This window comes from Mauremys mutica, chromosome 2, assembly GCF_020497125.1.
Source record: "Mauremys mutica isolate MM-2020 ecotype Southern chromosome 2, ASM2049712v1, whole genome shotgun sequence".
Lineage (NCBI taxonomy): Eukaryota > Metazoa > Chordata > Testudines > Geoemydidae > Mauremys > Mauremys mutica.
Genome location: NC_059073.1, coordinates 58,662,318 through 58,729,900, shown reverse-complemented (window position 1 = coordinate 58,729,900; position 67,583 = coordinate 58,662,318). Strand labels below are relative to the sequence as shown.

At 43.9% G+C, this 67,583-nt stretch overlaps 1 protein-coding gene across 2 annotated transcripts; it reads left to right on the top strand.

Annotated features, from left to right (window-relative positions):
- The first annotated feature begins 21,205 nt into the window (after positions 1–21,205).
- Positions 21,206–43,031, top strand: LY96 (lymphocyte antigen 96). Of its 2 annotated transcripts, none has more exons than XM_045003080.1 (5): positions 21,206–21,325; positions 23,873–23,959; positions 25,302–25,430; positions 27,475–27,527; positions 42,845–43,031. In XM_045003080.1, exons 1-5 carry the CDS (start codon positions 21,217–21,219, stop codon positions 42,902–42,904), a joined length of 438 nt encoding a protein of 145 aa, XP_044859015.1. In that variant the 5' UTR covers positions 21,206–21,216; the 3' UTR covers positions 42,905–43,031. The 2 variants fall into 2 exon arrangements, with proteins under 2 accessions (XP_044859015.1, XP_044859014.1); XM_045003079.1 differs by lacking the exon at positions 42,845–43,031 and adding an exon at positions 29,430–31,207.
- Positions 43,032–67,583: the final 24,552 nt, after the last annotated feature.

Below are 67,583 nucleotides of genomic sequence, written 5' to 3'. Positions count from 1 at the left end.
CTTCCCCCGCCACAAAGTCCTGTCCCCCCCTCACCAAAAATCACAAGAAGGAGGGGCGCTAGGGGCCGTGAAAACTGTCACTCCACCCCAGCAGAGCGCTCATGTACCAAACAGCTCTCATTCCCTAAAATATGAGAAGTGCTTCCCTTCCTGGATCACGCAGTCCCAAATCCAAGTTTCATCCCCCCACTGTGTAGTTGAGTATTAAGAGTAGTTTGTTGTTATTGTTGTTCACTGTTTCCGTCACGTTTTCCTTGTCAGAAGACTTTGTGTGAAGGGGGGGGAGGGGTTTTTTAATTGCATAGGACAGCCTCCATTACCAGGGTACAGACTTGGGGGCAGGATCAACAGCAGGACACACACAGACTGCAGTCACTAGGCACCAGGGTCATTCTGGGAGGTGAATGCTGCCCCGGGTCAGTCTGTGAGGTGTATGCTGCCCCAGGGTCCTAGCGCCTGCCGTCCACAAATGGCAAGGCAGGCTGCCCTTACTATGCCCTTCCACCCTAGCCACGAGCCTCTCCGATGCCCTGAGCCCCAGCAAGAGCCATCATCCACGGACACATACTCACCCTTCCCACACACCCCTCACCTCTTCCTACGCCCCAGCCCAGAGCCTGCATCCAAACTCCGTCCCAAAGACGGCACCCCTCACCCCTTCCTGCAAACCCACCCCTTCCTGCACACCCACCTGCAACCGTCCTCCCCCCAGAGACCGCTGTAGGAGCAGGAGCCTGTCATTCCTCTAGTGTAGAAGCGGTCTGTACATCAGTGCACACCGTACCCACCACAGTCTGCGTCCATGTTTCAACCCTTGAACAGGAATTCATAATTAAAGAAAACTTTGTTAATAACCAGTGTTCCATTACATTTATTTTAAAACGTGTGTTGGAAGGAGGGAAACCTGGAGAACGGGGTATGTAACCGCAGATCGAAGTCAACAATCACTGAAACAGGCTCAGATTCAGCTTCTCTGTAAATCAACTGGAGAGTCATAGGTTACCCTGCTCTCCGAGGAACCTAGCTTTCAAAGCCTCCCGGATGCACAGCGCTTCCCGCTGGGATCTTCTATCGGCACGGCTGTCTGGCTGAGCGTAATCAGCAGCCAGGCGATTTGCCTCAACCTCCCATCCCGCCATAAAGGTCTCCCCCCTTGCTCTCACAGAGATTGTGGAGCACACAGCAAGCGGCAATAACAACGGGGATATTTTTTTCGCTGAGGTCCGAGCGAGTCAGTAAGCTCCGCCATCTCCCCTTGAGACGTCCGAAAGCACACTCCACCACCATTCTGCACTTGCTCAGCCGGTAGTTGAAGAGTTCCTTCTCACTGTCCAAGGCGCCTGTATAGGGCTTCATGAGCCAGGGCATTAGCGGGTAGGCTGGGTCCACCAGTGCTTGCAGCACCATAGAAAAGTAGCCCTTTCGGTTAATGTACTCGCTGGCCTGGTGGGCCGTTCCCAGGATAGGGATGTGAGTCCCATCTATAGCCCCACCGCAGTTTGGGAATCCCATCGCGGCGAAGCCATCTCTGACGACCTGGACGTTTCCTAGGGTCACTACCTTTGAGAGCACTTGCTCAACGATTGCGTGGGCTACTTGAATCACAGCAAGCCCTACGGTAGATTTGCCCACGCCAAAGTGGTTCGCTACTGACCGGTAGCTGTCTGGCGTTGCAAGTTTCCAGAGGGCTATGGCCACTCGCTTCTGCACAGTCAGGGCTGCTCGCATCCGGGTGTCCTGGAAATTCAGGGCAGGGGACAGCAAGTCACAGAGTTCAAGGAAAGTGCCCTTACGCATCCTGAAGTTTCGCAGCCACTGTGATTCATCCCAGACCTGCAGCACTATGCGGTCCCACCAGTCCGTGCTTGTTTCCCGGGCCCAGAATCACCATTCCACACCATGAACTTGACCCATTGCCACCATGATCTCCACTGCGCGGCGTACCCTGCTTTGTGAGAGGTCTGCGCCACTCTGTGACTTCCTGTCCTCACCGCGCTGCCGGAGCCTCCTCGCCCGATTTCTCAGCAGCTGACTGTGGAAGAGGTGGACGATAAGGTGCGAGGAGTTGACAACGGCCATAAGCGCAGCGATGATCGCAGCGGGCTCCATGCTCGCAGTGCTGTGGCGTCCGCGCTGTAACCGACCAGAGAAGGGCGCGAACAGATTTCTCGCCGGCGCTTTCAGGGAGGGAGGGCGTGATTGACGGTTCAATGATGACAGTTACCCAAAACCACCCTCGACACATTTTTTCCCCCAGCAGGCATTGGGGGCTCTACCCAGCATTCCAATGGGCAGCGGGGAGTGCGGGAACTGTGGGATAGCTTCCCACAGTGCACCGCTTCCAAAGTCGACGCTGGCCCCGTTACTGTGGACTCAGACAGTCGAATTAGTGTATTTAGTGTGGATACACAAATTCGACTTCATAAGGTCGATTCCACAAATTCGAATTAAGTAGATTCGAAATAGTCTTGTAGTGTAGACGTACCCTTAGGCTGGATTCCCAGGTTACAGCACCTTGTGTACCAACTGTGATTATTCAGCAGAACTGACTGGTTTCAGCACCTGCATGTCTTTCCCTTCGGAACTGTGACCAGTGGGGAATAGTGACCCAAAACAGCCTTTTTAAAACAAAGTATTGTTTAATCTTAACAGTAGAAACAAACCCCCCATAAAAGGTATTTTAACACAATAAAAGTTCTACATGCATCTCTATCTAACCTATAATCATAGGTAGGACTGTCTTAACCTAGACTCCCCAACCTCTGGAATCTAATTTAATGTTAGCTCAAAACTGTCTGCTCACCCCCCTTCCCAGAGTATGTATCTTCATAACCCCAGCCAAAATCCTTTGTTCTCTCTGGTGTTTCCTGACCCTGGTCAAATTGGTTCTGTCAGCTCCACAGGTTATGAGAAGAATGTTTCCATTTGGAAGGCTCTGTGTTGTCTCTTGTCCTTGAAATGTTTTCCAGGAACCAACCCCTAATTCCTGGGTGTATTTCCTGACAAAACTTGCTTGTGAACTAGCTTGATATATAAAAACAGTATGTAGTCAATAACCCAATATAACTATCCCAATAACCAAGTTACAGAGGATTAATAAATTATTACAGATCAGCCCATGTTCTTTAAAATTTTATTAAGTACTGTACTGTAAATTGTCATCTCATTTAAGAACTTTTTATAGGTATGAGATAAAATACAGCCCTAACAACATCCATAAATTATGAATTATATTTTCCCCACTAGCTGCTAACATGATTTCTGTGATATTTGTTACATATATAGAGCCTGTGTACATCATGCAAAGACCAAAAAGTCTGTAAGTTATACCTAGAGCAAGGGTCGGCAACCTTTCCGAAGTGGTGTGCCAAGTCTTCATTTATTCACTCTGATTTAAGGTTTCGTGTGCCAGTAATTCATTTTAATGTTTTTAGAAGGTGTCTTTCTATAAGTCTATAGTATATAACTAAACGATTGTTGTATGTAAAGTAAATAAGGTTTTTAAAATGTTTAAGAAGCTTCATTTAAAATTAAATTACAATGCAGAGCCCCCCAGACCGCTGGCCAGGACCCGGGCAGTGTGAGTGCCACTGAAAATCAGCTTGCGTGCCGCCTTTGGCACGCATGCCATAGGTTGTCTACCCCTTACCTAGAGAATGTTCTTGGGGAATTTTGCAGCAAATAGTAGTTTGCAAGCACAATCCATTGAAATGTGTGCCTGAAGTGGCCTCAAATTGTGGCTAATTATTCCATAAATGTTAAACTCTGTATTTTCCCCTCATCATAATCAGTCTTTCATAATCTGTAAAGAAAATATTCTTTTAAAGCATATTTATATTTTTATTAACAAAATTTCATTCACACAGTTTGGAGAATGTATAGGAAATTGAGCTAAATAAGGTAAGATGAGGCATGTCATTATTATTTTCAACTTGTTTCCTTTACCCTACTTTTTTCAACTGCAGTTTTTGCTGTTTGTCCACTTGCCAAAGAAGGCAAAGAAATAAAATCCCAACGCTTTAAATTAATTTAAACAAAAGCAATGAAGCCACTAACTGCTCTTGGCTATAGAGTACTGCTGTTTGCCAAGCCCCTACGAGCACTGATTCTCTGATTTTAGTACTTTTACTAATTGCAAGTCCAGTTGCAAATATCTAGAATAGTAAAATATTTGGCAGAATTCCATTGTTAATTTTTTATTTGCTGGCAGGGACTTCCTCGTCTTGGAATGTGTACTGTGTATTCCCCTCTTATTGGAGCTGATATCTTTCTCTCTTCTTGGTCCTCTCTACCTCAGATAGTCTTTACAGTGGGGCTTCCCTGTCTCCTTGGTACCTGGAGGCAGACCAGATCTTTTCTTTCAGCCTGGATTTAGGACCAGTCATCAGGAAGAACTGCCCAGAATTCTCCTCCAACCAGCACACATGGCAGACTCCAGGATTCCTCTTGGAGCAGAGCTTTCAGATGATTTTAAAGAGACTTTTAACTAAATATTTGTTTCTTCATTGGTTTTGAGGTTTTTCTTCTCAAAACTGCTAAACTCAACAATATTTTTTTTCTTCTGGCTTTCGGAGGAGGGTTTGAAAGGCAGCACCTCTCCTCCCTTCCAACTTCCAGAATGGCAGGAATGGCAAAGAGCATTGGTCATCCCTTCTCACACTCACAGGCAGGCTTCAGGGATAAAGGCAAACTTGCCAGCCAGTGTCTGGGTAAGGTCCATCTGGGACAGTTGAGCAGGCGGCAGGGAAGCCTGGCTTTCAAGATGTCATGTGGGTGAGGGCCATGCTGAGATCATTGAGTGGGCCTTATAGAAGCTTCCTTCACTGGTACCAGGCAAGCAGTCGCATGGAACCAGTGATAAGTTTTTCAGTGCCTCCCTGCCTGTCTCCCAACCCTGGGACCCCTATTCCCACAGCTTGCAGAGCCCATAGGAAAATTTCAGTGGAGCGTCAAGGAAGACAAGTTACTCTCCTGACCCCATGCGACCTAGAGGAAGAAATTCCTGCTTTCTGCCAGGATGTAGGAAAGGTCTGTGCTGAGACAGCTGCAAAGCATCCCCTCTCCCCATTTCCACAAGTTGCCAAGCCTCAACTGCCATGAAAGGTGCCAACTCCTGTCATCTTTCTGAGACCAGTGGGCCATTTGTCTCTGGTGGCTCTGGCTCACTCCTTATTCTGTGAGGTCAGCCCCTACTCAGCTGGACCTAGCAGCAGGGAGCATGGGGTAAAGCAATTCAGATCCCCTTCACTGGGAGATGGACCTACCCCCTGTCCACTTCTAGTGTCCAGGGGGTCCCCAGGTTATCATAAAGTGACTCCTGTCATTACCACACTTTGTGAAAAGAGCAATGATTTTGTGGGAAGAGACTGCTTCTTATGAGGAGGTCCATAAGGCTATTTAATACAGCCTTCCACCCACACTTTCCCAGATTCTGTAGAGTTGACAACCTCATCCATGCTGATGCTGCATTTGGTAAAAGGTTGTTACTCAGAGTGCCCAAGTAATGCTTAAGTTCCTTTTCAATTCTACACGGGGAAGTTGAATCCTACCTCCTTCCCTAGGGATGGCTTTCTGCTTTCTAAAGGTAAAGATTGTCTGACGTGGAAGTGACTGAGAAGGGAAAGTTCTGTCTGTCTTGTGGCTTTTAAAAACATAAGAATTCCTGACCCAGTACAGCCAATGGTCCATCTAGCTCAGTATCCTTTCTTCCACCAGTGGCCAATGCCAGATGCTTCAGAGGGAATGACTAAAACAGGGCAATTATTGAATGATCCACCCCCTGTTGTACAGTCCTAGCTTTTGGCAGTCAGAGATTTAGGGACACCCAAAGCATGAGGTTGAGTCCCTGAACATCTTGGCTAATAGCATGGTTGGACCTAACCTCCACGAACTTACCAAATTCTTTTTTGAACCAGGTTACACTTTTGGCCTGCACAACGTTCCCTGGCAACAAGTTCCACAGTGCATTGTGCGAAGAAGTACTTCCTTGTGTTTGTTTTAAACCTGCTGCCTATTAATTTCTTTGGGTGACCCCCTAATTCTTTTGTTATGTGAAAGGGTATATAACACTTTCTGAATCACTTTTTGTACACCATTCATGAATTTATAGACCGCTGTCACATCTCCCACTTAGTTGTCTCTTTTTCTAAGCTGAACAGTCCCAGTCTTTTTAATCTCTCCTCATATGGAAGTTGTTCCATACCCCTAATCATTTATGTTGTCCTTCTCTGTACTTTTTCCAATTCTAATACATCTTTTTCTTTCTAGGACCCTCCACATCAGACAGTCTGATCCTTCCTCAGAGGATTGCCTTATGTCCAAAGTTTTTTTTTCTGGCTATTGCTCTCTTGTTAAGTAATTTAAAAGGGAAGTGTGTGTTTCTCCAGAGTATTCCTAAAATTAATGTCAAGGCTCTTTGCAAAGGGTTTAAAACTTTTATATAGTGATCTTCCAAAGATGAAAAATACTCTCTTTCCGGAGAGTTTGTCCAGAGGGGATGGCCCTAAGTCCAGGCTCATAGCAAAGATCTGGGCTGCCTCCAGTTGCCATGGAGACTTGGAATGCCCTGCTGTCTGACCACCCAAGGTTCTAGAAAAAACCCACAGGGAAGTTAGAATGTTCCCTTTTCTCACTGGACGAATAGATAATGACCTCCTGCAAAGAGGTTTCCATTGTTAAGAAAAGGTGGGAGCTCTATTGTTCAAGGACTTGCCATAAAATAATGTAATGTACCACACTGGTGAGTGGCAGAGGGAATGACAACTTGCATGGACACTTCTTTTCACCTATTTACGCTTTAGGTGTAGAGCTCATTTTCTCTCCCATCTTGGAATACTGCTAGTGTTCTTCCTGTGTTGAATATTATAAAATAAAACAAAAACTTGTGGGAGACTTCAGTAACTTTCTTGCAATCAGGTTATCGGTTATCCAGCAGCAGCCAAGCATTCAAACATAAATGATTATTTTGAAACACAATCAAATGTAAGTTAAGCACTTTTATTACTCTTAGATTTTATACAACTGTGGGAAAAAAACTGTTAAAATAAAGTTTGGTTTTTTTACCTAAATCAATGAGGAAATTCCGAGTTCAGACTTATTTGGTTCAAACGTATTGAGACTTCCACTTATTCATGCTAAAAGCAGCAAAGAATCCTGTGGCACCTTATAGACTGTCATAAATAAACAGATCAGGGTTAAGGTCTCTTTTCCCTGGAAAGGGTTAACAAGCTCAGTAACCTGAGAAACACCTGACCAGAGGACCAATCAAGGAACAGGATAATTTCAAATCTCTGTGGAGGGAAGCCTTTGTCTGTGTTCCTTGTTTGCTCAGAGCTCTCTTTGGATCTAAGAGAGGACAGTCATGTCTCCAAGTTCTCCTGGAGTAGTTTCTACTATTTAATAGTGAGTATTAATTAGAAAGGCGGATTAGTCTTATAATTTGATTTCTATATTTGCAATTGTGTGGTTGCTAAAGGAAATTCTTTATTCCTGTTTGCTGTTACTTTGCTTTTACTGAGAAAGAAAGGAGGGGGGATTCTCTCCAGAGATTGATAAGTTTAGACCCTGTATTGTTCCAATTTGGTTACAGAGACAGTGACATTTCTTTTTATTCTTTAATAAATTCTTTTCTATTAAGGACTTGGTTGATCTTTCTTTGGGTGGATTCTCAGGGAAGAGGAGGGGGAGGTATCCCTCTGTAGTTAAATCCCGGTATCTCTCCTAGGAAAAGGGATGGGGGAGGAAGCAGGGGGGAATGGTTTATTTCTCCTGGGTGTAAGAACTCCATGGATTTGGGGCTCTTGGAATCCCCTAGGATTTTGGGGAAGGACTGTGTCTCAATCCACATATCTGATTGAGTGGTGGCAGCTTTTACTAGATCTAAACTAGGATTTTAGTTTAGAGGGAAACCAAGGCAGGTCCCCACATTGGAACCCAACAGCTCCAAGTGGGGGTGAGACTAACAGACGTTTTGGAGCATGAGCTTTCCTGGGTGAATACCCACTTCGGCGGATGCAAGCGGGTATTCACCCACGAAAGCTCATGCTCCAAAATATCTGTTAGTCTATAAGGTGCCACAGGATTCTTTCCTGCTTTTACAGATCCAGACTAACACGGCTACCCCTCTGATACTTATTCATGCTATTGTCCCTAAATACAGTATTTCATATATAGGACCAATAGAAAGTCATGAGTATGAACTTCACAGGTTCTTGGACTTTTTTTCTTAATGAGCTGATAACTTGGTTTGACTGCTTCCATTTTAAGGGCCAAATTCTGATCTTGAGTAACTGTGTGTGCTATCAGCCAGGGGAGCCACATCCATATATCTGAGAACAGAATTTGAGTTTTGTCTTTTAGCTCAAAATGATTGCCCAGCTCTAGACAATGAAGTTTAATACTCCATTATCCTAAGAACTCGTAAACACTCTAAAATATATCTTAATTACAAACTCGTCCTATAGCTCTCCTCTCTCCTTTGTTCACTTGCATGTTGGAGCTAGACTTTCTGTATGTATACAATTCTTTTTCTTGTTAATTGAACACTCCAGATACAATTGGCATAGTCAATGTAATTTCAGCTCATTCCTTATCAGGTAGTTTTTTGCTGCAGGACTACCTCAGAGACCAGCTTATTAAATAGCAATAGTTTTTGAGTTGTATATGATTGGATTGCTTAAACTCCAACACAGCAATACTCAGCATTGAAGAGCTGGAGATCCACTCCTCTATTGAATGCAGCCATAAAGAGCGGCAAAATAACTCCAGCAGAATACCACAAAGCATTGGTAAAGGAAAATTATTTTCTGACTTTCTGCACCTTTCTGTCTCACTCATCCACACTCCTGCCAGGTAGGAGGACAAGTTCAGAAACTTTTCTTTCCCTTTTCTCACCAATCCCCTTCATGGTAGCTTGAAGAAAGGGACAAAGAGGGACATTATAGCTCTAGTCTGCTGTCTTAGGCCCGGTCTACACTACGAGGTTATGGCGAATTTAGCCGCATTAGGTTGATTTAAAAATGAATGCGTCCACACGACCAACCCCATTCCGGCAACCTAAAGGGCTCTAAAAATCGACTTCTATACTCCTCCCCGGCAAGGGGATTAGTGCTAAAATCAACTTTGCTGGGTCGAATTTGGGGTAGTGTGGACGCAAATCAATGGTATTGGCCTCCAGAAGCAATCCCAGAGCGGTCCATTGTGACTGCTCTGGACAGCATTTTGAACTCTGATGCACTAGGCAGGTACACAGGAAAAGCCCTGGGAACTTTTGACTTTCATTTCCTGTTTGGTCAGCATGGTGAACTCAACAGCACAGGTGACCATGCAGTCCCCCCAGAATCATAGAGTGTAGAATGTTTCTACGCTACCCTATCATCTTCGTCTCTGAGGCTATCACAGATTAGAAGGCGAAAAAAATGCACTTGCGATGACATGTTTTCCAAGCTCATGCAGTCCTCCTGCACTGATAGGGCACAGCTTAATGCATAGAGGCATTCATTGGCAGAGGCCAGGAAAGAATTGAGTGAGTATGAAGAGCGGAGGCAGGACGTAATCCTGAGGCTGTTGGGGGAGCAAACAGACATGATGAAGCATCTGTTGGAGCTGCAGGAAAGCCAGCACAGACCCCCACTGCATCCACTGTATAACTGCCTACCCTCCTCCCCATGTTCCATAGCCTCCTCACCCAGATGCCCAAGAACGCAGGGGGGAGAAGGCTCCGGGCATCCAGCCACACTACTGCAGAGGATGGCCCAAGCAACAGAAGGCTGTCATTGAAATGGTTGGATTTTTAGTGTGGCGACAATAAGCAATGTGTCCTTGTCCTTCCCTCCTCCCCCACCCCACACGGGCTACCTTGTCCGTTATCTCTTTTTTTTTTTAATTAATAAAGAAAGAATGCATGGTTTCAAAACAATAGTTACTTTATTTCAAATGTGGGAGGGCAGTTGGCTTACAGGAAATTAAAAGCAACAAAGGGGGCGAGTTTGCATCAAAGAGAAACACACACAACTGTCACACCGTAGCCTGGCCAGTCATTAAACTGGTTTTCAAAGCCTCTCTGATGTGCAGCATGCCTTGCTGTGCTCTTCTAATTGCCCTGGTGTCTGGCGCGAAATGATTGTCTGCCATTGCTTTCATGGACGGAGGGGCGACTGATGACATGTACCCAAAACCACCTGCAACAATGTTTTTGCCCCATCAGGCATTGGGAGCTTAATCCAGAATTCCAATGGGCAGCAGAGACTGCAGGAACTGTGGGATAGCTACCCACAGTGCACCGCTCTGTAAGTCGATACTAGCCACAGTAGTGAGGCGCACTCTGCCGACTTAATGCGCTTAGTGTGGACATACGCAATTGACTGTATAAAATCGATTTATAAAAATCGACTTCTATAAAATCGACCTTATTTTGTAGTGTAGACATACCCTTAGTGCTTCTCTTCAACTTTTTGTGAGACCTGCTGGTGTTATGTGAAAGCCACTGGTGAGTGCCTAAAAACCATATGCAACTAAAACTACTCTCGCGGGGATGGTTTAAAACTTGATTTAAGGAAATTTTGGCTAGCCACTGTGGATAGGGCTAAGTATAAAAATTAAGTTTATAAACCATTTTTGAGCCTATGAATAACATGAATTGTCCCTGTCTCCACTAGCCAGCCAGATTACTTTTAAACTAAGTTAGCCTATACAGTTTTAAACTGGTTTAAAATTGAATAAAGTAAAATGATCTAAGGAAAGAGTAGTAAGTGTCTCCTGTATGTCTGTATAAACCATTAGAGGGACTTATTCCTCAACCTTGTCCTGCCCTGTAATCAGTACCGGGTTTACAGTGGCACCATCACGCCTAGCCCACAGTCGGAAGGAGCCCATTATGGTCACCAAGCAGGAGTGAGGGAAGCGCCTCAGAAGTGAGTGGGGGGGCCCATTGGTGGCTGGACTGTGCCCCCGCCGCCCGCTCCATCCCTCCCTAGCGGCCCTGCCCGTGTTCCACTCCCGCTGTGCCCCGAGGCCCTGCCCACCGCTTGCTCCTCTCCACCCTCTCCCACTGCTCCCTTCTGGCACCCCTGTTGCCAGGTGTCCTGTTTTCAACTTGAAAGTCCAGTTGGAAAGAGCCTGGCAGTGTCTGGATATTAAAAGTCTGATTACAGGAGTAACCGCGATCAGCCTCCCCAGCAGGAGGGCAGGAAGAGCAGCTGCTGCTGCCTGGAGAAGCTGCAGCTCAGCTGGAGAGAGAGAGAACTGGCTCCCAAGGACCTGGCTCTGGCAGAGAGAGGTAGGTACTGGCTCTGTGCCACCCCGGGGTGGAGCTTGTCTGCTCTGCCCTGTCCCGCTGTGCTTGCCCCTGGCCTCTGCCTCGCTCTGGGGACCAACTCTCCTCCCCTGGGGGGCCCACAAATATGTTTGGCACTGAGCCGACAAAACATGAATCCAGTCCTGCCTGTAATAGATATCTGAAAAACCCCAGATGGCAGCAGAGGTTTAGCCGGGGACGCTTCCATCTAAGTTAAATGCAAAATCTGAGACATTTGCAGTGTCTTTTCCAAAATCCTGTTTCACTAGTAATTGAGACTAAGAATTGTACTAAGAATTGTACTGTAAGAATTACAGAGACTAAGACTAAGGCTAAGAATTGTACTGTAAAAATTGTACTGTTGGTTGCTGGAGAGCAGCTAGTGTCACACACTAAGATGTAGGCAGTGCAACTTAGTGGTCAGAGCAGGAGTCTGAGCTAGTGGTCCGAGCAGAATCAAAGGGCAGAACTGGAGTCATAGCCAGGAGACAAACCTATGGCCTGAGCCAGGAGTTAGGAATCAGAGCTTTGGAGTTAGACAGGGACTGGGGCTGGAGTGGAGCAGGCAAGGGATGGAGCAAAGGATAGATGGGAAGCAGGTCTGGTACAGCTGCATTGAGCAGCCACTGTGCTGCCGTTGCCACCAGGCTTAAAAAAAGAATCTGTTGAGCCTTCTGTCTAATCCTCGAGCACAGTTACTTAGTGAGGATTTATTGGGCTCAGCCCAGCTCATTGGGTTGCTAGGTGTCTGAGCCCAGAGCTAGTCGAGTTCATGAAACTATCACCCCTTTGAGGGCTCCTCGGCCCTGGCTTGTCTCATAGACTTTAAGGCCAGAAGGATCATCGTGATCATCTAGTCTGACCTCCTGCACATTGCTGGCCACAGAACCTCACCCACTCCTGTAATAGACCCCTGACCTCTGTCTGAGCTACTGAAGTACTCAAATAAATCATGATTTAAAGACTTCAAGTTACAGAGAATCTACCATTTACATTAGTTTAAACCTGCAAGTGACCCATATCCTATACTGTAGAGGAAAGCCAACCTCTCCCACCCCCCAGGGTCTCTGCCAATCTGACCCCAAGGGAAAATTCCTTCCTGACCGCAAATACGGCTGATCGCGGTTACTCCTGTAATCAGACTTTTAATATGCTTAGACCCTGAGCATGTGGGCAACACCCACCAGCCAGACACCTGGGAAAGAATTCTCTGTAATAACCCAAAGCCCTCCCCAACTTGTGTCCCATCATCAGCCTTTAGAGTTATTTTCTGGTAGCAGTTGCAGATCGGCTACATGCCATTGTGGGTAGTGTCATCATACCATCCCCTCCATGCATTTATCAAGCTTAGTCTTGAAGCCAGTTAGGTTTTTTGCCCCTCCCCTCCCGCTGCTTCCCTTGGAAGGCTGTTCCAGAACTTCACTCCTCTGATGATTAGAAACCTTCACGTAATTTCAAGCTTATATACTGCTGGGGAAGTCAAAGGGTGGATGAACCCCTTCTGCAAATTTTCCCCAAGTTATTACTGGAGGATCTGCAGCTCAGGTTCAGATAGGGTTTAAATGTGTCCAAAAGGAACCTCCATTCCTAGTTAAAGGTTGATTGGGCAATTGTAACTCCAGTGAGGAGATACAGTATCCACCTTCTGTTTGTCAAATACCTTGGCATATCCTAAGTACTTGGTAGGAATTCCAGGCACTGCTGATGAATCTTTGGTTCATGACTCTGGATCCGTTGGGGGCTGGAGTGCACCTCAGAATGTGACCAACCATTAGTTGGAGCTGAGGAAGCATGCTCATCAGCACTGGAGGGCACAAATAGTTATAGATTGCTATATTATACCCCTTAATGAACTCCTGGTTGATGAAATTTCTGAAGATGCGTGAGTCAATGAATGCTTCTAAGTGGATGTCAGACAGGGCAGAATGCTGGAATTGAAGAGCGAGATGGAGCAGTCTAATGGGCTGGGTAGGGGTTTCCAAGATTCCAGCAGTTGGGCAGCAGCATGGTTCACTGTTGGGAGGAGTGGAGTGCCAACCCCACTCTAGCTCCCCTACTAGGATTGAGCTCTGGTGTTTCCTGACCCAGAGGTATGGGCTGCTCTTTGGCTGGGCTCCCAGCTGCAATGTACTCAGGCATCCCACAATACTAGCACAATCTCATGCCCAGCAACAATTCTTTTAGTCAGTGGAGAGGTGGGGCTAGGCCTTGTCAACTTGCATTGGTTTGGGGTCTGGAAGGGCCACTGGTGCTCCAGGAGATGGAAGAATTCTGGCCTGTAGGGGTCAGATGGCGTATGGTTTTCTTGGGCTTGGAACATTAGCCAATCATCAATCCTAATAAAAGATCAGTTAAGGCTCCCAGGCTAGGCAAAGGTTCTACCTTTACTAATTCATCTTTGGTAGGGTTGTTGAGTCCTTGCCTGAAGTGGTATCACTTCACAGCCTCATTCCAGTAGGTGTCTGCAGCCAGACATCACAATTCTACTGCATATTTGGTGACGGACCTGGGACCTTGTTGGAAGGCATGGAGAGCAGCTTCTGCAGAATGTTCTCAATTAGGATCATCAAAGATGCCCACCATTGCCTGTACAAAGTTCTCAAGGAGAGGACTGAACCCCTCCAGGAATGGGAATGCCCACTTCAGGACTTCTCCAGTGGGTAAACTAAGTACTAATCTCACTCAGGACTGATCTGTGGCCTTACACTGTGGCTGCAACATAAACTGGAGATGATATTGGTGAAGGACCCACCAAAACTTGGCATGATCCATCTCCATCAAACTTATTGGGTAGGGGAAGCTTAGGCTCATGGAAAGTGGAAGTGAAAGCTGCAGGGACAGAAGACACTGCCTGGGCTTGTACCTGGGCCTGGAGGGCGGCGTTTTGGTCAGGTAGTGCGGCAACCTGAGCCTGCAGTTTCTGCAGGACTCCAGTGATGTCTGAGAAGGTGTGTGGAGCTCATGCTGGGGCCTTCCGGAGGGGGTCTTCATGCCGTTAGGTGAAGTCCTCTTTTATCTTGTAGTGGGCTGCTCAAACTGTCACCCACTGAGGTGTAGGTGGTGTGACCTAGGGGTCAGAGCAGGAGTCTGTCCAAGTGGTCCACACAGAATCAGAGGGCAGAACCTGAGGTGTGATCGGGAGACAAGCCAATGATCTGAGCCAGGAGTTAGCAATCAGGAGTTCACACCTGAGCTCACTAGGTTGCTAGTGTGACTGGTGCCTAGAATGGACCACGCTGAATATGCCACACTCAGGGCAGACTGCAAGAAACAGGGCAGACATACCCCAAAACCTGGTGGTTTATTCTCTAATTTTAGAATCACCAAACTGGTAACAACAGAGCTTCCATAGCACCACACTGGATAACAAGAAGCCAAAACGCAGTCCCCTGTAGGCATTTGAGCCCTTGGTTCCCATCCAGACAAACTGATCTTATAATGATGAGAGGTTCTGAAAATCTAATTCACCACACATGAGGTTCATCCAATCCCAAAGGATCAGAAACTTACCCCCAGGTCAATATGTACCTCAGACCTTACCCAAATATCACGCTGTCAGACAATCCTCAGTAAACTAACTGAAGATTTTATTAATAATAAAAAAGAAGAAAAAAGAGAGTTATTGAATGGTTAAAAGAGAATATACATTACAAATGATTGCAAAGTCCTTAGATCAGATTTGTAGCAGTGATGGATTAGTCTCCTGGCTTGCGCAAAAGTCTCTCTGGAAACTTCCAAAAGATTGGAAGGTCCTGAGTTCAAAATAATCCTTTTGTTAGAAATCCACAGTCATGAGGATTGGAGCAGGAATGAGGCAAAATGGAGATGTTCAGTTGTAATTCATACCCTCTCCCGTATGCATGGAAAGTTACCCTCCCAAACAATGCCCATAGCCCATGTGCAAGGAAAGTTACTGGCAAAGATGGAGTCTTAGGTCACATGTCCACATCACATGTCTGTACATGTTTTGTGGAATAATAGGGGTAGCCATTGGCTCCTCACTGTCTGAGGCATCTTCAGGACAGGGGCAGCTCTATGCCTTTTGCTGCCCCAAGCACGGAAGTCAGGGCGGCGTTTTTGCAGTAGGTCCGCTGGTAATGCGGATTCGGCGGTGGTTCTGCAGGAGGTCTGCCGGTCCCATGCCTTCGGCGTACCTACCGCCAAATTGCCACCGAAGCCTTGGGACCAGCGAACCTCCCGCAGAAACACCGCCGAAGGGTACTTCACTGCCGCTCTCACAGTGACCGGCACGCCGCCCCTCCCCCCCCTGCTTGCTGCCTCAGACACGCGCTTGCTGCGCTTGTGCCTGGAGCCGCCCCTGCTTCAGGAAGAGCTCATTGAAGAGCTGATTCCCCTGACTGGCCCATCAACACAGGGCTGGCTAGACTGGATGTAAATCTACCTCGTGGGTGTCACCCAAAAACAAAACACACGTTTGAGATACAAATACATAGCAAATATTCATAACTTCAGATGCAAAGATGAAACATGCATATAAATAGAATGATCATACTTAGCAGATTATAACTTTTCCATTGATACCTTACATGACATACTTCGTATCAGATCTACTGCAATTGTGCCACAGTGGGAGCAACAATGATATAAATGGTAATCTTCCTTTTCATACAGCATCACATATCACAGCTAGGCTACTGCATCTGGAATCAGCTGAGTCCCTGACAGCTCGTGGATGTTGTTTTTTGTACTAATGATGATCTGTACCTGCTTGAGTTTGATTTGTATCCTTTGCTAAATCTAGAGATGTCACATTCTGGGATGCAGTTCGGTCCAGTGAGGGGTTGTGTCAACACCTGCCCTGTAACTTTGGGTGCCTCACAATGCTTTGGTGCTGTATTTCTTAATGTGGGCTGCTCACAACCAGCCTATAAGCATGCAGGTCACACCTTGAGCGTCCGTATTCTAGACAGCCCAGGTTCAGCAGCTCTGACCCCAGCAGCCTGTCTACAGCCCCACAGCCTCACCAGCCTTGGTTACTAGTTGCAGGGGCACCCCACTACACTGCCAGTCCTGGATTTTTCCAAAACTGTGTGTTCTGTCATGTCCAGCCTTTCCTGGACAGTTCAGAGAAATAATAAGGTTTGTTTGTTCCTCTGAAGAAACAAAAGCACATCACAGCTTATTAACTTACCTGGGTGAATACACTGCACTGAGCTGGTTTACAGTAAAATAAAACAAATTTACTACCAATACGACATGGGTTAAGTGATGCTAAGTGAAAAGAACAAAGTTAGAAAGGGTTGCAAGCAAATAAATGTGAAACCCCACATCTAAAAGTCTAAAACTTTATATAGCAAGATACAGGCTTTGTTCAAGATGTTTTTTCTCACCAGTCATTCTTCCCAGCCATGGCTGACTTTTTCTCAGTCAGGACCTTCCACAAAAGCACAAGATACTGGCTTCCCTTGCCTTCTTCAGTGAAAGATCTTTACCTAAACAGCTTTCTCACCTATATTCAATTCCAGAGATTTTAACCCCTTCCATTGGTTGGAGGATCCATCTTTCTGAGCTTGCAAGGGCTCTGTTCCATTGTGTCTGTCCAGTAATGGATGCCAATGATGGCTTCTCTCCCTGCTTTTATATCTCCCAAAGTTCAGTGACCTTACTTCAGGAGGCAGGAAGCCCTCCTGTGTGCTTAACTTGCTGTGTCCACCAGGAGGCTGACCACCTGCTGTTCTCCCCTTCCTGTGGGCTTCCCATCTCCCTGTATAAAAATAGGGCTTCTGTTGTTTCTGATTCTGCCATGCTTAACTTACATAGCAGACAGGTAGATAGCTGTGACATTCCCTCCTGTCTGGGCAGACTGTACAGTCTAATATCAATGAGTATCCATAATTCCTTATATAGTGTTAATACATACATTTTACAATGACATTAATCACCAGCATGTTACAGACATTCATAAAATACCTTATTTGATGCGCTAATATTCTATTCAATCAGTTGATGCAATTGCTTATCACTTGAGGTTCAGCCCCCTATCTGTATAGATCAGTAAACCTTTGAAATCAATTCTTCTGAGTGTTACCCATCAAAGTAAAGTTTACTTAAGCTGTAGGGAAGATGACATAGAGTCTGATGGTGAAAGAAGCTTCATGTTCTTTCTTCCCCACTTGTTAGCTTAATAGCTTTGTTTACCTAACATGTAAAAATGGACCTTTGTTGTCTTTGCCGAAGATTGGGCTGGTCAGATAATCAAATACACGTTCTTTTGTCTAAGTAGTTCTGTTTACCAACTCCCCCTGATGTGCGTGGCTTGAACACATTTTAGTTATGATTCCAGCATAGGCCCATAACTCTTAATACCCACCACATACATATATCACACAAGATTATTAGTAGTGAGTTATTAGTTTTCAAACGAAACCTCACAAGGCATATTTTGTACAAAGATTATTACAATTGGATGTAGGGTGTGACTACAGGGGTGCTTAGTGTTACAATAGGACTGACAATAATTAATAAAGAGCCTGCCTTCTATCTTACCCCTCTTATTTTAATATGCCCCAAATTGTATTATTATGACACATTCTGTTCCCTAAATCCTTTCCCTATCTTCTGTTTCTTTTTGCCATTACAAATGTGAAAACATTTTTAATCTGCTATCTGTTCATTCTGCCTTTCTGCCACTTCTTCTTTAATTACATATTTTGCTGTCTTTTAAGTGATTTTTTTTTCACTGCAAAAGTAATTTTGGAAAATAAATATATGGTGGATATGGATTACAAGGGATGCATACATATCACAATATATACATAATTACATGATAGCTAAAATATGTGCATGTACTTTGTAATATGGATATTAGTTAAGAAAACTACAGAAATTCAGAAATCAAGAAACAGTTCCATTCTATTGTATTATATTGTTTGTTTTCCTTTAGAGGATTTTTAAACTTGAAAGCCATGTGTACAAACATAATTTCAATCTTGAACAGGGGTGTGCACAGGAATAAACATTTGATGGCTTTTGGAGGGACATGTTCTGTGCTCCTGCTGCGGCCCCGGGGCCAGAGGATCTGTCAGCTCCCCCTGGGGTCAGAGAAGCTCACTCTCCCCATGGGGCCAGCGGAGCAAGCTCTCCCTGCTGCAGCCCTGGAGCTGGAGGAGTTCTGTGCCCCCACCGATTATTGAGGGAGCTCGTGTCTCTTCTTGCCACCCTCTTGTGCATGCCCCGATCTTAAACATCATCAATCCAGAGTAACTCTAGTGCTCTTCATATACTTTTGAAAATATTTTAGAGCAAGCTGTTGTTTCTTACTTGAAATTTGTAATCTCCTTTAGAAATTCATATACTTCACTAACAATCAATTAGTTGGTAGTATCTCATATTTTTATTGAAGTCCCCACTGTGCCTACCAAGTGTTGTGGGCATCTAATGGATTCTATCACTCACTTACCACTTTGGGGTCACCATGAAAGTTGTTTTCCAACCCCCTTGGATTCCAGGTATCATGCCTTGTGAAACACAACCTCTGAAAATCAAGCCTTTAATCTCGCTGTGCTTGTTCTTCATATATAATATGGGTAAAATACGCCTCTATATTACACATACATTGTGAGAGATTCATACTTGTATTAATACATTAATACTTGCGAGGCACTCAGATACTATGGTGGTAGGGGTCAGATTAAATTACCAAAAGTTGCTTTTTTGTATGTAATCTTTTAATTGATTTCCTTATGTGCAGAACAATGCAAATAATAATTAAATATATGCATTTACACTGTAGAAATCACTGTTGCTTAGTGATAAGTACAATTTATGATCTATGAAGCGCATGCAGAAATATTTAAGAATCAGGAAGGTTAATTGTGATGAAATAGTAATATCATTAATATAAGGTTCCAGGATAAATATATTTGGAAGAAATTTGTAAATATAGTTTCAGTCGGACAATAGTTGTCCGCTCATAAAGGTGATGATAAGCTTTGATACCCATGTAAATAGCTGAGAACTGAATTAGTCCTGATTTTGTTGAGTGAGTGTTGATCCAGTCTAGTCTTCAGAATTGAGGTAATTGGCATAAGTGAAATATGTTGCATAAAATTTTTGTCTTGTCCTTGTAGATAGAAAGTAAGGTTAAGAGAAATATAATACTCAAGGTACTTGAAAATTTTGGACTACTGGTTTGAAACTAGTCTTAAATCTGGAATGTAGGCTATGATTTTCAAAATTCTAGCATAAAGTTAGGCTCCTAAATTATTCTTAAGCTCCCAAATAAGTGATCTGATTTTCAAAAATACTAAGCTTCTTCTGAACTTGATGAGAGCTGTTGGATGCTCAGACCACTGGAAAATCAAGCCACTTATTTAGAAGCCTAGAATAGATTTAGAAGCCTAACGTTAGGATTCTATTTTTAAAAATCTTGACCTTAAGCTCTTTACTAAATCTGGCAGAAATAAAAAGTGCAAAAATTAATGAGATTATAGAAATATTGTAGACATCTGTTTAGCAAATAGTCATTAGAATGCAGTCGATAAGACAGTAAAAGAATCACCTAGCTTCTCAGGTCTCAGAGCCATCCCTCTTTTGAAGACAATAGACATTGGCCTCACACGATTGAGTGTGCTCCATCCTTGGTGACTTGGGTGTTGTCTAGTGGGCTTATTAATGCTCATCTGCATCATATTCCAAATCTCATTTGTAAGCACCAACAATGTGCTTATCATTAAGGAAGACATGAAATAAGGAAAATCTCTGCCCCAAAGAACTTCTAGTATATTGTAAGAGAGAGAAGGCCCAACACAGTGAGAAACACAGAAGAGGGAATAATGTAGAGGTGAGGAGTTTTATTTTCATTTATTTTTTAAATGTTGGTTAACTACTTGTGGGCACTGCAGCAGGGCCCCATGTTTGATGGTCGAGGGGGTCTTTCTTATAAAAATAGCTAGGTCAGTCTCATGCCTCTTATTGATTGTACCATGCATGACATCCTTCTCCTACCCACTCTAATTCCCAGTTATTCAGTACTTGTGCCTGGTGCTCTTTTGCAAAGTGCATTCATTCTTCAGGCAAGAGTACAGGAACAGTAATGATAAATACAAAGAGAGAGACATCAAAAGAGAACGGGGGGGGGGGGGGGAAGGCTAAGAAAATAGCCATGTGTAGAGAACATGCTGCTAAATGATATCAAGTTCATGTGCCTGTAGGCTTTGTCTTCACTAAATTTAATTGTGTTAAACATGATTGTGATGAGTTAGCTGACATGGTCATCTTCTGCATCATGTCAGCTAGTCATGGTCAAGCCTTGTCCCAGCTAGGTTTGACATTGTCATCTAATTAAATTCCTTGGAATTTTATTACAAATACTAAGATTTCCTATTGATGGTAAGCTGTGTGTGAAATATGCTCTTGGAAAATCTTTGGCTAATGTAGCTCAGTAAAAAAGTGAACTTTTTAAAATCAGTTGAATAAAGATTTTTCTAAATTTCTAAATTACACAGCAAAGCTCTCCTCCATGGTAATTATGCTTTGAAATGCTACTTCTGATAAATCAACTACACTTCCTTTTACGTAATTGCGGTAATAATTTATTTAGATTTTTTCAACTTCCCTATTTGGTGTAAAATATTTTCTCTTTCATTATTCATTTGTGGCTTAAAACCACATTGCTAATACAATCTAAAATGTGATCACCTTGGAAAAAAATAATTTCCCCTTCTTCCCATAACTTTATTACAAAAATAGCTGGCATAAATTCAGTAAAATATCAAGTTAAGCGTACAGAGAATTTGAGGAAATGTAACAAAAAAAAACCCCACCCCCCCCACCCAGCAATCATGTGGCTCATGATGACTAAGTCTAACTTTGTTCCTCTTTCCTGAAAACAAAGTGTTCAAGTAAAATATTCACCCAGATAGTACCCCCTTTATTTTCAAAAGGCTTGAAGATATGCAAGCATGTTTCAGCTTGTTTTTTTCATTCTGTTTACTTCTGGATTCACTGAATCACAAGGAAAAAAAGTGCTTTGCAGCTCCTCAGATGTAGAAATATCGTATTCCTTTTGTGGTAAGTAAGTATTTTATTTTCAGTTGTGTCTGCACAAGAATGGATATCCTCTCAGCAAACACTTGTCTTCCTTTCTCTTGTATTTGCTTCTTTGAGGAGTCCAGAAAGATAAAGAAATGACTCACTAGAGATTTAAGAATAATTTTGCTCTTTTTTGGTAGCTTGGATGGTATATTTTTTATAGTATTCTGCAATTTCTGTATGATAGCAATTACACTGTGCATTCATAGATATTACCAGTGCATGTTGGGAAAGGTGTGGGATGGAAGAGTAGTTAGCTTCTGATCAGGACAGTCATGTGTGTTGGTGACTTTGGGAAAACTTAAAAGATAAATTTAAATGTGCTTCTCTAGTGCTGTGGTTAATCAAGTTGGACAAGAAAAGCAACAAATTTACTGTGACAGATTTTCTTAGAACTTGAAGTTTAGCTGAATGGAAAGTAGGAACACTTCATGTGAGTTTCTATTGGCCCTGGAAACTGGTGAAACTGTGGGACAGCTAACTCAGTACAAGTTGAAAAAGAAGTGTGTGTGTGTGGGGGGCAGTTTTCCACTTTGCTCTCAATTGTTCCTCCTCTGTTGCCCCTACTCCTTTGCTGTGGTACATAGGCTCTAATTTAGGCCATGATCTGGCACCGAGTCACCCAAAAGGAACCCCACTGATGTCAACAGAACTCTGTGGGCAGAAGAGTCTGCCCACATGGTGCTTGGTGTAGGATCAGGGCCTTAGACTGTGCATTCCACAGGGCAGGTGTCATGTCTTGTACAGTTCCATACACATCACTCATGTTGTGTTATTAGTAAGAATGAGCTATAACCTAAGACAGAGAGAGAATATTTGCTGTTACAGCTGCTTTGCATTTATGTTCTTTTTGTTAAAATGTTAAAATGTTAAATACCTATGCATAAGCTTTAGGCTCCCTGACAATACAATTTACAATCTCTTAGGAATATCACCCAGCGCGGAGTACAGTAAGAACAGTTAGCATAGCAACCAGTAAATACAACAGTACATTATATCCCAACCTATTCCATATCCTCAGCACTCCCCAGATACTCCATCAGATTACAGTAACGCCTCGCTTAACGCTGTAATTATGTTCCTGAAAAATGCGACTTTAAGTGAAATGATGTTAAGCGAATCCAATTTCCCCATAAGAATTAATGTAAATGGGGGGCATTTAGGTTCCAGGGAAAAATTTTTCACCAGACAAAAAACTATATATTATATAGATATACACACAGTATCAGAGGGGTAGCCGTGTTAGTCTGGATCTGTAAAAGCAGCACAGAATCCTGTGGCACCTTATAGACTAACAGACGTTTTGCAGCATGAGCTTTCGTGGGTGAATACCCACTTCTTCGGATGCAAGACAGTATACGTTTTAAACAATCAATTTAATACGATTCACAGCTATGATGATTATGAAGCTTGGTTGAGGTGGTGAAGTTAGAGGCTGGAAGAGGGAGAGATATTTCCCAGGAAATGCCTTACTGCTAAATGTTGAACTAGCACTCGGCTGAGCCCCCAAGGGTTAACACATTGTTGTTAATGTAGCCTCTCACACAAGGCAGCATGAACACGATGGGGGTGGGGAGACAGCATAGCAGACAGAGACAGACGCACACCTTGTGTGTGGGAAAGAGAGAGAAATGCACACTGCCCCTTTAAGTAAGCTGACCCACTCTTTAGTGAACTTAGGGGAGTGGGGAGCTGATGGGGGGCTGCCAGTCCACCCTGGTTCCAAGCCTCCACCAGCTAGCTGCAACGAGCTGCTCTTCCTGCAAGCAGTGGACAAAGCAGGCGGCTGCCAAATGACGTTAGAAGGGAACACTGCACAACTTTAAATGAGTATGTTCCCTATTTGATCAGCAACGTAACAACAAAAAAACGTTATTCGGGATGACTTTAAGTGAGGAGTTACTGTATGTTTTCATCATGGATAAAATAGTACATCATGTCCTGCAAAGACAATACAAGTAAACTAACCTGACATGATTTCTGTCATTAAAACAAAAGTATTGAACTGGATTCTCTCTAGAGGTGGGGTGGAGATGGAGGTCGGTTGATGACGTCTTATAAAAATGTGAAATAATAGGCTTTCCAACACTGAACAGGCAGTGCATTTTGTACTGTATCCTGTATTTTACACCAACTGCATCTTGTAGAATGTATAAACCATGATACAGTATAATCTACTAAGGTTCCAGTACATTGGAAGCCATGCTAGTGACAACCAAGTTTAAGCACTGTTCTTGCTAGCAGGCTTCCAGTGTGGATGGGGATATTGTTGTCTGACAATCATGTTAATAGCCTCCCTTCAATGATAGTGTGGAAAATGCATGTCTTCAAAACATACATAAATATAGCAGCGTGTGTTTGTAACAAATATCCTCAACCCAATCAATCTACTTTTCTTAATACTTAATTTCAAAGTGGAATGATGTTATTTCTGCCTGTAAGAAGGCATCTAGAAGGATCATTTACAAACATTTTTTGATGGAGAGTGCTATTCATGCTGATTTTATTACATACTTTTTTATTTAGATTCTATGGACGATGCTTTCTTCCTTAGTATCGTACCTTGTTCCTTTAGTGAAAGTCGTTGGAAAGTTACTCTTTTATCGATTCCAAGTAAGTCACTTTTTGTTATTTCCATCAAATTTGGGGGATTAAATTCTGTATTTGCAGGAGGATACGTCACTTCTATCTCTAAACCTCTATCCTAAATGAGAAGGCTATTTAGGGGAAATTTTTCATTATTAAACATGAAAAGATAAATCATGATGATATACAAAGAACCTGATTTTCTAACACATTTATGTAAAGATGTATGCACTAAAATGTGACTCACTTGTGCATGCAATTACCATAATTTTACACACTAATAAAGTAGTTGTGTGTGCAAACAACTGTCCATTTGCTCATGCAGTTACTCAACCATTCATGACTATTGCGCATAAATTAGGCACATAATTGCTCACATACAATTTAGAAAACAATTTAGAAAACTGGGCTCAAAGTATATTTCTGCATTAAATGCCAAACTCAAATCAATCTTCACTATGGTGCCTTAATAATATGAAAAATATTACAAATGCACAACAAAGTTTGGTCCTTAGAACTTACACTTCATAACCGAATAAGTTGGAGTGGCTGTTTATAGGGAAAGAAGAGACTTTTGGCAGATGCTATATGTGCTAGGAGGAGAGTGGAAGTGCCAGGAGAGTGCCTGTTCCTATGTGTCTGAGATTTTCGTCATTCTACCCAAGTCCCTGTCTAAACTAGAAAAATAGATTGCATTTAAAAATGTGTTAGCTAACACATTTAACTCACAATTTTGAATGCTAGTGTGGATAGGATTTAACACCTTTAAAAATGTGTTAGCTCATTGTCATCTACTCAAGGTTCTTCATAGCATGATTCAGTGTCACCCAGCAGTCCCCTCATAGGGGATATATGATCTTGGTGGATCTCTTTGAAGGCAGAGCCCCAATGTAGCAATGTAATTAAGCAAGTGGCTAATTTTAATCAGCTGTAAAGATTGTTAACTTCAATGGAACAACTTGGGTGCATATGTCTAAGTGCTGGAAATGGTTAAAAACTTTCCATATTTCTTTTGGATGGAAAATGGCTTTTCAGTTATAACAGATTTCTTTCAGTGGAAACTCCAATTTTCATTTAATATTTTTTTGTCCAAAAACTTGAAAATTTGCCATTTTAAACTAATTTTTTTCCATTTTTTTTGTTTTCCGACAACACTCTCCAAAAAATCTGAATAATTTTTTTTGTGGGGAGTAAAGAATAATTTTCCAACCAGTAGCCACGTACATAAACATCTTGCTAAGTTGCAGCCTATATGAGTACTAAGCTTAATATTATAGTCACCATTAGTGAGCATGATTCTCACCTCATGTAGGGAGTGAATGTGTTTTGTGGATATTTCATCAGTTTATATTTTTCTTATTTTTAATAGGGAATGATATAATCTTTTTGGAGGGCAGCGTGAATGTATGGTATGATGCTGAAAATATATCAGCATGGAAAAAAGTTATTTGCAGTGGATTTGATGATGACTATTCATTTTGTGGAACTCTGAAGGGAGGTAAGCATAAACTTGAGAGTTCTTCTTTGAAAAACAGGGAACAGAACCCTGCTAGCTACAATCCTGTTTAAACACTGTTGTTGCTAGCAGCAAGGCCGCCGAGAGCGGGTTCAGGTCTCAGTGAAAATTTTTTTTCAGATCCCCCAGCAAGGGCGGATCGGCTAAACAGGGCTGATGAAGCTAGGGAAGCCGGGCTCCGGGCCCCCTTCTGGACTGCCGGGCCCCGGTAATTTGTACCAGCTTCCCCTCCTCTTGTCGGCCCTGGCTAGCAGGTTCATTAGAAAGCTGTTTAACTGACCAGCATGGACAGGGATATTTCTGTGTCTGTGAATAGTTCTAGATGATGATATAAAACCATGCTAACCACAGCCAGGTTTTGCGGGTCCCCTAATTTGGGGGACCTAGAAAAGTAAAGGAGAATTTCTGTCCAGCCTGCCATTGATAGCGCTAGAGACACCACAAATTTCATACCAGCTGGTTGCCTCTAGCTGAGCCAGTGCAACTGCTGAGCAGCCGAAGGGGGCAGCTCAATATCAGTAAAGGCAGCATGATTCAGTAGGCTAAGCAAGGGACTGAGGGCAACTGGCAAGGGACTAATCCTAGTTATAGCACAGACTCTTTTTGGCATTGTTCAAGTCATGCAGGCCAAAGCTTTCAAACTTGAGCACCTAAATTTAGGCAACTAAATCCAGAGGAACAAAGAGTCTGTAGTTCTTTCTCATGTCAATGGGAGCTGCATTTGCTCAGCACCTCTGAATATCGATTTAGGTGCATATATACATACATATGCACCTAAATCGATATTCAGAGGTGCTGAGCAAATATATATATACACACGCACACCATGGTTAAAACTTTTGGCTTTAACCTTCCTGGGCTTCAGTTTCTACATCTGTCAAATGGGGATAATATTGTTTACCTGCCTCACAAAGAATAAATTACATTGTTAACATTTTTAAAATGTCAGGCAAGTCTCAAACTGTGCCAGAACGCACATGCAGACCTAACAGACCCTACGAACTATAACAGCCCCTAGAACCCCAATTTATTTGGACAATTGTCCCTTGTAAACTTCTCTAAATGTTGGTAGCACTACAAAGACCTCAGCACAAGTAGCAGGGCTCCACATCTTCTGTTGGGGGGAACGATGTGACCTAAAGACACCTCATCACACCACACAAACATACACAATTACATGTATTATGGTTAGGGTAATACCAACAATATGCTAGGTACTATCCAAACATATAACATGAGTCATGATGCAGTCTTAGACTCAAAGAACTCAACATACAAGAGTACAAGCAATGAAGGATGAGGTATAAATCATGCAATCAATATTTGCCTTTTAAAAAAAATGAATATCTGCTACTCCCAACGGATCCTCAACCTATTATTTCAGGCTAATCTTTTGAAGGCATCATGGTAGGAGTAGGTTTGGTGGAGGTGAGGGTGGTGGCCTTATGGTTTAATTCAGTTTACCAAGGGGCAGGTGTGACAGAATGTGCAAATATGGTTGTGGGAGAAGCAGATAAATGTGTTGAAATGGCATCATTGGCAGAGCAAAGGGAGCTGGTGATGAAGGTGACAGAGACAAGTAGATTAGTAGAGGGGTCAGAGTTATATAGTGTCAATTAAGTTTTGAATGCATACACTAATGATCTCCAGACCACTGACACAAGCCAGACAAATTTTGCAGTTGCATTCTGTAAATAGAGTAAGAAATAAGGTCTCTATCCAACTCTCTCTGAAGTCAATGGAAATTTAAAAGCAGCAAAGAGTCCTGTGGTACCTTATAGACTAACAGATGTATTGGAACATGAGCTTTCGTGGGTGAATACCCACTTCGTCAGTATGCATGGGTATTCACCCACGAAAGCTCATGCTCCAATACATCTGTTAGTCTATAAGGTACCACAGGACTCTTTGCTGCTTTTACAGATCCAGACTAACACGGCTACCCCTCTAATCCATGGTTTACTTTATCATTGTTAAGGACCAAGAATAAATAACCACTTCTTTTATAACTGTCCCTATTTTTCAGAGACGCTCAATACGACATTTGAAATTGGAGGTTTAAAGATGAAATTGCCAAAGGTACTCTCCAAAGTATATATACTATATGTAATATATTTGTTAAAGATTACAAAAATTTGCAAAATAGCTTGCTTACATGTATACTTCCCCTGAAAATAGTATTGCACCAAAACTGTACAGAACAACTTCCTTACTCAATTTTTGTTTTTTTCCTACCTCAGGAATGACTGTACTTGAGTGGTAGGTGAACTCAAGTTGTCCCTCTATATATAGCTCTCTGAAAACTTTATTTTTAAGAAATAAAATTAGTACAGGTGATATAACAAGTCTAATGCAAGCAAACAAACAAATCATTCTTAACATATTGGAAGGATAAGTGATATTGTGTAAATAAGAAAACAAACTGCCACTATAGGACATTAGAACATAAGAACGGCCATTCTGGGTCAGACCAAAGGTCCATCTAGCCCCAGTATCCTGTCTTCCAACAGTGGCCAATATGTTCCCTATTAACATTTGGTGGTTTACATTAAGTAGGTACCATTCCACCTGTTTCCTTGCCTTCCATCTATAACCATCTCATTCCATCTTTCAGGTTCTCTCCTCTCCTCCCTTACTGCTCGCAAAAATAACGTGCTCTTCCTTGTTCTCTAGATGGCCTCCAAACATGCACACTCCTATTCTTCTCACTTCAGATATTCTCTCTCTTTTCCTCTTCTCCCTATTTCCAGGTCACTTTTCCATGTCTCTTTTTCTCCTCTTCTCCATTTCCAAGGTCCCCTTTGTCACAGAGAGGCAGCGCAGAAGTCCTGGTGACAATACAGTGACCCGCCTACAATACCTTTGTGACCTCCTTTTTGGTCAGGACCTCCAGTTTGAGAAATACCAGGTCTTAAGGGCTTTACAGGTTTACATTTTGTCATTTTAAAATACATATTTATGGTTTGTTAGAACACCATGAAATTTAAGATTTAAATACCTGAAACCATGAAATTCAAGATTTTTAAAATGCTGTGACCATGAAATTTACAAAAATGGATGGTGAATTTGATCTGACCCTAGTTGTTGTGGATCCATTCTTAAGTGACTTAGCCAGCATCACACACAAACTCTGTGGCAGAGGCAGAGAGAAAACTGAGTTCTCCAGTGCAGCACTGAACTGCCTTAACTACAAAACCACCTTTTCTCTTCCAACAGTTCCCTTCCTCATTCACACCTTCCAATTTTTGCACTACATAAGGCAGGCATCCTACAGACAATAGTCTCCTTTACTCACAGACCTGCTCCACCATCAGAGCAGGCCCACCAGTGACCACATGAGACCAGGATCCTGTGCAAAAAATAATATGTGATCATGTAATTAAAGGCTGCATCATAATGCATATGCACAAAAAGGCAATTCACAGGTAATCTTAATTCTTCATTTCCTAACATCTGAGTGCTTGATGATGCAACCTTAATAAAGTTCTTTTAACACAGTGTTTTTTAATGTAATTTCCCAAGTTTTTAAAAAAGTTAACTGAAAAAACAGAAATCTCATCGTACTGACACCCACATTAGTCATCAGCAAGGTTGGAACCTTTAGATCCACCACACAGACCTCTGCCACTTGAGCAAATGAAGTAACCGATAGCAGTAGTAGGTTGCCATTCTCTGTGTGGACCAACACTAGAATGGGTGAGACAGACACTTTGCCAATGAGTTTCACAGCTTTTTGCTGGCAGCAGTGGAGTTTTGAGACTCAAGAATTGGTTTCCATTCCAGGGTCTGGAGGGGAGTGTGTTCTGATGGTTGCATATCTTTCTGTCTCTGTTTTTACCCAAACCTGACTCCTTCTGCCATTGTTAACTCCAGCCTATCCTGTCTCTCCCCTCCTTGGGCTCCTCATCCTAGTCTTCTCCCCCCAAGTTTCTGGGCCGAAAAGTGGCAACAAGATTATGTTTTTTTTTCTCTTTGTTTTAGGGAATATATACCCTTTTTTTAACATTAGTCTCTGGTCCTTCTGAGAAGAACTTGCTCCTGTGTAGCAATGTCACCTTGTTAATAAAATAGGATGGTTAAGGAATTTCTGAATAAGATGATTGTTTCAATTCATCGAGGAACACAAGAACAGCTGCTGCCAGGAACTGGAATTTTATCACTGAAATAATAAACAGACTGATTTTGCATGGGTAAGAATGCAAAATGCACTTTACTGAATGCATAATTATAAGGAAGAGGGATAGTCTCATCCATTCATATACTTGCTATAATCAAATGGCCAGCTAATTTGTGCAAAATTTCTATGTGAAAACTAGGTACAAATGCATACTGTTTAATCTACAGAATGACCCTGAAATGGTGTTGTAGTTACAACTGTATTTCAATTCTACCCCTTGTGTTATGCAGAATGTGTGCTGAGGCTTAGACCTGCTGTGGGGCCGTGTTTCAGTGAAAGAGACTGCTCACCCTGCACTAGCAGTGAGGTTCCATGCTAACTGGTGAAATTACTGAGAGCTGGGTTAAGTGATGGGACATGGCAAAGGTTGCAGTAGAGAGACAGGTGGTTGCAGAGAAAGTGACAGCACAGCAGCCAATGGCAGCGGAGTGAAGGATGGCACAGCAGTGGTAGTGGGCAGCAATGAAGAGTGAATAGCAGTGGTGGAATTAGCCACTAGGCTAATGGGGTCCGAGCCCAGGGGCCCCGCCAATTGGGGGGGCCCCTGCAAAAATGTGCACCCCCGACCTGCTCCGCCTGGCCCTTCTACCAGGGAGTGGGGTCTGGACATGGAGCTTGCTCTTCTCCATCTCCTGGTCACTCCTGCCAGGGAGTGGGGTTGGGGCGTGGGGACTTGCCTTGTGCTCCCCGCCCATCTGGCGCTCCTGCTGGGGATCAGGGGAAGCCCCCACACCCTGACTCCACTCCCTGGCAGGAGTGCTGGGTGGGAGGAGCAGGTCAGGATGCAGGGCCACTCATTCTTCCGGGGGCCACCAAATGGCCGGGGCCCCTGTTGGCCTGGTGGCTAATCCACCACTGCATGTACTACTATATCTTTTGTGGTTAAGTTCCACAGGTCATCTTGCCTTCTGTATTTTCACAATAAATAGTTTAGGGCTAACTCCTGCAGATTGAAGTCAGACAAGATCACTACTGACTTTGATGGGAACTTTGCTGGAGTAAGGACTAGAGGATTTTGTCCAAGGATTTGGATTTCAGTTCACCTTAAAGTTGCTTGATGATTCTACCTCACATAGTGATCCTTAGGAAATTAACAGGAACATTGTCTCAAAATACAATATGATTTGGAAGTTTCCTCTCTGCACAGTCCGATACCAGGCTTTTGTTAGGGTAGATTCTCAGTCAGATGTTTCCTAATGAGTTAACGTTGGGGATTTTGAGCACATATTTTGTGGAACAATAGAAAATTCTGTGTTAAAGCAGTAAACTGATTAATAGCCACTAGGCTGTGCTGTATCTCACAGATTACTTTCAAACCCTTGCTGACTATTACATAAACTATCAGGAGATAGACGAGCAGAATTAAAGTTTTTACTTTTAGCTTACAGTGGGCGGTCAGTATTTCAAACTGGGTGCCAAAAAAATCATTTTGGCACAATTGTAACCACTCCATTTAGAAATTGGGCCCTGTCATAAATAAACAGATCAGGGTTAAGGTCTCTTTTACCTGTAAAGGGTTAACATGCAGTACCTGATGACCACCTGACCAGAGGACCAATCAAGGAACAGGATTATTTTCAAATCTCTGTGGAGGGAAGCCTTTGTCTGTGTTCTTTGTGAGAGCTCTCTTTGGATCTAAGAGAGGACAGTCATGTCTCCAAGTTCTCCTGGAGTAGTTTCTACTATTTAATAGTGAGTATTAATTAGAAAGGCGAATTAGTCTTATAATTTGATTTCTACATTTGCAATTGTGTGTTTTGCTAAAGGAAATTCTTTATTCCTGGTTGCTGTTACTTTGCTTTCACTGAGAAAGAAAGGGGGAGGGGAGGATTCTCTCCAGAGATTGATAAGTTTAGACCCTGTATGGTTCTATCTTGGATTACAGAGACAAATTACTTTCTTTTTATTCTTTAATAAATTCTTTTCTATTAAGGACTTGTTTGGTCTTTCCTTGGGTGGATTCTCAGGGAAAGAGAAGGGGGAGGTATCCCTCTGTAGTTAGATCCCGGTATCTCTCCTAGGAAAAGGGAGGGGGGAGGAAGCAGGGGGAATGGTTTATTTCTCCTGGGTGTAAGAACTCCATGGATTTGGGGCTCTTGGAATCCCCTAGGATTTTGGGGAAGGACTGTGTCTCAATCCACATATCTGATTGAGTGGTGGCAGCTTACTAGATCTAAACTAGGATTTTAGTTTAGAGGGAAACCAAGTCAGGTCCCCACATTGGAGCCCAACAGCTCCAAGTGGGGGTGAGACCTATGACAGGCCCCAGTAAATTTTAGCTGGGAAATCTGAAACAAAAGTCACAAAGAATCATTAGACAGTGTAACAAACAGAGGTGACGGACTGATTGAGGCAAGACGTCATAATTACTTCAGAGCTGTAATGATGAAGTATTTATGCTTGCATTAAATTCTGCAGACACTAACAGATGTGTACAAGCAGTTCTTATTTTAGGTTTGAATAGAGCTATTGGATATTAAAGTTGGTTTCCTTTGAATTTATTCTATAAACAAAAAAAAAGGAGTCAGAAAATTTGGCAATTGATTTCTGCTTTATTATATTTGTTTATCTTCATTTTGAACTTTACAGTTTGCCCTTATGAATGTTTCTAGTGACGATCTGAAATCTAATACTAAAGTCACAAAAGTGTTCAGGAACCATTGTCACTGAAACTGTTTTGAGGATTATTTATTTTATCTCAAGGCAGTTTTGCTTATTCTCGGAATGTTTTCAGATACTAAAAAAATAATTTAGAATGAATATGTTCTGATCATTAATGTAGTACATATCCAAAAGTTGACAGAAGCTAATAAGTGATGGGAAATAAATAAAGATATTTACACATCCATTTTTTGTTAGCTTATGTGGTTAATACCTTGTAGATGTTGGAGCTTTGTAGTACAGATCTGTGGAAACACATACGAACATAAGAATGGCCATACTGGGTCAGACCAAAGGTATCCTGTCTACTGACCAATATTAGGTGTCCCAGAAGGAGTGAACCTAACAGGTAATGATCAAGTGATCTCTCTCCTGCCATCCATCTCCACCCTCTGACAAACAGAGGCTAGGGACACCATTCCCTACCCCTCCTGGCTAATAGCCATTAATGGACTTAACCTCCATGAATTTATCTAGTTCTCTTTTAAACCCTATTTTAGTCCTAGCTTTCATAACCTCCTCAGGCAAGGAGTTCCACAGGTTGACTGTGCGCTGTGTGAAGAAGAACTTCCTTTTATTTGTTTTAAACCTGCTGCCCATTAATTTCATTTGGTGACCCCCTAGTTCTTATATTATAGGAACAAGTAAATAACTTTTCCTTATTCACTTTCTCCACACCATTCATGATTTTATAAACCTCTATCATATCCACCCTTAGTCTCCTCTTTTCCAAGCTGAAAAGTCCTAGCTTCTTTAATCTCCCCTCATATGGGATCCATTCCAAACCCCTAATCATTTTAGTTGCCCTTCTCTGAACCTTTTCTAATGCCAGTATATCTTTTTTGAGATGAGGAGACCACATCTGTACGCAGTATTCAAGATGTGGGGATACCATGGATTTAAATAAGGGCAATAAGATATTCTCCGTCTTATTCTCTATCCCTTTTTGAATGAATAAGTTGAATAAGATTAGTCGTAGGACTGATCCTTGGGGAACACCATTAGTTACCCCTCTCCATTCTGAAAATTTACCATGTATTCCTACCCTTTGTTCCCTGTCTTTTAACCAGTTCTCAATCCATGAAAGGATCTTCCCTCTTATCCCAATACAACTTAATTTACATAAGAGCCTTTGTTGAGGGACCTTGTCAAAGGCTTTCTGGAAATCTAAGTACATTATATTCACTGGATCCCCCTTGTCCACATGTTTGTTGACCCCTTCAAAGAACTATAATAGATTAGTAAGACATGATTTCACTTTACAGAAACCATGTTGACTTTTGCCCAACAATTTATGTTCTTCTATGTGTCTGACAATTTTATTCTTTACTATTGTTTCAACTAATTTGCCTGGTACTGACGTTAGACTTACTGGTCTGTAATTGCCGGGATCACCCCTAGATCCCTTTTAAAATATTGACGTTACATTAGCTATCTTCCAGTCATTCGGTACAGAAGGCCATTTAAAGGACAGGTTTAGTTAATAGTTCTGCAATTTCACATTTGAGTTCTTTCAGAACTCTTGGGTGAATGCCATCTGGTCCCGGTGATTTGTTACTGTTAAGTTTATCAATTAATTCCAAAACCTCCTCTAGTGACACTTCAATCTGTGACAATTCCTCAGATTTGTCACCTACAAAGGACGGCTCAGGTTTGGGAATCTCCCTAACATCCCCAGCCATGAAGACTGAAGCAAAGAATTCATTTAGTTTCTCTGCAATGACTTTATCATCTGTAAGTGCTCCTTTTGTATCTCGATCATCCAGGAGGTCTGTAGCTGAATGCTTATGATTATATATGCTAACAGACAGAATCCTCAATATATGCAGAATACTTGAGCCCCCAACTGGTAAATAAGACACATTGGAGACCTTTCTAAGAAATTTTCAAGGTATCTTAAGTATATGATCAAAAATTGCTAGCTATTGTATCACTGATGTCTACATAGATCCATGTCCTTATTTTTGAGTTTTATCGTTACACTATGGGCCAAATTCTGTCTTCAGTTGCACCTGAGTTACCCTGAAGTTATAAATGACATCCATATAGGGTTCATGGCATAAATGAGGGCAGAATTTGGTCCTGCATAACTTAGTGTATGTCTACATTACAACTGCTATAGTGGCACAGCTATGGTCTCGCAGCTGCGCTGCTGTCAACACCATACTGTTGATGTTTCCTACATCGACATAAAGGATTTTTCCATTGTTGTAGTTAATCCACCTCTCCAAGAATTTTTCCATTGACCTAACTTTGTCTATACTAGGGGTTAGGTCAACCTAATTACAGCACTCAGGGTGCAAAATTTTAACAGTCCTGAATGACATAGCTAGGTTAATCAAATTTTTAAGTGTAGACCAGGCCTTCTACTATTTTGATACACTCTGTGGTCCAAATCATGCCCTTGCTCCTCTCTAGAGTGCTAGGATGCAGAGCTCATAGACTTGAAGGCCAGAAGGGATCATCATGATCATTAGTCTGACTTCCTGTACATCACAGGTCATAGAACTTCACCCCCACACTCTTGTAATAGGCCTGTAACTGCTATCTGAGTTACTGAAGTCTTCAAACCTTGATTTAAAGACTTCAACTTACACATACTCCACCATTTACTGTAGTTCAAAAGAGCCAGTAACCTGTGCCCCATGCTACAGAAAAAGGCAAAACCCACTCAGGGTTTCTGCCAGTCTGATGTGGGGAGAAATTCTTTCCTGCCCCCAGATATGGTGATCAGTTAGACCCTGAGCATGTGGACAAGACCCACCAGCCAGATACCTGCGAAAGAACTCTCTGTAGTAACTCAGAGCCCTCCCCCTCTAGTGTCCCATCTCCCGCCATTGAAGATATTTGCTAATAGCAGTTGCAGATGGGCCATATGCCATTGTGGGCAATCTCAACACAACTTCTCCTCCATAAACTTATCAACTTAGTTTTTTTTACACCCACTGCTCCCCTTGGAATACTGTTCCAGAACTTCTCTCCTCTGATGGTTAGAAACCTCGGTCTAACTCCAAGCCTAAACTTGCCAGTTTATATCCATTTGTTCTTGTGCCAACGTTGGCCCTTAATTTAAATAGCTCCTCTCCCTCCCTGGTGTTTATCCTACTAATGTATTTATAGAGAGGAATCATATCTCCCTTCATCCTTTGTTTTGTTAGGATAAACAAGCCAGGTTCCTTAATTCTCCTTTTGTAAAGCAGGTTCTCCATTCCTCTGATGATGCAAATAGCCATTCTTTGCACCTGTTCTAGTTTGAATTCATCTTTCTTAAACCTGGGAGTCCAGAATTGCACACAGGATTCCAGATGAGGTCTCACCAGTGCCTTGAACAATGGTAATAACACCTCCCTACCTTTACTGGCAATAGCTTGCCTGATGCATCCTAGGATTACATTAGCCTTTTTCATGGCCATATCATATTGGCAGCTCATAGTCATCCTGTGATTGACCAAAACACTCTGGTCTTTCTCCTCCTCTGTCACTTCCAACTGGTACATCCCCAGCCTATAGCAAAATTTCTTGTCATTAGTCTCTAAGTGCTTGACCTTGCACTATTAAATTTCACCCCATTTCTCTTACTCCAATTCTCAAGATAATTAAAATCTTCTTGTATGATATTCCTGTCCTCCTCCGTATTGGCTATATCTCCCAATTTTGTGTCATCTGCAAATTTTATTGGCGCACTCCCACCTTTTTGTGCCAAAGTAATTAATGAAAATGCTAAATGAGATGGGTCCCAAGACTAAGCTCCTTGAGGAGCTCCACTAGTAACCTCCCTCCAGCCTGACAGGTCACCTTTCTGCATTACCTATTGTAGTCTCCCCTTTAACCAGTTCTTTACCCACCTTTTGATTCTCATATTAATCCCCATATTCTCCAATTTAACTAATAGTTTCCCCATGTGGAATTGTTGCAAATGCTTTACTGAAATCCAGGTAGACTAGATCTACTGCATTTCCTTTGTCTAGAAAATTGGTTATCTTCTCAAAGAAAGAGATCAAGTTGGTTTGGCATGATCTACCTTTTGTAAAACTGTTGTATATTATCCCAGTTAACATTTACCCCTATGTCCTTAACTACTCTCTCTTTCAAAATTTGTTCTAAGACTTTGCATACAACTGAGGTAAAATTAACTGGCCTGTAGTTTCCTGGATCACTTTTTTTCCTTTCTTAAATATAGGCACTACATTTGCAATTCTCCAGTTATAGGGTATGACCCCCCAAGTTTATGGATTAATTAAAAATCCTTGCTATTGGGCTTGCAATTTATGCAATAGTTCCTTTAATATTCTGGGCTGGGGATTATCCATGCCCCCCAGTTTGGTCTCATTAGACCAGCGGTTTTAAAACTGTGGGTCAGGACTCCAAAGTGGGTCACAACCCCATTTTAATGGGGTCACCAGGGCTGGCTTAGACTTGCTGGGGCCCAGGACTGAAGCCCAAGCCCCACCGCCTGGGGCTGAAGCCTGAGGGCTTCAGTCTTGGGTGGTAGGGTTCAGGTTATAGGTTCCCTGCCTGGTGCTGATACCCTTGGGCTTCAGCTTTGGCTCCTGCACCTAGGGTGGTGGGGCCGAGGCGGGCTCAGGCTTTGGTCCCTCCTCCTGGGGTCATGTAGTAATTTTTGTTGTCAGAAGGGGGTCAAAATGCAATCAAGTTTGAGAACCCCTGCATTAGACTGTTTGAGTTTGGCTTCTGCCTTGGATGTGGTAATTTCTACTGCTGGAAGTAAGGAGTGGGGTCCTGAGAGATTCTGCCACAGCAGATGAAGAAAGAATGCTGAAGGGAGCATTCTTTAGTGTGCTTTTTACTGCTGGTGGTGCAAGGTGCAGCATGTGCTCACTGCATTGTCTGCTGCCAGATGCATCCCCTGTAAAGTGCTGTGGATACAACAGTGGGCCCTCTTTCACAGAACTGGGGACTCTTAGGGCAGGTCTACAGTACAGGGTTAAGTCGACCTAAGTTACGCAACTCCAGCTACGTGAATAACATAGCTGGAGTCGATGTACCTTAGGTCGACTTATTGTGGTATCTACACTGTGCTGAGTCTATGGGAGAAACTTTCCTATCAACTTGCCTTATGCTTCTTGTTCCGGTGGAGTATTGGAGTCGATGGGAGAGCAATAGGTGGTCAATTTAGCAGATTTTCACTAGACCTGCTAATTGACCCCTTGTGGATCGATCACCACAGCGTTGAGCCATGGTAAGTGGAGACAAGCCCTTAGCAGCAACGTTCTGCCCAGCCTCTGCATGGGTGGCAAGAGATGACCTGCCCCCTAACCTGCATGCACAAGACTAGACAGAATTTAGCTTGTTTGTTTATCTATATAAAAACTTAAAAATATAAGGTAAAATTTGTAAAATATAAGGTAAAATTTTGGGTTAAAAAAAGGGCTCTGCATTGTAAAAAACAAACACACAGGCATATATTAATGTAATTCATTTTAAAAGGTAGAACACAAATGCTACAGAAGATGTATATGTCATATGTAACTTTAACACTAGCATTTTGGCTTTCTTAGAGTCAGTTGTTTAAATATTTCTGTTTGCTTTGTTTTCTCTTACAAAAAGTAGAGCTGTTGATGAATTGCAGTTAACTCACGTGATTAACTCAAAAAAATTAATCACGATTAATCGTACTGTTAAAAAATAGAATACAAATTGAAATTTATTAAATATTTTTGATGTTTTTCTACATTTTCAAATATATCTATTTCAATTACAACACAGAATACAAAATGTACGGTGCTCACTTTATATTATTTTTTATTACAAATATTTCCCCTGTAAAAATGATAAAATAAATAGTATTTTTCAATTCACCTCATACAAGTACTGTAGTGCAATCTCTTTATCATGAAAGTGCAACCTGCAAATGTATTTTTTGTTACATACTGCACTCAAAAAAACAAAACAATGTAAAACTTTAGAGCCTACAAGTCCACTCAGTCCTACTTCTTGTTCAGCCAATTGCTAAGAGAAACAAATTTGTTTACATTTATGGGAAATAATGCTGCCCACTTCTTAATTACAATGTCACCTGAAAGTGAGAACAGGCATCTGCATGGCACTGTTGTAGCTGGTGTTGCAAGATATTTACATGCCAGATGTGCTAAAGTTTCATATGCCTTTTCATACTTCGACCATCATTCCAGAGGACATGCTTCCATGCCGATGATGCTCGTTAAAAAAATAATGTGCTAATTAAATTTGTGATTGAACTGCTTGGGGGAGAATTGTATGTCTCCTGCTCTCTTTTACCCTCATTCTACTATATATTTCATGTTATAGCTGTCTTGGATGATGACCCAGCACATGTTCGTTTTAAGAACACTTTCAATGCAAATTTGACAAAATGCAAAGAAGATACCAATGTGAAATTTCTAAAGATAGCTACAGCACTCGACCCAAGGTTTAAGAATCTGAAGTGCCTTCCAAAATCTGGAATGATGGTTGAAGCACCATATGGCATGTAAATATCTTGCGACGCTGGCTACAAAAGTGCCATGCAAATGCCTGTTTTCACTTTCAGGTGACATTGTAAACAAGAAGCAGGCAGCATTATCTTCTGCAAATGTAAGCAAACTTGTTTGTCTTAGCGATTGGCTGAACAAGAAGTAGGACTGAGTGGACTTGTAGGCTCTAAAGTTTTACATTATTTTATTTTTGAATGCGGGTTTTTTTTTGTTATATACAAATGTAGAATTAAGTTCAACTTCCATGATAAAGAGATTGCACTACAGTACTTGTATTAGGTGAATTGAAAAATACTATTTCTTTTGTTTTTTACGGTGCAAATATTTGTAATAAAAATAAATATAAAGTGAGCACTGTACACTTTGTATTCTGTGTTGTAATTGAAATCAATATATTTGAAAATGTAGAAAACATCCAAAATATTTAAATAAATTATATTCTATTGTTGTTAAATTGCGATTAATTTTTTTAATCGCCCGACAGCCCTAACAAAAAGTTTTTCTCTATTAGATAGTGTAGGTCTGGCTTGACATGAGCCCTAACAGAAAATACTCTCAGAATCTCATCATTTAACTTACTCCCTTTTTAAGCTTTCTGGTCTTCAAAGCGCCACATTAGGGGCCCAATGGAAGTCTGTTCCAGTTAGGCTTAGGTGAACTTGTTCAGACCAACTACAAACCAATCTGAAGTCTTTCCTGTCCTTCAGCTTAGAGGTTCTGAAAACTTTGGTCAAGTTTTTTTTTCTTTTTCTTGTCCTCTTCATGTCCTGGCTTTTTTTTGGACCAGAAATTGAATTGTGCAAATTCTATGAATAAAAGCTAAGGCAGGTGAGGTAATATCTTTTATTGGACTGACTTCTGTTGGGGAAAGATACAAGCTTTTGAGCTACCCAGGTCTGGGGAAGGAAATCAGAGTGTCTGCGCTAAATGCAAGTTGGGACAGATTAAGTATAAGGGGTAATGCATGTTGTAGGAAGCCTCTTGAAATAAACTGGGCAACTGAGGGTTAGATATTATGCAAATTGCATTTGAAGTGTGCAATTAAGGGTTATCAGGCTGTGAGGTGTGTTACAAGTTGTTGTAATGAGCCATAAAACCAGTGTCCCTATTGAGTCCATTTTTTTAGTGTTTAATAGAGTTATGAATTTAAGTTCCCAGGCTCATCTTTTGAAGGTGTTGTGCAGGTTGTATTTCAGGACAAGTACTGAGAGATTACATATAGAATGACTGTTTGTGAAAAGTTAGGGTGAACAGATAGCAAGTGTGAAAAATCAGGACAGGGGTGGGCGGAATAGGTGCCTATATAAGAAAAAGCCCCAAATATCAGGACTGTCCGTGTAAAATTGGGCCATCTGATCACCCTAAAAGTGTTTGCCTCTGGGTGATATGGTGTTTGAGTCTTCTATCACTTCTGTGTGTGAGTTCATTCAAGAGCATACTGATTGTCTCATTTCACCCACTAGTTGTTATTGGGGTATTTGATGCATTGAATGAGGTATACTATATGTTGTGATAAGCATGTGTAGGACCTGTGAATGTTGAAAAGTGACTTGTGGGGGGCTAAGTTCCCTCTAAGCTGCGCAGCTGTACAGGTGGGCAGATGCACTCTTCCCCTGGCTCGGCCTAGCCCAGCCCAACCCCGCCGAAGGTGCCATGGCTGGGGAGAGGTGCCCCTCGCCTGGCCCATCCCAGGCCCGCTGGAGCTGCCGCAGCTGGGGAGAGGCACAGGCGCCCCTTCCCTGGCCCGACTGAGCCCGCCGGAGCTGCCATGGCCGGGGAGAGGCACCCCTCTCTCAGCCCAGCCCCGCTGGAGTTGCTGTGGCTGGGGAGAAGTGCCTCTTCCCCAGCCTCAGCCTGCTGGAGCTGCCGTGGCTTGGGACAGGTGCCTCTCCCTTGGCCTAGCCCAACCAGAGCTGCTGTGGCTGGGGGGAGGTGACTCTCACCAGTCCCCGAGCTGCTGCAGCGAGAGAGGGCTGAGGGGAGTCTTTTCTACCCACCACAGCCCTGAGGCAGCTTGCACACCAAACCTCTCATCCCTGGCCCCACCCCAGAGCCCTCACTCCCCCCAGCCAGAGCCCTCACACCCCCTCCCCCAGCTCTGAGCCCCCTCCCTCACCTCTCATCCCCGGCCCCATCCCAGAGCCTTCACCCCCAGCCAAAGCTCGCACCCCAACTCTCCTCCCTAGCCGTGAGCCCAGTCCCGTCTTTCCCTTTCCCCACCCATAGCCTGCACCCCTAGCCAGAGCCCTCACCCCTCCAAATCCCAACCCTCTGCCCCATTCCTGAGTCCCCTCCCTCACTCCAAACCCCTTAGCTCCACCCATGCCACACATCACCTCAGCTCCACCCATGCCACACATCACCTCCATATTGGTGCCCATTACAAAATTCATTTTGCACATGGATATAAAAGTTAGAGGGAACACTGGTGGGGGGTATTTATCATGAAGCATTGGAGATATGTCTTCAGGTTTCACATCTGTTGTTCTGGTAGGGTCTGGTGTCACTTTGAGTAGGTCTGTCCTGGTCTGTGCAGAGTTTGCTTCTGATGGTGAGTTTGGAAAAATTGGGGGGTTGTTTGAAGCCCAGAAAGGGGGTTCTGGAAAGATTTTTTTCGGGATGTGGTCCCCATCAAATATGGGTTGAAATTGTTTGATAATACTCTATATGGGATCCAGTGTAAAAAAACACTGTATAGAGTATATTTCTGGCACGAATGTAAACATTAAGAGCCCTAGATCCCATGAGACACTCTTTATTGCCAAGGGTTCTAGCATAGTTTTGCAGATCCCAAAGATTTGGTATAGAGAAGGTAAGGATACGTTTTTTGGGTGTTTATCTGAACAGAACCTCTAAATTCATCACAGATCTTTCTTTCTCATTACTATTGCTTTTTAAGCAGCTGTCAGGATTTACTGCAGATGGAAAAATAGCTTTCCTTCACCCCCTCACCCTCTGTTGCCAAATATGTAATTAGCTAAGAAGCAGTTCCTGTAAAATTGTTTTTCATTAAGCACATACACGCTTTGAAATGTGCATTAAGGTTCCATACCAATCCAGCAAAACACTTAAGCACATCAGTAACTTTAAACCTGTGTGTAGTCCTGTAGGCCACAATGGTGTACACGTGTGCTTAAATGGTGGATCAGGGCCTAACATACTTTGTGATACACAAACAAACAAAAAGCCTAACAATCATGACTGTCTTGATACAACACCATGTTTCCAGGGCTGGACTGGAAGGTACAAGCATCCTAAATACTCCAGTCATACTGCCCATTCAATTTACCACATCAAACACACACACACCTATATACATATTCACACACACACACATCACACTAAGTGGTTCAATCCTCCTCTTTCAATGACAATTACTTGTAATGTATATAGGTAACTGCAGGAGACTAATACTTAATTTCAGGAAAGATATTAGGGGCTCTATCCTAGGCTTTGTCTACACAAGAAAGGGTTTGCCAGTATAAATATACTGGTATAGCTCTAGTAGCAAACTCTCCTAGTGGAGACAGCTTATATTGGCAAAAGAGTTTGTTTTCCAGTATAATTTATACCAGTTCCATGAATTAAATATGCTATTGTGACTGTCTAAACCTCTGTGTTCATCCCTTTTACAGGATTATGATAAATTTTGTACAAAGTATGCCGTGTGAGGTATCATTTGAAAACACATATTTTGCTGATCATTATTGTCCTGGTAAAATATGTGTGGCAACATTGTATGTAAGTGTATAAGATTCCTTTGTATGGTATTGCTCTGACATGCTCCAAGTCTGGAAAGCAGCCACAAACCAATTCCTCAGAGATAAAAGGCAAGCTGACACTTCAGCCTGATGTCAACAAAATCAAGTGGACCACCACCTGGTTAAGTGGCCACTCTTTGGCAGGGTCTAGGCGAAAAATCTACATCTTGACAAAGAAACAACTTGGGGTTCCTGTCCCATTTCTGTCTCCTGAACCCCAGATGGGGATGCTTCTTGAAGAAGAGAAAACTATAAGAAGGGAGAGCAAATGCCTCAAAGGATTTCTCTCTTTCTTTCTACCCATGGCATCCACTTTACCTGAAGAACAAAGGAAGCAGCATTGGACTGGGGGGAAGAATCCTGACTGAAAGAATCTGCCAGTAAGACTGTTGAAGCATGTGATGAGAGACCTTTGCTTTGAATTCACTCTAAGTTGTTAAGTTAGGCATTTGTTACATTTTATTTTTATTTGTTTTGTAACCACTTCTGACTTTTATGCCTTATTACTTATACTCACTTAAAATCTATCTTTTGTAGTTAATAAACTTGTTTTATTGTTTTATCCAAACTAGTGTGTTTAAATTGAAGTGTTTGGGAAACTATTTGAAATAACAGGATTTGTGGATATCATTTTTTATTCATATAATGATGGATTTTATATGAGCTTATATTGTCCAGCTGGGTGGTGGGCAGCATAAGACAAACATTCTAGGGAAAGTCTGGGACTGGGAGTTTGCTGGTGTTGCCCTGCAGTGTAATTCAAGAGTGGCTGACAGCAGCAATCATACACTTATAACTGAGAGTAACTTACATGCTGGAGGTTGTGTGTGAGCGGACCGGGAGTGATAAAGCAGTGTAAAGGGCACCCCAGACTGGAGAACTGAGGGGACACAGCTACCCATCAGTCCAGATTGTACCCTGGGCATGTCACAGATATCCCGGCAAAAGGACCTTCTTTCCAGTATACCTGCATCTACACTGGCAAAAAGCCCCAGTGTAGCTATGTTTGTTAGAGGTATGATTTTTTTTTCATACTCTGAAGCGACATAATTATATTAGCAAAACTTTTAAGTGTAGAGCAGGCTGTAATCACATTACAGGCCGTGGGAATTTTGTCTAGGTCAAGAAGTTTCCTCCTGCATGGTACCTGTGGGTAGTATGGAGAAGATTGTTTTCCTTAGATTATATCCATAGTTATCCAGGCAGCCTCCACTATATTGTTTTGGGAAGGTCTATTAAAGTTCATTACTTGGTATAGTTTCTGGTCTTCCAAGAACTGAGACATTTTCCCCAAGTTATACCTATATATTGATTATGAATGACTGGGCTAGTTCTGATTTGCACTGCATTCAAACAAGTCAGTTTCCCTTGTTCTGGGTTGATACCTGCACTGAGTTTTTACTACAAAATAAACCAATGTAACAATTTCGGTAAAGCAAGTAAAAAGGGAAAATAATAAGTGTACACACATCAGGGAGGCCTTGCCAACTTTTTTGTATTCACTAGTATTAGGAGAGCAGCAGACACATAAATCAGTCTATTTAGTGTGTGTGTGTGTGTGTGTGTGAGAGAGAGAGAGTGTCCTTGCACACTTTGCCTTCTGCTGAACTGCTCATGAGTGACCTGACTCATCTTCAACTGTCTGTCACCTGAACAGACTGATAATTATTCCTATGATCACTGTGACGTTCCCCAGGGGTACCCAGGGTTGTGAGGCACCTCACCACCACCTGCTCGTAGCATGAAGCAGTCTTATCTTTGCCTGCTGTGGCTCAGCTCCATGAAACCAGCATCCTCTGGTTGTACAAGCGCTACTTCAAGATCTCTCCAGACCTCACCGTCTCTGTGCAGGCTAGTGATAGGCACACACCAACCCCTGAGTCCTCAGAGTATTTTCTTCCTGCAGTGTCTAGCCCCATCACTGGACACTCTCCGAAATTACCAGGTGAGCCATCCCTGAAGTAACAGTGTACAAATTAAGCTGGTGCAACTCAAGATCAGACCTTTTATAACATCACAGAACTGCAATATATTTATACAGAAACAATCATCAGTTTATTATCAAAGGTTTAGTTTCAAGAGAGTGAGCAAGGACAAGTGGAAATAGAAATGGTTATACATAGAAAACAAAACATAAAACATACTTCTGGGTCTACACTTATCAATGTAAACTTAATAAAGGAGATTTTCTCCCAACGATTCAGTCTTTGTCAGAGTTGCTAGTTTTCAGTCAAAAGCAGGATCCATGCATTCATGAACACGCCACACTCTCCAACGGGGTGAATAGATAACAAAGGTCTGTCTCCTCCCTCACCCACATTATAGTCCAGTAAACTTTTCATGTGCACCCTCAGATAAGATTCTTCTTCCCAATTGTTATTTTTCTGGTTGATTTCACATCTCTGTTCTTTATTAGCATTCAGTTCAGACCAGTCGTAGCAGGGTGCAGTTCACTCCTTGTCCTACAGAAACAAGTTCAGAATCCATTAGTTGGATATCCACACTGTGCTGTCTGTTTATGTTCCCTCCACCAATATCTTTACAGTTTCATGTGATGATACTATATACAATGTCCCTTGTATCATCAGCCCTTTTCTCAGAGCCCAAGAGGAGAAAAGGTCTCCTTTGGTTAAGATCTCTCTGACTCTAGGCTCAGCTAGCCTAGCTCAGACTCTCCCTTGCATGGCCTTCCTGTGCCTTTTTATTTATCAGTCCTCAACTGATGGGCTAATTAATCCTTCAATTCATCTAACTTGCTATCCTGATTAATTACATTTAATTCTCCAATCAGACCTCTCTGGGAGAGCCAATTAGGGCCAGAGTGCAGGCTCACCTGTTAACTCCCTGCACTCTGTTGCACCAGTCAGGGGAAGCCCATTGTGAAACAATACAATACTTAATTTACATGCCAATTAGCTAGTTGAACAAACATTCCTAGTCTGAAAGAGACCGTCTCCCTGCTGGTCATCTAGTCCAACCCCCTGCTCAAAGCAGGACCAATCCCCAGACAGATTTTTTTTACCCCAGTTCCCTAAATGGCCCCCTCAAGGATTGAGCTCACAATGCTGGGTTTCAGCAGACCAATGCTCAAACAACTGAGCTATCCTTCCCCCCCCGTCTCTGCTGGTAACTCGTACTTTGAGACAGACTCTCAGGATATATTTTCAGTGCACATATACTATTCCTTAAATATCATCCACAAATACATCATGCAATGTTATTAATGACAAGCATGATCCTGGCTTTCATTTAAGATCTCACATGACATCCTTTATAGATAAATACTATGACAGCTATGTGTTGGGTGTAGTGAGTTTGTCAGAACTTTTAGGCGTTGTTGACCCAGCAAGGTGACCCCTTTTCCAGCTGGCACCAATGGGCCTCTCTGAGTTTCACTGTTGCACTGAAAAATTCTGCCCTGTAGAAAAGGTGAACCAAATTTCCTACACTGTCATGGATTTTTGTATCAGGACATTTATGCAACTTTGCAGATATCAGTTACACATTTAAAAAAAATAAATGTTATTGATGATAAAGTGACACACATCCAACTGTCAGAAAGAAATGGTCAGTTTCAGTAATAATTTTGACTAGGTTTCTGCCTCTCTAAATATCATATCAGTGATCCCATTTATTTTTTTTAGGGCCAGATTCTGATATTGTTACTTACATCGAATAGTTCCTTATATCATGAGCAGTATTAGTGAAGTCAATGTGTCTACTTATGGAGTAAGACACTATTCATTATAAGTAAAGGTATTGCAGTCTTCTTCTAAATCACCTCAGTGAATGCTCTGCCCTTGTGGAAATAATAGGCAATAACAACAGGCAAAATTCAGACTTTACATAGGGAAAGATACAAGGCAGAGGGGTTGCAGGAGCAGCCAGGCAAGGAATTGCCTAGTACACTCCTTGTTCTAGGGGAAAGTAGTCCGTGCCACTCCTTTATTGGGTAGAGATTATTTCTCCCCATACACTTGTTCAGCTTCACGAGATGACTTATTGTGGAAGGTGGAGGCTCTGCCCATCTGCATAGGTGGGAATTAGCGACCCTGTAGAGCCAACTCTACTTTCTGTCCACAGATTGACATTCCAGCTAGACTGAACAGAGTCAGGAGGGGGTAAAGGACTCCCCTACATGGCCACAGAGGGAAAGTTACAATCTTTCAAACTGATATTTTCATTGAGCTGTTGAATTTGTGTAGATTCTCAAGTAGCTAACTGGGTGCTGTGATATTGAAAATCTCTGAAAAAGCCACTGCTCTTGAGCGTAAATATAAATTGAAATGCATGGTCTGCCATGATTGTCAGCAGGTGTAACCCAAAATGTGTCTCCTTGTTAGAGCTTGATCCTGCCAGGTGCTGAGCAATTCCTGGAAGTGCTTCAGGTGTTGCACAACATCTGGCAGGAATGTGCCCTTTGTTAGTTGCAGTCTTAACATAATCATAACACAAGCATACATTATGCTTCTTTAAATAGGGAAGATAAATCTCTGACAAAATAACAAGTTGTGATTCCTCACAGTCAGCAACTTAGTACCAGTACTATTTCAAATGCTTTACATAAAATGACATGTTTCACATGACATCTAACTGCTACCAAAAAGTCAAGTGTGAATTGACAATAATGGAATAGATAATGTGATGCTAAGGGTTGTGTACAAGAACAAGACATGCCCTTCTGTGGACATTTTATATTTATATATAATTCTAAATATATTTTATAATTTTTATATATTATGTGTATAAAGTTAAAATGGCCACAATTCAGCAGAGACTGCTATTAGAATTTCTTTGAAAGAAGAGTGAGGCTTTTTCCATGAATCCATCAGTACAATGGGAAGAAATGGTGTCACCCCTAGCTTTGTGAGTATGGACAGAATCTACCTTATTAAGTTCAACAAATTAAGAAGTTATTTGTTCTGATTATTAGTTACTTAATATTTGTATTGCAGTAGAGCTCGGAGTCACTAAGCAGGACTGAGTCTTCACCGTTCCGGGCACTGTTGAAACACTTGTGAAGTGGTATGTATGTAAAATTTTTGAAACAGGCCCTTTGGAAAATGGGACTTATGCGCCTAAGTGACTTTGCCTAAGTCCTAACGGGTCATAGACTCCTAAGTCACTTGGACGCTTCTGCAAATATTACCTATGGTTCATATGCCAAAAGCACTGACAATCTGAAGGGTATACAGCGGGGTAAAATGAAGAGATTCTTAGAAATCTAACCTAAACCTGTTGGCTTATCAAGTTAGAAATAGAATGAGATGCTTAACAGTCTTGCTTTCACTCTTGGTATTAAAATTAATGTTTACGTTACAGCTGCATGGAGTTGGCATTGAACTCCATCCTTTTTGCCATTGTCATACGCGTTTCTATAAGACATGGTCTATATCACAGTTCTGTGCCCCATTTGTATTACTCCTCTGAGGATGTTAGGTTAACTTTACTATCTTTTTCATTCCCCACTGCAGCAAACCACCTGGCTTTGTTAGGAAATATGGCATTACTTGTGGCACTCATTCTCTGCTATTCACGGCCATGTTTATATGACACTGATTTAATACTGATGCTGGATTAATTCACTAACATTTTTTTCAATTATTTTTCTTTGTAATTTCATACTAAATTCAGATGTCAGAAAGAGTCTAATTTAAACAAGAGCAATGCAATCTAAGGCATTTTTCCCTAGGGTGTTCATTATACATTTTTACCTTGCTTTGTGCTTCCCCTAATCTTCAAGAAATTGTTCATTGTGGCCATGGAAAATTATCAACACCACTCCTCAGTTGGCTGGAGAGGTTGATGTTGACCAGCCCAAGGCCCCATCTTCTCACCAGCGCTGCATGAACCATCACCACAGCCCTTCTATGAGGTATTTTAATCTTCTATATTGGCCTGATTTCCCTAATCTCATCTCAACAAACAGGAAATGATGCTATCTACCCATTGTTAGCTCCAAGGCAGGGAAAAATGACCTTGGAGGAAGTGAATGATTGGAAAGGATGGGAAGAAGAGCATTTTCCTCAGTTCTGCTGTTTTTTCCAAGGATAAACTAAATATCCTGTATTCACATGAGTTTAAGATAAACTACAGTGTGTAAATTGGCCACATACAAACAGTCAAGAAAAGGTCAGTGTATAGGATAATGAAGTTTGAGACACCAGACTATACAGTCAGAATGTAGAAAAGTGAATATACATTCTGGAGTGTGTGAAGGACTGTGTGTCCTGTTACGTGTGGAATAATGCACACAGAGTTTAGTAATGGCATAGCCAGACAAACTTTCTATGTGTTGATCAAATACTTTCTACCAAAGGAAGAATAACAAAGGATTGACCTTCCTGTTTTACCAAGTGTGTCCAGCTTTTCCAAAGGAAATTCTTGGTCTTAACTTTCTTGTGTATTTCCTCACCGCTTCCTTCTAGCCCACACTGTTTTAAAAATGAAGGCTGTGGAACAAATTACCTACTTATTTCATTATTAAGTGCTTCACAGTTGAATAAGATAGACTTGTGTCCTAGTGTCGGTGTGTATTTTAATTATAAATAGAGCACCAATGTTTACCATATGAGATAGGGGTTGCTATGGTACGTATCCATGTTTATTAAATAGTAAATAGCAGAGTACATTTTTTTGGAATCGTCTCCCTCTGGGAGATGCTTATTTTCATAAAAGGTCAAACTGCACAGTGTTAAATGCATATATTAAAGTGTAATTACACTAACAGCTTCTGTGGAAAATGATGTAATATTTATTCAGTAATGAAGATATAAGAAAAATTCCAAAATATTCATAATAGAAATGGTATATATCCTTTTCAGACTTTACAGTCTGATTAACTCTGTTAACTCTGCTAAAGCTGTCCCCAAGCTCACAGGAAAAAGGAGGAGGCTTGGCTATAAGGTAATCCCTTACTTTGTAAATTCAACAACTACTACCTAAATGAGCTGCTCGGATGGAGGTGGGCAGTGGCTGCTGGGAGCTCAGTAGTCAGGAATGTGTCTCTAGCAGGCTGAGAGTCCTGTGGCACCATGGACAGAGCAGTTGCTGGCAGGGAGCAGGGGAGCAAGAGGGAGTTAATGGCTGGCGGCTATGACTGACATGCTGAGGCCCTGAGGTAAGGGTGAAGAAGGTGTTGGGGCCATGGGGAAGTGGCTCAGGGAAACTTATTGAACTGTTGGAGGGGACACAGCACGTGGTTGCCATGTACAAGGTCTCTGAGCTGAGACCCAAAGTAGTGGGTGGCCTGGGTCTCCCCCACTCACCATTGCGGGAGTGGCTGGACTATTAGACTGAAATACTAATCCCCCAGGAGGAAGGAACACAGATGTTGACACAGGTAGAGGGCTGAGTCGCGAAAAGGGCGCTGTGGTTCCTGGTGCTGTGAGAGGGGCTGCAGTCAAACTCAGACAGGGAGTGATGGCTGCAAGCTGCAGACAGGGGCACCAGCCTCTAGCTAATACCCAGAGTGACCAGGAGGAGGTGCCAGTCCAGCAGTGAGAGATGTGCCCTTTGACAGATAGTGCTATGAGACGCTGATCTGGGTGAGGACTAAGAGCCTATTATCTAACTGAATAAAGAAGAGCAATCAAACCTGAAAGGAAGCTCTGTACTTAGGGTCTAATCCTGCAAATCCATACTCATAAGTGTGTTCCCATTGACCTCAGTGAGACTATCTGTGCAAGGACTCACAGGGTTGGGCTTTGATGAAGTTAGTACTCACTTCCAAGGAAAGAATGAGACCAGGATTCTGGATGGCTCTAGGGTTTGGTAATATGACACAAAGCCTTTCACCTGTAGACCACTGCTTTGAATCTGTCACAGATGATTGAAAGTCTTTGCTATAGGAAATTTCATACAAAAAGTCCCAAACCATGTTGGAAGAACAGTTATGTACTTAAATTAGGAAACACCAAAATTAAGGTTGTCGCTCAACTTTAATTCTGCCCCCTTGTGCCAATGCCTTACAATGAAGTCTTTAATTATGGGATCACATATTACTTCTCGAACTGGCTTTGTTATCTGCAGAAATCTTGCCTTGTTTCACAGGAATCCTATTTCAACCTCTGTGCACCTAAAAAGCTGCACAGGGACTAAGTCAAGGAACCCACAAGCTAAGCAAGTATTTAAAGGTGGCATAGCACATCATGTTATCATGATCAAAATTTAGCTCAGTTGAAAACATCTTTCATGAAACTGGATATATGTGAAAATACCAGACCAAAAGGGATCAGTTTGTATTTGAACTATGGAGAAACTTCAGTGCCTTAAGTAACCTAGAATGAGAACAGGAGTACTTATGGGACCTTAGAGACTAACAAATGTATTTGAGCATAAGCTTTTGTGGGCTAAAACCCACTTCATTGGATGCATGCAGTGGAAAATATGGTAGGAAGATATATATATACACAGAGAACATGAAACAGTGGAAGAGCAGCAAAGAGTCCTGTGGCACCTTACAGACTAACAGATGTATTGGAGCATGAGCTTTCGTGGGTGAATACCCACTTTGTCAGATGCCGATGAAACAATGGATGTTACCATACACACTCTAATGAGAGTGATCAGTTAAGGTGAGCTATTACCAGCAGGAGAAAAAAAACCTTTTTGTAGTGGTAATCAAAATGGCCCATTTCCAGCAGTTGACAAGAAGGTGTGAGGAACCATAGGGGGGAAAATAAACATGTTCTTTTTGTGGATACAGACTAACATGGCTGTTACTCTGAAATCTGTTAGCATGAGAATGTTAGTGAATGGTAGTGATGGATGAAACAGTTTAAAAAACAAATAGGATTCAGAGTGCCATGGGGTCAGCTAACCCCCTTCTTAGCATCTGGTGAGTCTTGCCTCAATGTCCCCTCTTGGATGAATTCATACGCTTCCAGGCATTTCAAAATAACTTTCTCCCTCTTAGGGTATGTCTTCACTACCCGCCGTATCAGTGGGTAGCAATCGATTTCTCGGGGATCGATATATCGCGTCTCATCTAGACGCGATATATCGATCCCTGAACGCGCTCATGTCGACTCCGTAACTCCACCAACGCGAACGGCGGTAGCGGAGTCGACATGGGGAGCCGCGGACGTCGACCCCGTGCCGTGAGGATGGTAAGTAATTCGATATCAGATACTTCGACTTCAGCTACGTTATTCACGTAGCTGAAGTTGTGTATCTTATATCGATTTTCCTCCATAGTGTAGACCTGCCCCTTGAGTCTCATTTATTACATCACAAAACAAAATATACATTGACTATTCCTTTGGCCCTTCCAGGCACCGGTACTTTCCCCCAATTCACTCTTTAACACACAATTCCTTTCTGTTTTGCTGCACTGGACATCACAGAACACAGTTCTGTCCCAAAGTCAGGTCCTGTTGGCTGGCCTTTTCGAAAGCCTCCTCTGCAGGTATCTCCCCAGCTCTCTTCACTAGGAGCCACTTGAATATTGGCACGCTTCCTTAGCCTACCACTATCCTGGCTAATGTTAGAGACTCTTTCTGCTCATTGTAGGTTTCCTCGTCTGTGTGAACAGGCAGTCCCTGTACAGGCTGGGATGCTGTCATGTGACCTTGGTCACCTGACTTGTGCACAGGCCTGAGTTTTGAAACAGGACGCTGAAACATGCACACAAAACCTTGGCCCTTACACTAACTATGAATAAACCACGAATAATGGATACTAATATGTTGAACAGACAGCAGTCCAATATGAGCCTTCTGTTGGAGTAGGTAGGATTCAGGTAACAGATACACTTGTTCTCTGTAATAGTATTGGAAAATAAAAAGTGTCAGTGAAGCCATATTGTGTGCTCTGAGAAAGAATGCATTTGTAGGTAGAGGACAGCCTAAACATCCTATGATTACTTGGATTACAAAAAGCCAGTGAATAGCATCTAAAGCTTTTATAGAACTGTAGCATATTGGATGATTGTTTGCTGGTATAAAGGAAAAATGAGTAGGCTTAAACTTTGGTCAAGAGAACTGTGTACGTGGTCAGGGGGAAAAAGGAGAGAGAGGAAAGTTACTAACAAAACACAATTGCAACAGCTAATCTTGCTCAATGTAACTGCAATAACTAGTGTTAGGAAAGCCGTTAACTGTAAAAGAACAACCTGTAAATAACGGGAAAAGCTTGTTTTTTTCAGTATTCCCAATAAGGGAAAATATTAATAAGGAAGTATGTGTAACTCAATGTGGTTTTGATCTATATAAGCTTGTGTGTTCCCTTTCTCGGGAGAGCAGCTAAACTGGCTGGCTCTTCTTGCATGTTTGTAATAAAGGAGCCTCAGGCTGTTCTGATCCAAACACAACATGTGGTCATTTTTCCACAACAATTCTTGGTGCCGTGACTAGGATCCACAGCATATCACCGGACCAGAGGACCGTGGACTGTTCCCCACCGGACCCGGGCGCCATCTGAAAGGTAGGAGACCTTTTAAATCTCTATTTTGGGTTCTGGTGGAGGACGGCCAGTTGCATGCTGGATCTGCACCTTTTGCTGCCAGACATGCCTGACGCCCTTCTGGTTGCCCCAGGAAGAGCCACGTGGGTGGCTGGTAGGACTCTGTTTGTGTGTGCTAGTGTGAGTGAGGGTCACAGGAAGACGCTCAGAGCTCTCTGCAAAGCCCACCAGCTTGTGAATGGAGATGTCTCTAATGGAAGCCCTGTAACTGCAACTAGTAGGGCCAAAGAGAGGGCCCTGACTGAGGCAGTCTCACTCTGCATGGCTTGACCAGTGAGGGGCCTGCCTGGGTCTAGGATTGTGTGATCCTATCTTTTCCCATCCTTGAAGGGTCCTTTCCCATGACCCTCTTTCCTCCCTTGTCTCTGTCCTCGTCTGAAGGTGGTTCATAAGCCACTGACTGGTCCGATCACCTCACCTGAAGCACCAGAGTAAGCAGTACCGTTCTCTCTGAGACTAGCCAACACTCTTTGCTGTAGGGGGCTGTAGGAGAGTTGTGGACGTCCTAAATAAGCCTTCCCTGTGTAAGTGACCCGAGTGAAAATAATCTGGATACTGGGGGCCGGAGGGTCCAAGGTGATCCCCATCTTGCTGGGAACTGTCATTCTGGGGGCCGGAGGTCCAAGGTGATATCCGCCTCACCAGGAACTCGGAAAAATGGGAGCTGGTGGGTCCAAAGGGACCATTGCTTTGCCAAAAGGCACACCTGCGTACTACATGTACACAAATTACAGTCCTTTCACTTGCAAGTTTCTGAACAAATGGAATTGGTATATCAAAGATGATCCAAAATTGCAGTTTCCCCTAGAGGGAAGTTTCGACCTTGACAAGATTGTGCACCTCAAAGGTGCACTTCTGGCCAATAAAGTTGGGCAAGGTCAGTTTAATGCATATTTCAATTGGTATGGAGAAACAGAAAAACGGCGTCGTAAATCTCAAATGAGGAGTCTCAAGGATTCCCAGAAGAAACTTAAAACACAATTAAAAAAGGCAAGAGAGAAATTGCGTCCTGACCAAACTCCTGCTGGCCAGCAGATACCTCTCTACCCTTCAAGGCCTCTTCAGGGTATCCCCTCAGCCCCACCTGAAAATATTATAGACCTATATTTAGAGTCCAGACAATCGGTTGCCCCTGCACCACCTGTGCAGGTTGGTGGCGAACCGTCCAATCGGGCTGGGAATATGCAGGGGGGTGAAGGATTGCCCGGCCAGGGTGGAACTGGTCAAGAGGCCCCCAAGTGACCTCCACCGCCATGTAACCAGAAAGCTGATTCAACTGTCCAGGAACTCTCACCCCAAGCAAAAACCTCTCTGGCACCTTCTGTTTCATGTTTAGAGTTCTCAACAAGCCCAATCAGTGCCTTAGAACGTACGGCTCATTGTCTGTATGACCAGTTAAAAGAACTGATAACAAATTTAAATTCAACTGGGCTGGCAAAAAATACTAGATGACAAAAACTCCTCACGTCCCCCCTCAAACCCTGTGTCCCCATAATAAAACGGCATTCCCCTTGCGCCAACTCCCGGGCATAGGCGCTTCAGGTCAGGGAACATTGGTGTCTGTGCATGCACCTTGGTCTCCCACAGATTTGTATAATTTAACTAAAAAGTTTCCAAAAATAAGGCCTGGTCTACACTAGGACTGTAAATCGAATTTAGCAGCGTTAATTCGAACTAACCGCTCAACCGTCCACACCAGGAAGCCATTTAATTCGAACTAGAGGGCTCTTTAGTTCGAATTCGGTACTCCACCCCGACAGGTGGAGTAACGCTAAATTCGACATGGCTAGCTCGAATTAGGCTAGGTGTGGATGCAAATCGAACTTAGTAGCTCCGGGAGCTATCCCACAGTGCACCACTCTGTTGACGCTCTGGACAGCAGTCCGAGCTTGGATTCTCTGACCAGCCACACAGGAAATGACCCGGGAAAATTTGAATTCCTTTTCCTGTCTGGGCACTTTGAATCTGACGTCCTGGCTGGACATCGGGGCGAGCTCCGCAGCACCTGCAACGATGCAGAGCTCTCCAGCAGAGGAGTCCGGCCAATCCAAGAATAGAAAGAGGTCCCCAGCATGGACAGACCGGGAAGTCCTGGATCTGATCGGTGTGTGGGGCGAGAAGGTCTCCAAAGCAATGATAGAGAAAGGATACAGCGGGGATGCAATGCAGTGCCGCGTGAAAATCAAGGACCTGAGACAAGGCTACCAAAAAGTCAGAGCGGCAAACGGACGCTCCGGAGCCCAGCCCCAGACATGCTGCTTCTACGAGGCACTGCATGCCATTCTAGGTGGGTCTGCCACCACTGCCCCACCAGTGACCGTGGACTCAGTGGATGGCATAGTGAACCTGGACAGTTCCTCCTCGATGTTCGCCGATGTGGAAGATGAGGAAGGGTCTGTGGAGGACGGCGCAGGTGACAGCGAACACAATACCGCTTTCCCTGACAGCCAGGATCTCTTCATCACCCTCACAGAGATCCCCTACCAACCCTCCCCGGCCGTTAACCCGGACTCTGAATCAGGGGAAGGATCAGGCGGTAAGTGCTATAAACATGTAAACATTTATTTTTTATAAAACAGGTATAAAAAAATAGAAATACTATATATAAAATTTTCAATGAAAAACTATATGAAAAGTAGGTCCACACATATAGGGATTGAACAATAATCCTCCAGGGACAATTCAACAAAGGTCTCATAGAGGTCCTCGAAAAGCCTCCGCAGGAGGTTCCTGGGGAGAGGTGCCTTGTTGGGTGCTCCGTGGAAGCACACTCTTCCGCGCCAGGACATCCTTATGTAGATGGGAATCATCGCCTCCACAAGCATGGCCGCATATGGTCCTGGTCTCTGCAGGGCTTCCCTTAGCATCCGCTCTTTGTGACTCCGAGGGACCCGCCTCAGGGTGATCTCGTTCATGAAATGCTGCATCTAATTAGGGCAATTAGTGTATTGTTACTGTTGTGAATGGTTGACTTTTACTTTGCATAACAATGACCCTCGCTTAACAGCCACGTGTTGTAGGCCACATAGGAAAAGCATACATTGATCTTTCCCGTGCACTGGCGGGAGTGGCTGGAAAAGGGTCAGAGTATATGATTTCCAGATTGCCTTTAGCGGGAGGGCACAGCTATCCATTAACTGATAAGCAGAATGTACTGTAAGGCTTACCAGGACTGTCTGCTAGACGGATTCAGCTGTCTCTCCCCACTTGTCCGCTCTCCTGTGCAATGCCGCAGCCAATGAGAGCGTATTCCGAAATCTCGAACTTGGCCCGAGATCTCGTGAGACTTGTTGCCCTGTATGGTCTTGTTCAGAGAAACTGACTAGACTGTGTTCACTGTTCGCAAACATGTATCTGTTCAAGGAAATCAGTTACTTTTCCCATCACACAGCTTCGGCTCTTTCCCGGACTGCCCCGGCATCCCCTGGCGCAGATTAGGCGGCGAAAGAAAAAGACTAGGGACGAGATGTTCGCGGAACTGATGGCCTGCTCCAGAGCCGAGGCGGCAGAGCAGAGACAGTGGAGGGAGACCCTATGTCAACAGCATCGCACACACATCGAACGGGAGGATAGGTGGCGGCAGGAAGACCAGCAGGCGACTCAAAAGCTGCTTGGGCTAATGAGGGAGCAAACGGACACGCTCCGGCGCCTTGTTGATGTTCTGCAGGACCACAGGCAGGAGGACAGAGCCCCCCTGCAGTGTATCTGCAACCGCCCTCCCCCGCCAAGAAGTCCTGCCCCCCCTCACCCAAAAGTACAAGACGGAGGGGCGGTAGGGGCCGTGAGAACTGTCACTGCACCACTGCATAGCGCTAATGTACCACACACCTCTCACGCTATACATTTGTAGAAGTGCTTCCCTTACAGGCTCACCCAGTCCCAAATCCAAGTTTCATCCCCCCACTGTGTATTAGATTATTAAAAGCTGTTTGCTGTTATTCACTGTTTCGGTCACGTCTTTCGTGTCAGAGGATTTTTTTGTGTATGGGGGGGGGAGGGGATTTATAATTGCACGGTATAGCCTACATTACCAGGGTACAGACTTGGGGGCATGATCAACTGCAGGGCACACACACACTGCAGTCAGTAGGCACCAGGGTCACTCTGTGTGGTGTATGCTGCCCTGGGTCATTCTGTGATGTGTATGCTTGTCCAGGGTCCTAGCGCCTGCCACCCCCTTAATGTTAAGGCACGCTGCCCTTACCATGCACTTCCACCGTAGCAACGAGCCTCTCCGCTGCCCTGAGCCCCAACAAGAGCCCTCATCCATGGACAGATACTCACCCTTCCCCCACACCCCTCACCCCTTCCTACGCCCAAACCCGCAGCCCACTGCCGTCATCCAAACCCCTATCCAAAGAAGGCACCACTCGCCCCTTCCTGCAAACCCACCCCTTCCTGCAAACCCTCCCCTTCATGCACAACCACTTGCAACCGTCCCCCACCCCAGAGACCTATGTAGGAGCAGGAGGATGTCATTCCTCTATGGAACAAGCGGTCTGTACATCAGTGCACACCGTGCCCAGCACAGTATGTGTCCATGTTTCAACACCTGAACAGAAATGCAAAGTAAAACAAAGATTTATTAATAATGAGTGTTACAATTAATTTGCTTTAAAACGTGCTTTGGAAGTGGGGGAAACTTGGAGAACGGGGTATGTAACCGCAGATCGAAATCGACACATACAGACACAGGCCCAGGGTCAGTTTCTCTTGAAAGCAAGTGGAGAGTCATAGGTTACCCTGCTCTCCGAGGAAACTTGCTTTCAAAGCCTCCCGGATACACAGCGCTTCCCGCTGGGATATTCTCTCGGCACGGGTGTCTGGCTGAGCGTAAACTGCAGCCAGGCGATTTGCCTCAACCTCCCATCCGGACAAAAAGGTCTCGTCCTTGCTCTCACAGAGATTGTGTAGCACACAGCAAGCAGCAATAACTACGGGGATATTCTTTTCGCTGATGTCCGAGCGAGTCAGTAAGCTCCGCCATCTCCCCTTGAGATGTCCGAAAGCACACTCCACCACCATTCTGCACTTACTCAGCCGGTAGTTGAAGAGTTTCTTCTCTCTGTCCAAGGCGCCTGTATAGGGCTTCATGAGCCAGGGCATTAGCGGGTAGGCTGGGTCCCCGAGGATCACTGTAGGCATCTGCACATCCCCAACCGTTATTTTGTGGTCCGGGAAGAAAGTACCTGCCTGGAGGCGTTTAAACAGACCAGAGTTCCTGAACACACGCGCGTCATGAACCTTGCCCGCCCACCCAACGAAGATGTTGGTAAAACGTCCCCTATGGTCTACCAGTGCTTGCAGCACCATTGAAAAGTAGCCCTTTCGGTTAATGTACTCGCTGGCCTGGTGGGCTGGTGCCAGGATAGGGATGTGAGTCCCATCTATAGCCCCACCGCAGTTTGGGAATCCCATCGCGGCAAAGCCATCTATGATGTCCTGGACGTTTCCGAGAGTCACTACCTTTGAGAGAAGTTGCTCAACGATTGCGTGGGCTACTTCAATCACAGCAACCCCCACGGTAGATTTGCCCACGCCAAAGTGGTTCGCTACTGACCGGTAGCTGTCTGGCATTGCAATGGCCACTCACTTCTGCACACTCAGGGCTGCTCGCATCCGGGTGTCCTGGCGCTTCAGGGCAGGGGACAGCAAGTCACAGAGTTCAAGGAAAGTGCCCTTACGCATCCTGAAGTTTCGCAGCCACTGTGATTCATCCCAGACCTGCAGCACTATGCGGTCCCACCAGTCCGTGCTTGTTTCCCGGGCCCAGAATCGCCGTTCCATACCATGAACTTGACCCATTGCCACCATGATCTCCACGGTGCGGCGTACCCTGCTTTGTGAGAGGTCTGCGCCACTCTATGAATTCCTGTCCTCACCGCGCTGCCGGAGCCTCCTCGCCCGATTTCTCAGCAGCTGACTGTGGAAGAGGTGGACGATAAGGTGCGAGGAGTTGACAACGGCCATAAGTGCAGCGATGATCGCAGCGGGCTCCATGCTCGCAGTGCTGTGGCGTACGCGCTGTAACTGACAAGAGAAGGGCGCGAACAGATTTCCCGCCGGAGCTTTCAGGGAGGGAGGGCGTGATTGACGGTTCAATGACAACAGTTACCCAAAAGCACCCTCGACACATTTTTCCCCCAGGAGGCATTGGGAGCTCTACCCAGCATTCCAATGCGCAGCGGGGACTGCGGGAACTGTGGGATAGCTTCCCACAGTGCACCGCTTCCAAAGTCGACGCCAGCCCCGTTACTGTGGACTCAGAAATTCAAATTAGTTTATTTACTGTGGATACACAAATTCGACTTCATAAGGTCGAATCCACAAATTCGACTTAAGTAGATTCGAAATAGTCTTGTAGTGTAGACAAGGCCTAAGAGAAGACCCTGTTAAATTCCCAAAAGAATTAAAAACTGTCATAAGCTGTTATAACCCCATCTGGGCAGACTTAAACCAATTCCTAAGAGGAGTCTTACCCAGGGAAACATTAAATCGTATTTATAAGGTAGCCCAGTGACCCGCGGATGATGCAGGCACACAATCAGACCAAAACAGACGAAATTAGAGACAGACTGCTAAATGCAGTCCTCGCAGTCTGCCCAAAGAAAGCAGACTGGACCAAAATTAGCGCCTGTAAACAAAATAAAGGAAAAAACCCTGCTAATTATATGCAATGCTTCAAGCAAGTTTTCAAAAGACATTCCGGTATAGACAATGCCGAGCAAGATGCCAGACAAGTGGCGGTAGCTGCTTTTGTTCAGGGACTCTATCCATGATTGGGGGACCAATTAAAAATTGGCATTGTAGAATGAGAAGAAAAAAATCTAGATAAAATTTTAGCAGCTGCCCAACATTATCACTGCCATCTAAAACAAAAAAAAAAGGATGCCACGAAAACTAAATTAATGGCCCTCCAGGTCCAAAACATGCAGAAACCTCACAACAATCGCCCATTGTGGGGGAAAGGGCGGAGGCCAAATTGTAATTCCTTCTTCTGCCCGCCTTCCCAAAAACAAAGTAATAGCATGTGTCACTATTGCAAGCAAAAGGGCCACTGAAAAAATAATTGTCCCTACCAGCGTAAGCAATCCACTAATCCTGTCTTTCCACCATCATCCCCTTCCCCAGCCCCTTTACTCTATCAAAGCCGTTAGGATAGCCAGGAGACTGGTTACGTCATTGCTTTGCTTATTCCGTTGAACCAAATTGGACCATATGTAACCTGTGTAATTAATGGCACCCCTACCTCCTGCCTGCTAGATACCAGTGTTTCGCGGTCTACTCTCTGCACCAGCGACTTCCCCTTCATCCCTTAACATCTGAGATAGTGAATTCCGTAGGGGTGGCCAATACTCCTATTCCCAAACCCGTTTCTTCACCGCTGTCTGTTTCTATCAGTCCTCTGTCTAACCGTCATGCTTTCCTCCTCAGTCCTTACTCTCCGGTTAACCTTTTGGGAAAAAACTTTCTCTGTAAATTGAATTGTACCATCTATTGTACCCCAGGAGGCATGTATTTAGACGTGCCTAGTCCTAGTCATGATAAGGTCCTGGCAGTCTTACAGGTGGACACTAAAAAGGAGGAAACCGACCCCAGCCCTTCCTTGTTGCAACAAAAATTGCTGGCTAAGGTCCCTCCCTCCTTGTGGGCTAATCATGCCAACCAGATTAGGTATATTGGGTCTGCCCAACCGGTTAAAATTTGTCTAAACCCAGCAAAACCCCTTCCTAGGATGCAGTAGTACCACTCTCAAAACAGGCTGAGGAAGAAATTCAACCAGTAATCACCACCTTAATCAAGCAAGTGGTCATTATTCCTATGGTCAGCGTATATAACTCCCCCATTTTACCTGTAAAAAAGCCTTGCAAACAAGCTTGGCGTTTTGTCCAAAATCTCTGTGCTGTTAATGCTGCTGTTCTCCCTACCTTCCCCGTTGTCCCTAATCCTGCTACTATCCTTTCCTGCATTCCCCCTTCCACCGTTTACTTTATGGTTATTAACCTCTGTTCGGCTTTCTTCTCAATCCCTATTCATAAAAATAGCCAGTATCTGTTTGCCTTTACTTACCAAGGGCTTCAATATACTTGGACCAGGTTACCCCAGGGCTACACCAAATTGTCCACCTTGTTCTCCCAGATCCTCAAAAAGGATCTGGACAACATTAAATTCCCCATGGGGTCCACCCTGGTCCAGTATGTAAATAACCTGCTCCTGGCATCATCTTCACTAAAAGCTTCCAAAACCGATTCCCTTGTACTCTTGCAAGCTCTAGCCCAGAAGGGCCACAAAGCCTCCAAATCTAAACTACAGTTCTGTTTGCCAAGGGTCCATTATTTGGAACATAATATTTCAGCTGAAAAAAGGTATTTGTCCTCTTCGCAAGTACAAGACATTCTCCAGGTCCCTAAACCAACTACTGAAAAGAAAATGCGCGGCTTTTTAGGCATGGCCGGGTATTGCCAACAGTGAATCCTCGGGTATGCAGCCCTTGTCAAACCTCTGCAAAAACTAACTCTTAACAAGGTCCAAAAGCCCCTTCCATGGTTCTCTAAAGCCAAAAAAGCCTTTACTCAAATTAAAAAAGCCCTCACCAAATCCCCTGCCTTGGGCCTACTAAACTATCAAAAGCCCTTTACTCTCTACTGCCATGAAAAGGAGGGAATAGCCTTAGGGGTCCTTACTCAGACTCACAGTAATGCGCAACAACCCATTGCGTATTATAGCTCACCCTTGTACCCTGCGGCAGCTGGACTCCCTCCTTGTCTCCGGGCGGTAGCTGCAGCCGCTGCCCTTGTCAAAACTTCTGCTACTCTTGTTCTGAAATCCACTCTATGTGTTGCTGTCCCGCATGCTGTAACTGCCCTACTTCTAAAAGTAAAACCCAGCATCTCTCTAACTCCAGACTAAGTAAGTATAAAATGCTGCTTTTAAATGTTTCAAATGTAACTCTTACTCGCTGCCCTGTTCTTAACCTCACTTCTTTACTCCCCACTGCTGCCAATAAAATACCTCATAAACGTCTAGCCATAACAACAAAACTCTCCACTCCTAAAATTAATTTAAAAAACACCCCGCTCCATAATTCTAATCTGCTGTTCCATGTAAATGGGTCCTGTCTTACAAATCCTGCAGGCCTGCTTGTGGCCAGCTATGCTGTTTGTTCCCAACACGAGCCTGTGGAGGCCCACTCCCTCCCGAAAGCACACTCAGCCCAAGTTGCAGAACTTGTTGCCCTTACCCGTGCCTGTTCCTTGGCCAAAACCAAATCTGTTACCATCTACACAGACTCCCAATATGCCGTCAGGGTGTTCCTTAACTATGGGCAACTATAAAAACACAGAGGATTTATCACGTCGGGGCGGGGGGCGGGGGACATTTGTAATGGGCCTTATGTTAATGCTCTTCTCTCTGCTCTTCAGCTTCCCTCTGCCATTGCTGTTGTAAAATGTATTGCTCATCAAAAGCCTTATAATAATGTTACAAGAGGAAATGCTTTGGCAGATGCTACTGCCAGGCAGGCGGCCCTTTCCGGGTCTCTGGCTCCATTTAGCTCTATTTTCTTTATTTCACAGTCTCCCTCCATGCCTAATTTCCCCCCAAATTTAGCTCTTATGCAAAATTTAACCTCAAAGCATTAAAAAAAAATAAAAAAACGGAGGCAGAATAAATGTGCTTTACATCCCGATGCCTTGTGGTGCTCCCCAGACGGCCGCATGGTGGCGCCCAAGGTTTTGCTCCCCTATCTTGCTCGCGTGTCCCATAAAATGGCACACGTGAGCAAAGGGGGGATGATAGCATCAGTGCTGCAACATTGGTATGCCCCAAATTTTTCCATAATGGCGCAGCAGTACTGTAACTCTTGCCCTATCTGCCTAGCCCACAACAGTGGCAGACCAGTACAAACTAAACCAGCTGTGCACCCCACCCTGTGGGGATCCGTTGTAAATATCCAGATTGATTTTATCAATATGCCAAAATGTTGTTCTTATGAATATGTCCTTGTCTGTGTTTGTATGTACTCCAGATGGATAGAGGTCTACCTTTGTGCCAAGGCCGATTCCCTCACTGTGGCGAAAAGATTATTAAAAAACTTTATCCCCCGGTTTGGTCTACCTGTCTCTATCAACAGAGACTGAGGCACCCATTTCACAGGCCAAATCATGCAGCAGATTTGCAAGGCCCTCAACATCTGCATTGTGCTCACCACCCCCAAAAGTGCAGGGGTGGTCGAGTGGAAAAATGGGAAATTAAAGAACAAAATCTCTAAGATTTGTGCTGAAACTAGCCTAAAATGGCCTAATGCCCTACCCCTTGCCCTCATGTATATGAGGAGCACACCCACACACAAACATGGCCTATCCTCACACAAAATCCTTATGGCCAGACCTATAAGAATGCCAGTATCCCCTCCTCTGATCCTTTACAAATTGAATTTGCAACTAAATAATAACACTGTTATGGCATATTGCAAGACACTAATGCGGTGCGTTAGGTCTATTCACTCACAGGTACAAAGTGCCCTGCCTGAACCAGCTGACATGTTGTGCCACCCACTGCAGCCTGGAGATTGGGTCTACATTAAAGTACACCAAAAAAAACCCTTCCCTAAAGCCTCGTTGGTAAGGCCCCTACCAGGTCCTGTTAACCATCCACACAGCAGTCAAATGCAAGGGATTTGTCAGTTGAATCCACGCAGGGCCGGCTTTAGGAAGTGCGGGGCCCAATTCGAACATTTTTGGTGGGGGCCTGGCAGGGATGACTAAAAAAAAAAAGTGTAAAAAAAAGCCTTTCATTTCTTCCATGTATTATTTACTTTCCATAACTATATAAATAATAAAATTATATATTATGTACATTGCATCATATATGCTGTTGATTGGTTATTAATGACTGCCATTTCACATGTGTGGGTCCCTGCCACTCCCTGGGGGTGTGCACATGTGTGGGTCCCAGCTGCTCTCTGCCCCCCTCATTGAAGCCGGTGTGCAGGGTTACTGCCCTGGGAACTGCAGGGCAGCAGTGAACATGGGGCTGGTTGGAGGCAGAGCAGGGGCTGACTGGAGGTAGGGTCTGGCTGCAGGGAGGGCAAGGGGTGTGGGGCTGGCTGGAGACAGGGGTGTGTGGGGCGGGCTGGCTTCAGGCAGGGCCAGAGGGGGGTGCAGCAGGGGTTGGCAGGACTGGAGACAGAGGAGTGTGGGACTGCCTGGCTTCAGGCAGGGGGGTGCAGCAGGGGTTGGCTGGAGACAGGGCAGGGGGTGCAGGGCTGGGTGCAGGCAGGGCGGGCAGGGCAGGGGGTGCAGGGCTGGTGCAGGCAGGGCGGGCAGGGCAGGGGGTGCAGGGCTGGTGCAGGCAGGGCGGGCAGGGCAGGGGGTGCAGGGCTGGTGCAGGCAGGGCGGGCAGGGCAGGGGGTGCGGGGCTGGCTGGTGCAGGCAGGGGTGTGTGTGGGGCTGGCTGGCTTTGGGCAGGGCCACAGTGGGGTGTGGCAGGGGTTGGCTGAAGATAGGACAGGGGGTTTGGCAGGGGCTGGCTGTGGGCACGGGGTGCAGATCTGGCTGCAGGCAGGGGGGACAGGGCTGGTGCGGGCAGGGCAGGGGGTGCAGTAGAGGCAGCTGGAGCCCTGGCCCTTCAAATAGCCCTCAAGCCCCCCGCTATCCCAGGGCTCTGGGGCTATTTAAAGGGCCCGGGGCTCCCCTGCTTCTACCCCACCCCAGACCTTTTAAATAGCCACAGGAGCCCTGGGGAATGCATGGGGGCAGCAGGGCTCCGGTGGCTATTTAAAGGACCAGGGTGGCAGAGGCAGCTGGAGCCCCAGCCCTTTGAATAGCCCCCGGAGCTCCTCGCTACCCCAGGGCTGTGGGGGCTAGTTAAAGGGCCCGGAGCTCCAGCCGGGGCCGCGGGGCTTGCCGCGCTCCGGCCGGAGCTCCAGCTGAGAACGGGGCTGTGGGGCAGCCGCGCTCCAGCCGGCGCTTTGGTCAGGGGAGCGGGACCACGGAAGATCCTGGAGCAGACCGCAGCCGGGGTAAGTAAAAAAAATTAAAAAGGCGCCTAAGGCGCGGGGCCCTCTTAGGCGCGGGGCCTGATTCCCGGGAATCGGGCGAATCGGCCTAAAGCCGGCCCTGAATCCACGCCTCCCACTGCAAACAGACAACGCCGCCTTTAAACCCAGACACAAAAAATTCCATCCGGCAGACCCTGCTCTAGAAAGCGACCAGTGTAATAGTAACAGTAACCTCTCTCCAGGCCCCAAAAAGGAACCTAAATATAACCTCAGGAAACAAAATTAGACCTCAGCACCCCGATCTATCTGTCCGTGGCAATTGGAGCCACCTTAATCTCCTACACGCTGCCTTTCCAGCCAGCTGAAACTTCGGCCCACTGGCAAAGGGAAACAGGAGACACAAGGCCAGAATACTGCCTTAAAAAGCCCAGTGGAGAGCCTAGTGCCCACTGGCACCTAATTGCCATGGCCAACCCCACAGCCAAAATAAAAGAAACAGCCATGGTGCAAAAATGGCTCATGCCCTCAATTTGGTTCATGTGTATAGCTATACTCTTGCTGTTATTGTTAAACCTTCATAATACCTTTATGTTCTTTTGGATGCCCCAAACCACCAGCAATTCTACAATAAAATCCATCATCAAAGGATAAAATCCCATAAGGTCACTGGACCAGAATCTGGGTAATGTGCTAGTAACCTCTCCCCGGTATAATGCTAAACCACGACTGTTACAAAAAAAACCAACCAACCAACCAAACAAAAAAAAACCCATCCATTCACGCTGCTAAAACCCCCGGAGTCCAGAAATTCCTAATAACAAAGAAAATTAAAAGTTGGCCCTGGTGAAGAAAACAAAGTATTATATATTGGCAGGGTGGGAATTATCGGATCTATTCTTGAGAATGTGGTACTAATTGGGTTTTGGGGTTTATTCCTCAGGCTGCAACTTTTGTTTTTGGGCAAGTACCATGGGAATGTACTGCCCTCCCTAATTGGCTTCCAGAGGATAAATATCTTGCTGCCAAAAACATTTCCCCCACGATCCCCTCCATCTCTGCCACAACCCCTAACATTTACCCAAATACAGATAATATGGTATATTCTACTAAAATCCATTGGCCCAAACCTTCAGATCTTAGTAATTTACTAAAATTTTGTTCAGAAAAATTATTTTTCAAAGTCCAAAATAGTGCATATAAACAAACAATTAAATAAAAAACAAATGGGTTGGTGGAAATAAAAATATATAATATCACTACAAATAAGCCGCAGAAATCAGAAATTAAAACCAAGGAGTTCTATAAAGGGGTAAATATAATGGCTGTTCCTAAATTTTGCAGTATTCTGAATAAAAAAGGCCCTTATTGTTATTTGGTCATGCAATTAGTAAATAATCAAACTTATACCCAAAGGGTTTCTTCTGCCATGGAAAATTTTATCTTTATTAAAATAATTCCAGGAACTAATAACTTAACCTACACCATATTGCAGTATACCTCTTCCTATGCTATTAATGTCAATGCCTCTCAAAAGTACATAAAAGTGTATAGCCAACAGATGTGGTATAGTACTTCACCAAAAAGTTATGTGTTAGAATATCGCTGAATCCTAATTAATACTACTCTAAAAACTACAAAATTCACACTGCCCTTATCCAGCTTCCAAGTCACCTCTGCATACCCTAATTGCTCAAAAGGGCTGCCCTTAGGTTAGCACAGCAAAGGGCCTGGGTTTCCTCTTTAAAAAAAAAATTAAAAAAAAAAAATGGCCCAATACTTATGGAATGGTGCCAACAGTGCAGCTGAAATTTAAAATATGTATAGGGGCCAACAACATAAAAAAAATAGGACAATTAAAAAAGGCCACAGGTCTTATCACTGAAGCACAGTTAACTCAGGTGCAGGCTGAAGTTGGTGAATTACGTGTTATTTCTGCCCTTAGTTCAATAACAGGGGTGGCTTCAGGCACCAGCACGCCAAGCGCGTGCCTGGGGCGGCAAGCCACGGGGGGGGGCGCTCTGCTGGTTGCCGTGAGGGTGGCAGGCAGGTTGCCTTTGGTGGCATGCCTGCGGAGGGTCCACTGGTCCCGCAGCTTCGGCGGACCTCCTGCAGGTGTGCCGCTGAATCCGTGGGACCTGGGACCTCCCGCAGGCAAGTCGCCGAAGGCAGCCTGCCTGCCGTGCTTGGGGCGGCAAAATACCTAGAGCAGCTCCTGTTCAATAACCCAAAAACTGCTGACAACACTGGTGCTAAAAATCACTAAGGCTGAAAAGGCATTGTAGTGGAATCTGGCATGTTCAGAAATTCAGGATTTCCTGAATAACCAGCTAATGGCTATACAAAGTAATCTCATGCATCAGACTTGGCCCACTGCCCTTACAGATACTTCAGGAGTATCATTTAATCTATGGCCCTGAAAACATACTTGAAAATTTTCTGGGTAAAAGTGCAAACATTCGCAATGCTCCTTCCAAGCATACGGACTCATTAAAGGGGTGTGGGCTCCCTTATACTGAATCCTGCGAGGTCTGTGGGAAGGATGCATGTAGAATTGGGTAATTCACCAAGACATTTGGAAAATTAAAATACCTGGTTTGC

Bases quoted from the DNA above. Each gene is read 5' to 3' on its own strand.
- LY96 (XM_045003079.1), top strand. From the start codon at position 21,217: ATGTTTCAGCTTGTTTTTTTCATTCTGTTTACTTCTGGATTCACTGAA. The intron at 21,326-23,872 runs GTAAGTAAGTAT...TTTTTTATTTAG, and splicing joins AATATCGTATTCCTTTTGTG to ATTCTATGGACGATGCTTTC. The intron at 25,431-27,474 runs GTAAGCATAAAC...CCTATTTTTCAG, and splicing joins TTGTGGAACTCTGAAGGGAG to AGACGCTCAATACGACATTT.